The sequence below is a fragment of the Lactuca virosa genome, chromosome 6 (assembly GCF_052849685.1).
Source record: "Lactuca virosa cultivar CGN04683 chromosome 6, Lactuca_virosa_CGN04683_v6, whole genome shotgun sequence".
NCBI lineage: Eukaryota > Viridiplantae > Streptophyta > Magnoliopsida > Asterales > Asteraceae > Lactuca > Lactuca virosa.
The window spans coordinates 146,000,619-146,072,707 of NC_136431.1; the positions used below are offsets into that span (position 1 = coordinate 146,000,619).

Genomic DNA, 72,089 nt, shown 5'->3' on the forward strand with positions numbered 1-72,089 from the left:
TCAAGAATCATTTTAGAATGAAGTTTGACAATAACATATGATCCAATAGGGTCACACCTTTAGTAAGTAGTCATTTATTAATTACTTATTAAGAATTCGATTATTAATAAATATTATGTAACATCCAAAATTCCAGGTATAACAAATTAACATTTATTTATGATTTTTTTATTAACCACGACGTGGGATTGGCATCCTTACGACGTGGCATGGCCAAGGGTGTTCACGAAGGAATTTTGTGCCTCACGGCGTGACATCTTGTCTGTCACGTCATGGCAATCGTATGAGGACAAAACCCTAATCTTTCGGGGTTTGGGCCCTATTTAAAGGACGTGATTGCTAGTGTTTCCTCCACCCTCAGGCTCCATCACCTCCAAACAACCTTTTGGCCAAACCCTAGTCCTCTTGAAGCTTTTGGGCTCATTTTGCAAGCTTTTAGTGGTTTTAAAGGAAAAATAAGTTTTGGTGCTTAGTTTCTCCAAGCAATCCCTTATCATCCTTGTGTGCAACTTCTGGACATCTTGTAAGTCCTCAAACTCTCACATTTTTGTTGCATGCTTCTTGGATCTAGATTTTATGCCATATTTTGCCTCATTAGTGAGGTTTGAGTGAGTTCAAGAGATAAAGTTTGCAACTTTATGATTTCTATACGTCCCAAGAACATTATATCTCATAGATCTAGGATGGGGTTGTGGTTTGAGGTATTTGCATGAAATTTTAGGTCATATTTCATCTTTTCACCTAGATTTGGGAAAGGACATGCACAGGGAATGCATGTCCATAAATTTTACATTTTTAAGAATCATTAGGGTCCCTATAAGTGTGACATCCCCATTTTCACGGCCAGAAAAGACCAATTTAGTTTATGCTTTGTTTAAAAATCAGAGTAATAATTTAAATAAAAGAGTTGCGGAATTTGTTCCCAAAACAAAATTTGATAAAAATTTATCAAAGCATTTCCATAGAAATGTATTTCATTAAAAGACTCGGGATGTCATGTTCGATACAGATCAAAAGCATAAACAGTTGAGATTGATTGTGATCCATGTCTCATGTTAAACATGATTTTTGTGATAAAGAAATAACTGATATGACACCTTATAACCAATTATAGTTTTGAGCGTTTGGGAATTGGTAGTTGCTAGATGACACCTCTTCATGTGTTGTTGGGGGAACTGGTCTGTTGCGAGATGTCAACCAATGTTTTTGTCATTCTATAATGAGTTTTGTGCAAGTGAGATATTCTTGGATCTATATTCTCAAGAATCATTTTAGAATGAAGTTTGACAATAACATATGATCCAATAGGGTCACACCTTTAGTAAGTAGTCATTTATTAATTACTTATTAAGAATTCGATTATTAATAAATATTATGTAACATCCAAAATTCCAGGTATAACAAATTAACATTTATTTATGATTTTTTTATTAACCACGACATGGGATTGGCATCCTTACGACGTGGCATGGCCAAGGGTGTTCACGAAGGAATTTTGTGCCTCACGGCGTGACATCTTGTCTGTCACGTCATGGCAATCGTATGAGGACAAAACCCTAATCTTTCGGGGTTTGGGCCCTATTTAAAGGACGTGATTGCTAGTGTTTCCTCCACCCTCAGGCTCCATCACCTCCAAACAACCTTTTGGCCAAACCCTAGTCCTCTTGAAGCTTTTGGGCTCATTTTGCAAGCTTTTAGTGGTTTTAAAGGAAAAATAAGTTTTGGTGCTTAGTTTCTCCAAGCAATCCCTTATCATCCTTGTGTGCAACTTCTGGACATCTTGTAAGTCCTCAAACTCTCACATTTTTGTTGCATGCTTCTTGGATCTAGATTTTATGCCATATTTTGCCTCATTAGTGAGGTTTGAGTGAGTTCAAGAGATAAAGTTTACAACTTTATGATTTCTATACGTCCCAAGAACATTATATCTCATAGATCTAGGATGGGGTTGTGGTTTGAGGTATTTGCATGAAATTTTAGGTCATATTTCATCTTTTCACCTAGATTTGGGAAAGGACATGCACAGGGAATGCATGTCCATAAATTTTACATTTTTAAGAATCATTAGGGTCCCTATAAGTGTGACATCCCCATTTTCACGGCCAGAAAAGACCAATTTAGTTTATGCTTTGTTTAAAAATCAGAGTAATAATTTAAATAAAAGAGTTGCGGAATTTGTTCCCAAAACAAAATTTGATAAAAATTTATCAAAGCATTTCCATAGAAATGTATTTCATTAAAAGACTCGGGATGTCATGTTCGATACAGATCAAAAGCATAAACAGTACAACATAAGCCTTACTACATTATTTCGTGTTTATAGGCCTATAATCCCTTATCTCTCATCCAAACATCTATGCTCATGCGCCACTACCTGTAATACAAGAAACTGGATGGGTCAGGCTTGGGAGCCTGGTGAGCACATAGGGTTTTCAACCCACAATAAATAAATTTATTATTTTCATCAACCAAACAAACCCGATTACCCCTTCCCGTTATCCTTACTTTACGTCCCTAAAACATCTAACACAAGGGACCTAGTCTAAGGACTTTCATCGGGGTGACAACACATGCTTCGGGGGTTCCTCAGCAATTCATGTCAAATAAGGCAACCATGTGGGGGATGGAGTATTGCTGGTGAGCATACAGTTCAAATAAACACCTACAGGTTCCGACCTGCTAGCGTTCCACTGGACTGTCTAGAATAGTCCATGGTCATCATCTATACTCCGCTAGATGACTGGATCATCAATAACATCTATAACGAGGTCTCTCATTGTTTTATTTTGTCACACAGCAACTATTACATCTACCCATGTTTTACGCAACACATTTTGTAGATATAAAAGACATATACAGTTTAAATCATTTAAAACATGTATAAAATCGTTCATCCAGCATAGATAGCAAGTATACAGATAATATACACACGTAGCACGTAATTTATATTAAATACTTCATATCTATGTGTAAGATGAAAGTAACTATGCACTCACCTGTTAAGGTGGTGATTCCGAATTCGGACAGCGCTTCGTTATCTCAAAACAATTTTCCCTTGACAAAACCTAGTATCAATACCACTAGGGTTTAGTCTAACGTTAACCGCGACTAATTAATAGTCTAGCTATTATTACTATTATATAAGCGTTAAACAACGCTCTATATAACTCATAATAATAGCCCAAATAATTATTTTAATATCCTAATAATGTTACTATAAGTAATTAGAAGCTATATTAAAAATAGTGTAGGCGTAGCTCACTTACAGCGGGTTTTATAGAAAACCGGGCTTTGCTTGGAGCAGCATTTCTGAACCAAAAGACCCTTTTTCTCGGGACTCCGGGAGCCTCGGGGCTTCCTTTCGGTGCTAGGGGTTTACCTAAGCTTAGGGGGGTTAGGGTAGTCTAGAGAGAGAAAGTAGTGAGAGAAAGAAGGTGTAAAGGGGTGAGTTTGCCGGCTGCCTTCGCATCTATTTATAGGGGCTGAGCTGCTGGGAACGCGTTGCGCTCCTCGGACCTGCGCGGGGCGCTCCTTGGCTACGCTCAGCGTTCGTACAGCCACTTGTCCGAAGTTCCATGGTGTGACGTGGTTCATCTGAGTCCAAGGGTTTTGAACGCGAGGCGCTCCTTGTACGCTATGCGTAGTGAGGCCAGGTGTCCTCAATCCGAAGAGAGGCCGAGGTTAGCAAAGGAAGGCTGAGATCGTGCCACGTCACCTCCTTTCGTAACAGCTTCGCAAATTTATACTCCGACTTCAAAAATTCGTATCTTTCGCATATGAGCTCCGTTTTCGACGTTCTTTATATCCACGCGTAGGCGGGAACATACTCTACAACGTTTGTTTAGACTCTGTCGGCTAATTTTGAATTTATTTTAAAGGTTATATTTTTAACAGGTCGGGACAGGGTTCGTCCGTTAAAAATTCATAACTTCTTCATCCGACGTCCGTTTTCGTCTGTCTTTTTATCGTTATGCTACTATTAACGAGATCTTCGATTCTCGTTTAGGTTTTGTCGGCTAAAAACCGCTCTATCTAATATTCGAACTTCGGGTTGTACACTGCTAAGCCGAAACTTCGAAAAATCATAACTTCCTCATACGAAGTCAGATTTGGGCGTTCTTTTTATGGACGCTCTCGGTTTAATGTTTTCTACGACTTTCGTGTAGATCACTAAGGCTAAAAGTCGTTCTATCATAAATTCGCTATTTACGCTTCCCGGTGCGTGTCGGTTCCGTCGCGAAACTTCGACGGGTCATAACTTCTTCGTTATAACTCGGATTTCGGCGTTCTTTATATCCCCGGAATCCTTGTTTCGACCACTACAACTTTATGTAGAGATATCGGGTTTATATCACACTTTAATTTTGACACTTATTTTTATTCTTTATTTATTACACATTTATAAATAAGTAATAAGCATATAAAGGCACATAATTCACATAATACTCAAATTTTTCATCTTTATTATCTCAAAAGAGTTACAATAGTTGACCTAGACTATTACATCATCTGATAATGCTTAGCCCCGAAACCCGGGCGTTACAATTCTCTCCCCCTTAGTATGATCCCGTCCCGGAATCATGCATCAGCAAACAGATGCGAATAGCAACTCATCATATCACTCTCTGTTTCCCAAGTGAGATTCGGCCCATTCGAAAGTTTCCAACGGACTAGCACTATGTGGACCATCTTGCGTCGTAACTTCTTAGTCTTACGGTCAACAATTGCCTTGGGCTCGTCAATCAGCCTCTTATTCTCATCCATTCTTAACTCTGAGATCGGAATTATGTCGGGAACTTCTCCCGTGAATTTCCTCAAATAACACACATGGAAGGTGTTATGAATACCATCTAGTTCTTCGGGTAATTCGAGCTTGTAAGCTTGGTTCCCAATCTTCTGAAGAACTTTGAATGGTCCAATAAACCTCAGACTCAACTTTCCTTGTTTCCCGAATCTTATAAGTCCCTTCTATGGTGAGACTTTAAGCAAAACCAAATCCCAACTTCAAAGGTCATCGGTCGTCTTTTCTTGTCAGCATAGCTTTTCTGACGATCCTGAGCTGCTAACATTCTTTCCCTAATCACCTTCAGCTTTTTAGCAGTCTCATGGACTATCTCGGGGCCCATAAACTGCTTTTCCCCAGCCTCAAGCCAACAAGACGGCGTACGACACTTCTATCCGTACAAGGCTTGATAAGGTGCCATCTTGATGCTCGAGTGGAAACTGTTGTTGTAGGAAAATTCTACCAAAGGTAAGTGCTCATCCCAATTACCTTGGAATTCCATGGTACATGCTCTTAGCATATCTTCGAGTGTTTGTATCGTTCTTTCGCTCTGACCATTAGTCTGCGGATGGTAAGCTGTACTCAAACACAACTTCGTACCCAATTCCTCTTGTAGACTTCTCTAAAACCTGGACGTGAAACAACTGTCACGATCTGATACAATCGTTAGAGGAACACCGTGAAGTCTTACTACCTCCTTCACGTAATCATTTGCGAGCTTATCCATAGACCACCTCTCGTTGGCTGCTATGAAGTGTGCACTCTTAGTGAAATGATCCACGACCACCCAAATCATGTCGTGACCGTTCTTCTTCATGGGCAGTTTAGTCACAAAATCCATGGTGATGTCTTCCCATTTACCCATGGGTACAGGTAAAGGTTCTAAACTCCCATATGGTTTCTGATGTTGTGCCTTAACTCTCGCACAAGTTACACACTCGGCCACATACTTCGCAACATCGAGCTTCATTGTCGGCCACCAGTAATAGGGTTTTAAGTGTTGGGTTTTGAGCATTCTAACACTCCTATGGTGTACATGCAACCCTATAAACCTTGGATCTATGTTTTCTCTATTATACATGCAAATATTAACTATTCCAAGGTTTCATCCTAACTAGCATATTATGAAGCACCTATACTACAAAGTTCTAGTTAGATGACATACCTTTTGATGTAGCTTGATGTCTTCAAGCTTTAAGAGCTTAGCCCCAATAGTGTGGAAGCCTCAAATGGAATCACAAATCACCAAAACACCTTGGAAGAACTTGAGAGAATATGTATGCACACTAAAATCGGCCCACTCTCATTTTCACACACTTGTGCCAATTTTGTGAGCCAAGGACCCCTTTATATATTATGGAGGATTAGGGTTACATCCATGTAAACCCTAATACCCATGACCTTTCATTTACATAGGATCCATGGGTTAAAAGCTCCATGGACCATCCATGAAAGCTTAGCCCAACCTAAATGAACTTGGCCCATTCCATATATATAAGAGTCCATATTTAATTAGTTCTTTTTTATCACTTAATTAATTCTAAATTAATTCTTGATCAATACTAATTAAATAATATGATTCCATATTAATATATTAGAACTTATAATATATTAATATAAATCATAAATATACTATTCTCAAAAGACTATCCATATAAATTGTGTCGGTGAAGTGCAACCCAAATGGACCATGCCGGGTCGGGTCAAGTACATACCAAATATAGTTATGGACTTAGACATTAATCCAACAGTCTCCCACTTGGATAAGTCTAAAACTATTATTGAGTATGACTTCAAAACCTAACTAGCAATCGTAGCTCTTAAAGCCGCTGTCGAACTCTGACCTTGTCAATGACTTGTCCATTAGATAAGGGATCATATATTCCTCCATTCTAGATATCATATGGACTGAGACATGGATTATAATCATTCTCCCTGTCCATTTGTTGTTTCCCGATTTTCGATTTTTGATGACTGACTGATTGAACAAATCAAATCAGTCCTGGCTTGGCCAAGCACTCACATGTGTCCTCGCTAAATCATCGAGGGGCCCACAGATATCGCTTTTATCCCGAAGATAAAAGGAATGGATAAACTTCGACTCATATGGCTTGTTTTACTACTTGTTGAATCATACACAATGGCACGTTTTATAACATCGAGTTACCAAATGCGTTTTCGTGCAATCAATGTATAACCAACTCATAGTAACAACTCATATCTCTAGGTTTGAAGAATATAAGATATTATCGTCTCATGATCACTCGTGATAAAATCCATGAAGTGATTCAAATGAGTGCGGGTTGAATCCAATACTCAGAACTTATGAGCACTCATGAGTGTTGTAGCACCACTTTGTCCACCAACTTGGACCTCTACAAACCAACCCATGACAGTCTTGATTCATATCTACTTCCAACATATGACCGACTGTGGATGGTTTGAATAACTTAATCATTCAGGAAGAGCGACTTAGGTATTCTGGAAGTCAAAACATGCAAAGTGAAACACAAGAATAAATGAATCAAATATGGTATCAAACCCTATGAATATAAATAAAAACTTTTATTTATCACCATACTGATTACTCATTATTCATTGTTTCGGTTTTATCAACTTTATACTTGAATTAAAAACACTAGTTGTCCCATGCTCCAAGCATGTACACTATGTTTTTCTTAAACAATAGCTTTACCATACACCAAGTATGCACTCTATGTTTGTCTATGATCCTTACTTTGTGAAATAAACCAATTGAACATAATTTCAATGATTCTAATTTCACACTCCCAAATCCTTATCGAAAAATGTGAGAATTTCAAATTCCTATCATTTATCGAAATATGTTTAGATTTTAAACTTATATGCACTGACCCTCCTGTAATGAATATGTACAAAGTCACAAAGACTTGTCAACAGTCATTATAAGGTATTCCAATGGAGATCAACTCCATGGAAACTAAGTTTCATATTCAAAGTACATTGCTTTGGACATGCTTCTTGCATTAAGTTTTCTAATCTTACACATATAACTTCCACCTATGGAGACAACTCCATATTTTCATTTTGACTATCACTTCTGAATAAGAGATGCCTCTTTTCAGAATATGTCAATATGGTCCTTCCAAAATTAGCACTATACTTCCAACTGTCCCTGAGCAACCAATCTTTGGTAAACCTCAGATTGTCCTCGACAATTGCTTAATCATTTTAGTCATATCCAATTATAGACCTTTTCCCTTCTTAATGCCTCTGGGCATTTGGAAAAATTTAGAAATGACAAATATTATAGCACATGCAATCGATCCTGTACCCAAAGCAAATGGTACATGATTCATGATGTCTCACATAAAGACATGATTCTAGACCAGTCTTTTGCTACAATATTTTTATTTGCCATGTTTTCAAAATTTGACTATGAAGAGGGATGTAGTAATCATAATCGAATTTTGAGAACACAATATATAGAATTTCCTTAAGTTGATTAAGGTCTCAATCTAAGCCTTTAGAACTGAAATGAAGTATATCCTCTCCCTTAATTATAGCAAAACAACTTTTTCAATCCCTGCAGCCTCACGAATTGAAACTTTTGTTTTCTATAATTAACATTGCTAACTTGCAACACTAACAATAATTATCATGCTCCCACTAACATGATGATTATTAGCATAACACTTATGCTCCCACTAGCTTTAACATGTACTCAGAAATCAGCTGGACTTCTAGAAATCAATACTTTATTGACTTTCTTACCAAAGTTCAGATTTCTGATACGAGATTCTATGATAAAACTTTATCAAAATCATACACCTTTCCTTAGGTAGCATGCATGTGTGTCTAAACAATTTCAGAACTATGAAAAGGGATGCCGTAATCATAGTCTCAATTGTTTAGACCTTTTGCCATCTGCTTCAAATCTACTTGGTGGAAGTGTTTCCTCACCATCATTTTCATGAATCGGAGAGAAACCTTATGACCCTTAGATTTTATGGTGTATGTGTTCTTATCCATGTGAATCGTCAAAACCATAGTCACAAGACAAGGATAATGACAAATCCAAACTCATATGGACTGAACTTATGCAATCTTAACTTCTTGCCACCTGGCAGTACAGGGCCTGCCATTGCTTCCAAGTTGTTATGCAACCAATTGAGAACTTTCAGAACTCCTATGCAAAGCCAACTTTAACTGGAATGGGCACAGAATATGTCAACACGATAGGTTATAAACCTCAAGTCGTGTGCTAGTGAAGAACCTCAGGTTTTATTCTTGATTAGTTCTTGAAATTCTTTTTAGGATCTTTAAGACTCCCACTATCCTCTTGACATATAAGACTATCTTGCCAAATATTCAAGAGATAGTGCGGATTCTTTATCAAGACAAACACTTCACACAATTGGCCTTAGTTGGTCTTTGTTTTATCCAAAACATCACAGCTTACCAATTTCAAATGTACAAGAGTAGGACACTTTTACTCTTACATTTGACAAGTGTTTTAAACCTTTCTTTAAGATATGTCACTCAAGTTACAATCTTGGAGTATGACTCTAAGAATTGTTTTGGAACGAAGTATGACTCATCTTCCTGACCTAACCATTTCAACAATTCATGACTCCTCTTCTTAGTCATTAGAATGCACTAAGATGACCTTTAGAGGACTAATTGTGATATGATTTCTAAATCATTAAGATGATCACAAACATGATACTAAAGTACTCTCCCATCTTTTCAGATTTGAGAAACTTTTATCTTTCTGCCTAATTTGATTCTTCCCATTCGTTCTGCCATACATTGAGACTTTTCCAATGTTTCAGAATTATACTTAAACTTGTAAGTATAACCATATTTACTAAACTTTAGTAAATCAAATAGTCTTAACGAGCTTTGTGGTGGACATGACCAGTGCACAAGAAAGTGTACTCGATCCCTTTAGTCCTTCACTTGACTCACACATCCATGTGAACAAGTAATTAGTCTTGATTTTCCAATGCTTGAAAGTTCTCATTCATCATACTATTCAACTTGCATGATTCCAAGTTTCGGTCCAATTAAAACTTGGGGGATGAGGAACTTTCCTGATTTGGTAAGTTTAGACACTACCACGAATGAAAGAATCAAATCCATTTTCCAATATTGCTGTCAGTGGAATCATATAAGCAACAATTTTCCACAAATGTCATTGTAAGGATACTTCAAATAAATAAAATTAAACAATTTTCTTTTATTTTAAAACTTTGCGGAAAAACTTATCCTTACAATCCACATGGAAAATTGTTGTTATCTATTCCTTAGCAATATATCATAACTTCTTAAGCAACTGCTCAAAATTCTGATGCGATCGAAATCCACCTTCGCGATCAGAATCAGCATATACTTCCTTGAAGATTTCTCTCTATTATTTGATTCTTAATACATCAACATGTGACCCAGTCACATCATGTAATGAGGATCTCAGAATAGAACTTAACAGGGTTAGATAATGGGCTCTACCTGATGTAGAGTCAAACTTATTGACTTTAACATCCTTAGGTAAATTTGGCAGCTTTGCAATCAATGCCCCTTCCTTTGGCAAAATAAACATATGGACCCTTTGGTAATGGGACTATCTCAGACTTAGCCTTTCTCTTTACCATTTGGTCAACCGGGTTGACTATGGCCAATCCCTTTCCATTGGGAAGAGAATGCTTTTTCTAGATTTCCAGTGTCACCATTGTCACTGTCCATAAAGTTTTTGGGAAGTTGATCTTCTAATCAAATTTGCTTTCCTATCGTTCCAAATCATTGCTGATTCAGCAGCACCAAGCAAATAGATATGATCATTAAGGTTCATGTCATAGTCTGTTTCATAGTAGTCCCAAAGGAACTCACTATGTGACTTAGAAAGTGATTGAACATCCAACTTTCTCCAGACTTTGACACCCAACTCTCTCGGCTTGTCAATATGTGACTTCATCTCTAAGATGTGATCACACATAGACCTTGCTTGCCATTAGGGCTTGAGTGACCTTGAACTTGTGGGTTAGGGAGAATAATTGGATGAGGTGGAGGAAGTAAAGTTCCAAGAGATTTGGGAAGATCATTGTTGTCTAAACCAGACATCAACAATGGGAGAAATTCACGTAAAGTTGATTTAAGTCCTTAATATAACACCCAATATGATATATTAAGGCTAGGACCCAACAAACTATTTTATAATTTGGAAGAGCGATGCCGTAATCCAAGCTATAAAATATTTGAAGGTAGGTGAATGACGATTCACCAATTTCCACCAAGATAAACAAAATGTATTATTAGGTTTTAATTGGTTTTGAAACTCCTAGATTCTTTTGAGATTCATTGAACTTTTCAATGGCATGTTTCAATCTCGAGTGTGCCCTTCAGGTTTTGTGACTGGGATGCCGAGGATAACAAAACAAGGTGTGAAGTAACCATGCAAATATACTTGGTACCCTTAATATTTACCCCTCAATCGATGTGCCGGTTAACCACACACGCTCCAACGATACTATGATAAACATTAAGTTACCCTTTGTCTACCTTGTTAAGTCCAGGTTAGTGTGCCGGTTAACCACACACGCTCCACTAACAGCTTAAACAAAGTGCAAAGTGTAATTTCATGGATTAGCACCTTATTCACATTTTCCTAAGTAACTAAGATTGGGAATTTATAAGTGTTTAGTTACTTAGTATTTATCATTATACTTATAATGAAGGGAGAATTATAGTCTTTGTCCTACCTGTTCGGCTAACGACCCTCCACCTGTCAAGGAAGCGGTGAGTGAGAGTGGACACCCATTAAACTGCCATTTTATAGGCAGTAACCTTATACCCCCCTTATAGACCGACTTCGTGAATGAGGCCTACTAATGGTAAGACGACTTGCTCTTATACATATAATATATTAAACTTTTAATATTATAATAGTATAAGGGTGTATTTTTGACATTTAAAATACTTGGTGGTTTAATCTATTAATTAAACTTGACTTTTAATTTAATTAAACTCAAACCATATATTTATGGATTAATAGTACTCTTTTAATTAAACACTTTAATTAACTATTAATAAAGCCATAAGAGTTAATTTGAACTATTCAACAAAACATCATAATTCCGATTATTAAACTCAAAATTAAAACCATTTAATTAATTGTTTAAGTTATGAACCCAAGAGTTTTAGAATTCAATTCTTTTTTTCATAAAAAACTTTTCTCAAATTCCAAAACATGAGGGCAAATTTTGTAATTCTTGAAAACCTTTGGATTCCATAACTTATGGAATTAATGGTGTTTTATGATGAAAATTTACATGTTCCATAACTTAAGAACAAGTTATGGAATTCTTTAAAACATTAACACCAAATTTTGTAACTCCATAAAAACTTTAAATCAATTTTTTTTTTTTAAAAAAACTTTCATATCCATAACTTATGGAAGTTTCAAAAACCCTTAAGATCACAACTTTTAAAAAAAACTTTTGAGCTCCAAAATTTTATGACAAAATATGTAACTCCTTAAAACATTTAGATCAAACTTTTAAAACTAATAAAATAATCATATCATTTTATCTTTTACTAAATTTGACCTAATTCAACTCATATAACAAATGATTCAAATTTTACAAATAATTCGTTTTTCACAAAACAAGTAATTATCTTAAAATTTGACAAACGTCATGTTTATTTTTCCTTTTTTTTCAACTTGAAAATAAAACATTTGCATCAATATAACAGAAAACAACCCATGGCTCTGATACCACTGTTGGAATTTGAGCATTCTAACACTCCTATGGTGTACATGCAACCCTATAAACCTTGGATCTATGTTTTCTCTATTATACATGCAAATATTAACTATTCCAAGGTTTCATCCTAACTAGCATATTATGAAGCACCTATACTACAAAGTTCTAGTTAGATGACATACCTTTTGATGTAGCTTGATGTCTTCAAGCTTTAAGAGCTTAGCCCCAATAGTGTGGAAGCCTCAAATGGAATCACAAATCACCAAAACACCTTGGAAGAACTTGAGAGAATATGTATGCACACTAAAACCCACTCTTATTTTCACACACTTGTGCCAATTTTGTGAGCCAAGGACCCCTTTATATATTATGGAGGATTAGGGTTACATCCATGTAAACCCTAATACCCATGACCTTTCATTTACATAGGATCCATGGGTTAAAAGCTCCATGGACCATCCATGAAAGCTTAGCCCAACCTAAATGAACTTGGCCCATTCCATATATATAAGAGTCCATATTTAATTAGTTTTTTTTGATCACTTAATTAATTCTAAATTAATTCTTGATCAATACTAATTAAATAATATGATTCCATATTAATATATTAGAACTTATAATATATTAATATAAATCATAAATATACTATTCTCAAAAGACTATCCATATAAATTATGTCGGTGAAGTGCAACCCAAATGGACCATGCCGGGTCGGGTCAAGTACATACCAAATATAGTTATGGACTTAGACATTAATCCAACAGTCTCCCACTTGGATAAGTCTAAAACTATTATTGAGTATGACTTCAAAACCTAACTGGCAATCGTAGCTCTTAAAGTCGTTGTCGAACTCTGACCTTGTCAATGACTTGTCCATTAGATAAGGGATCATATATTCCTCCATTCTAGATATCATATGGACTGAGACATGGATTATAATCATTCTCTCTGTCCATTTGTTGTTTCCCGATTTTTGATTTATGATGACTGACTGATTGAACAAATCAAATCAGTCCTGGCTTGGCCAAGCACTCACATGTGTCATCGCTAAACTTAAACTATAAGCCAAAGCTTAGTGAGTTCCCCCAAATACCACACACAACCACACAAATATATAAGATGCATGTTGGGTCCACTGTCTCCCGACTGGATTACCCTAGCCCACAACATCCCAGTTGGATTGCCATTTTGGCCCAAAATCTCCCGATTGGATTTCCACTAGCCCACAATCTCCCGATTCGATTGCCACTTTGACCCACAAACTCCCAGTTGGATTACCACCGAGTTTGTTGGCCGGCAACACAAAGCAGTACGGCCTCAACCCAACCCACACTATGTCAACATATGCAACAGATAAATATATAACAACAAACAGATAAACATACAGATCTCATAAGCTCACTATAACATAACAACATCCTAAACCAATTTACATAATCTATTAGGCATTGGTGCCTTCGACCTACAATTGCAGTGAGGAAAACTCATCTCGTAGTCTGAAAAATAGCAGAGAAGAATGTTGCTCCTAATGTTACTCTACAGGTCACCTATACGACAAACAGTGACCTAGACTCAAATTACAACTCAAAATACCCAAAATGCCCCTACGTCAAACTTGGTCAAACCCTAGGTCAAAGGACAAAGTCAGATAGTCAAAAGTCAAGGAAAGTCAAGGTAGACTGAGTACGCCCCGGGTACTTGGCTACTATGTTGAGCGTAGTCGAGACTGAGCCAAAAACATGGGAGTCTAACCTAGTACGTGCAACGTACTTCGGCTGAACCCAATCCTTCCCATTAAGTGTTTAATCTTTAAAGACCTTTCATCCAAATTCAGATCTAGACCCAAAACATCATTCTAAGTCATAAAGTTTCCACATTTATGACTTTCCATGGCTAGACAAGGCCCAAAAGCTAAAACCCTAACTTAATAATCCATTAAGACATCATAATTCTCGCATGGAAGGAATAGAAGGACAAAGATCACATTTTTATTGTTCCTTACACCTAAAAACTTCTGAAAGGACAACTCTTCTGGTTAAAGTAATCCATACTTATTAACACCAAGCTTATAGGACCAAAATGAACATAAAATCAAGGTTAACAAGATCTACACAATTAACTCATTGAGTTTCAGACTTTATACCTCCAAAGGGTGCTTGAGGGTGAAACACTTCTGGATCCAAGATGCCTTCAGCTTCCAAGATGATTTCCTTTCCTTCTCCTTCCTTCAAAAACACCAAAACTGCACTCTTAATCTCAAAAAGGCTCACTCAAAGGATTAGGTTTAGTTAGGGACGAATTGGGAGATGGAGGCTGATGAGGGAAAAGGTTTTAGAGAGTTAAGCATGCTTAAATTGTGCTCAAACCCTAAAAATTAGGGTTTGCATTATTTCCACGTACGCCCATCGTACATAAGAGTACGCCCAACATATGCGAGAAACCACACATTCTCATTTAAGCGGCAAAGGGACCAATTGTGCAACAAATTTCATATTTAAGGGTAGAAATGGAAAAATACCCGGATCAAGGTGTTACAATTCTCCCCCGATTAAATCAGACTTCGTCCTTGAAGTCCATTGTTGTGAATAACTCAGGGTAGTGCTCTCGCATCTCTGCCTCAGGTTCCCAAGTCCATTCAGAACCCTTTCGATGCTGTCACTGAACCTTGACCAATGAAACCACCTTGTTGCGTGAGGACTTCATCTTCCTATCCAGAACTGCCAATGGTCTCTCAACATAATTTATTCGATCATCAACCTGAATATCATCCAGAGGAACAATTACCGAATCATCAGCCACACACTTTCGAGGCTGAGAAACATGGAAGGTGTTGTGAATCTGACTGAGCTCCTCAGGCAAATCCAACCGATAGGATACCCTGCCTACTCTGGTTAATTCTCGAAACGACCCAATATATCAAGGCCCTAACTTGCCCATCTTCCTAAACCATATTAGACCCTTCTAGGGTGATACCTTCAGTAAAACCATATCGCCGACTTGGAACTCCAACTATGATCGACATTTGTCGACATAACTCTTCTTTCGACTCTATGATGTCTGCAACCTCTGTTTGATATGATGAATAAGCTCTGTCGTCTAAAAAACTACCTCGATCCTTCCCATGACCCTGTGAACAACCTCTCCCTAAGATACTGGGGTACGACACTTCCTCCTATAAAGAAGCTCAAATGGCAACACATCGTTAGTGGAGTGATAGTTGTTGTTGTAAGAAAACTCAACTGGAAGAAGGTAGGAATCCCAACTCCCACCGAAATCTATTAAACATGCTCTCAACATATCCTCGAGTGTCTCAATGGTCCGTGTGCTCTGGTCGTCCGTCTACGGATGATAAGCAGTGCTAAAATGCAACCTCGTAACCAGTTCCTTATGGAACCTCCGCCAAAATCGGGAAGTGAACCGAACATCTCGATCGGATACAATGGAAACTAGAACAACATTTTGAGCGACAATCTCGCGCACATATACATCGGCCAATTTCTCGGCCGAGGAGCTCTCTTGAATAGCCAAAAAGTGGGCACTCTTGGTCAGACGGTCCACTATAACCCATATTGCATCGAATCCCTTAGCCGTTTGTGGTAACTTAGTGATGAAATCCATGGTGATCTGTTCTTATTTCCACATGGGAACCTCCAACGGCTGAAGCTTTCCATGCGGTCTCTGGTGCTCAGCCTTGACCATCCGACATGTCAAGCACCTCTCAACATACCAAGTTATCTCCCTCTTCTTGCACGACCACAAATAACTAAGTCTCAAATCCCGATACATCTTTGTGGCTCCAGGGTGTATCGAAAATTTGGACTTATGTGCCTCCTCCAACATAGTCTGTCTAATCCCACCAAAATATGGCACCCAAACCCGACCACACCGGGTTAACAGTCCACGACTGTCAGTAGAAAACATATCAATCTTGCCGCTGATTCTCTCCTGTTTCCAATTTTCCTTCTTGACTCCCTCGACCTGAGCCTCCCTAATCAAAGCCAAAAGCGATGAGTCGATCGAAATCCTCATACATAAGTTCCCCACAGAAGAACTATCCGACTTGCGACTCAAAGCATCAGCGACCACATTCACTTTCCCCGCGTGATAAAGAATCTCGCAGTCATAATCCTTGCCCACATCAATCCATCTACGCAGTCTCATATTTAGATTTGGCTAATCCATGAGATATCTCAAACTTTTGTGATCCGTGTAGATGGTACACCAGACCCCATACAGATAATGCCGCCAAATCTTGAGGGCAAACACCATCATCCCCAACTCCAAATCTTGCGTAGGATACCGCACCTCATGCGGATTTAGCTTCCGAGAAGCATACGCGATAACCCTCCCTCGCTGCATAAGAACTACCCCCATACCGTTGATTGATGTATCACAATATACAACAAAAGGGTCAACACTAGGGCCTCACATAACTTCTTTCTTAGTGTCTCGAATGTAGTCTGCTGCTAAGCCCCCAGTGTAAATCCACGCACTTCCTCATAGATGAGTGAGGGGTACAACAACCTTGGAGAAATCCTGAATAAATATCCGATAATACCATGCCAAACCCAAAAAACTCCTGATCTCCGAGGGATACTTCAGAACCTCCCACTGCATAACAGCCTCAATCTTGGTCGGGTCGACCAAAACCCCGTTCTGGTTAACGAGGTGTCCTAAAAATTGGACCTCTCGTAACCAAAACTCACACTTCGAGAACTTAGCATACAATCGTTCCTGCCTCAAAACTCCCAGAAGCTCTTAAAAGTGCTCCTCATGCTGCTCCCTGGTCTTGGAATAGACCAAGATATCATCGATGAAAACAATGACTGATCGATCGAGCGTCAACCTGCACACTCGATTCATCAAATCCATAAATGTCGTAGGCGCATTGGTGAGCCCAAACGGCATCATCATGAACTCACAATGACCATAACGAGTCTGAAACACTGTCTTCTCCACTTCATCCTCTCTAACCCTCATCTAATGATACCCTAACCTTAAATCGATCTTTAAGAACCAGCATGCACCCTGTAGCTGATTGAAGAGGTCATCAATCCGCATAAGTGGATAACAGTTCTTCACCGTTAACTTCTTCAACTCCCGATAATCAATACACATGTAGTGAGACCCATCCTTCGTCACAAACAATATCTATGTTCCCCAAAGTGAACTGCTCGGTCTAATAAACTGCTTTCCTAAAAACTCCTGAAGTAGGGAGGACAGCTCATGCATCTTTGGTGGTGCTAATCAGGACGACGCCTTAGCAATTGGGGCCGCGCCGGGAACCAAATCAATCCTGAACTCAACCTGCATCTCAGGAGGCACACCGGGTAATTCCTCCGGAAACACATTTGGGAACTCTCTGAATACAGGCACATCCGAAACCGAAACCTCCTACCCAAATCAAGTGTCAATCACATACACGAGGTAATACATACACCTATGTTGTAGATATTGCCGAGCCCTGGCAGCATAACAAAAGTTTGATCCAACCTTGGTACCCTCTCCATAAATAATCAGTTCTCCCCCACTTGGGGTTCGAACTACCACCCTCTGACCCTCATAATCAATCATCTCACCAAACCTGCTCAACCAATCCATTCCTATTATCACACATACATCCCCCATGGGGATATGGATCAAATCAATCGGGTAAGACACCCTGAAAATCTCCAAAATGCAACCCCGGAAAACGCTCGATGCAGAAACCCCATTCTCGTTAATGATGGAAACTTGCAACGGGCACTCCAACTCTCCCAGATACATATCAAAACTACTACTGAAGGACTGAGACTCAAAGGACCAACTCGCACCCAAGTCAAAAAGCACATGAGCGGGCAAGGAATTCACTAAGAAGGTACCTAGCAAAATCATAAACATAAGCATACCATAAAATAATGTGATAGAATAATAAATAAAAACATACCAGTAACAACATCCAGCGCCCCCTGGCCTCCTCTGCTATGAGCTGGAAAGCACGACCTCGAGCCCTCAGGGGCTCCGCCCTACCTTGGCGTCCATCCGTGATCCGAAGGGTAGAAGTAGCGGGTGCCTGCATGGTCCTGGCTGCAAACAAGGGACACTGGGCCTTCATATGGCCCATTTTCTCACAATGGTAACAAATCCTGGTGCACGACAGTGGAACCTGCTGGCGACAGTCCTTCATAAAGTGCCACTCCCCTCTATAATTGTGGCATGATGTCGATGAATGAAATATCCCCTCATGAGCTCTCCCACCCTTGGCACAAGTGTAGCTTCTCTGTCCCCCATATCGTATTTTAGCAGGCTTGAACCACTTGGCTGCAGGTTGCGAAAGAACGGGAGCCTGCCTCCACTCCCTCTTCTGGGTGTCAATCTCAATATCCCATCTCCGGGTGCCATCTTGAAGCTCGGAGAGAGTACTGTAACTTTTGGGTAGACACAAACGGCCGAATATCAGTATTGAGCATACTCAAGTATCGTGTCATCTGAGCCTGCTCCGAAGCAGCAAAATCGGGACAGGATAGAGCCCTCTCGGTGAACATCTTGGTGATCTCTGTCACTGTCTTAGTTGTTTGTCTCAAATCCACATACTCCTGAGCCAATCTCTCCATCTCCACCAGAGGAACATACCTCATGTGGAACATCTCTGAGAACTGATCCCATGTAACAGCAGTCCTCTACTCAGGAGTATAGGAACCGATCACCATGTTCCACCAGTCCTTCGCGCCCAGTCGAAGGAGGTTCAAGGTGCACCTGACCGTTCAGTCCTCTAGGTAGGAGCAGGTGAAGAAACAACCCTCCACATCCGAAATGCATCTCATAGCCACAATCAGGTCCTTGACCCCTTCGAACTCCGAGGGCTTCGTGTTGTTGAAGTCCCAGTACTGGAATGAACTTCCTCCTCGGCCTCCTGCAACAGCGACAGCTGCGGTGACTACAATAGTAGCCATCTCAGTGAGGGCATCATAACGATCATCAATCAGCTTAATCATAGCAGTCTTAATAGACCCAAAAAACTTTGGAATAAAACTCCGAACAGCAGTAGCCACCTCAGTACCAATCAACTCGCACATCTGATCATCAGTTAACTATGGCTTATCTTGGCCACCCGCTCTAGATCCAGAACCAGATCCTCTCGTGAACACCATACTAAAAATGAATCAATATATATATATATATATATATATATATATATATATATATATATATATATATATATATATATGTGTGTGTATATATATATATATCAGAAATGCCACAATCCAAACTGTTATGACCATCACAAAGAGACAAAACCCTCGGGGTTTGTGACTTCCTTGTTACGCGTACGGGTCCTATGCTTCCAGTAGTACGGGCCCATACTACCTTCCACACCTACCTGTATTTGTCTCAAAGGATCATCACAAATTACCCGAAAACAAACCCACAACTAGGATACACACACATCCTATACTCATAATCTCGAGAGCGGCTAATCGTTCCTCAACTGCCTGCTACACCCCTACTCACTCATAAAACTTCCACCAACCCTACAGCCTCTCGTGCATGCTAATCATATATAACACTAGATTCCATAAATAGTCGAATACTTGATTGTGCCCTAATCCCACAACCAAACAAGGAACATGAAATAAGGCTAAACCAAACATTCTCAGGCTATAGAATCTTAGTTATGTAAAACTATGATGCACATACTAAGCAACTACAGTAATGATGTCAATTTCATTTAACATACAATAAGTTCTCCTAGGCTATCATGCATTATACATCAGACAATTCTATCATGCAATTCCTGAAGATCCCTAGCCTATCGCTAGCATGAAATTCAATCATAAACATCATAAACAAATAATAGTGTGGGTAACTTGGGGTATACTTTCTTGCTCTGTCTGATCGTACACATCCCATCCTTCATTGGTTACTTTTGAAAACAATTTTGAAAGTTGTTTTGAAAACTCTTACAGATCCTTAGTTTGAGTCTGGATTCACACGAGTGCTTATCCAATTTGCTCAAACCAAGGCTGTGATACCAACTTGTAACATCCCAAAACTCAAGGTGAAAATTTCATTTTTCAAAAACAACCCAAAACCATAAATGTTTACAAAACATAGTTTCCAAAGTGTAAAAATCACAAATCAGAGTATCCCAAAATCGAATTTCATAAAAACTGAAGGATTTGCACGATCAAGCCTTCACCTTGCCCCGATCATCCGAAGTACCTGAAACATAAAACTTAAATTGTAAGCCAAATCTTAGCGAGTTCCCCCAAATACCACACACAAACACACAAATATACAAGATACATGTTGGGTCCACAGTCTCCAGACTGGATTACCTTGGCCCACAACCTCCCGGTTGGATTGTCACTTTGGCCCACAATCTCCCGATTGGATTGCCATTGGCCCACAACCTCCCGATTGGATTGCCACTCTAGCCTACAACCTCTCGGTTGGATTGCCACAGGTTTTGTTGGCCGACAGCACAAAGCAGTAAGGCCTCAACCCAAACCACACTATGTCGACATATGCAAAAAATAAATATATAACAACAAACAGATAAACATACAAATCTCATCAGCTCACTATAACATAACAACATCCTAAACCAAGATACATAATCTATTAGGCCGACATTGGTGCCTTCGACCTACAATTGCATTGAAGAAAACTCACCTCGTAGTCTGAAAAATAGTAGAGAAGAATGTTGCTCCAAATGTCAACTCTACATGTCACCTATACAACAAACAGTGACCTAGACTCAAATTACAACTCAAAATACCCAAAATGCCCATAGGTCAAAACTTGGTCAAACCCCAGGTCAAAGGTTAAAGTTAGAAAGTTAAAGTCAAGAAAAGTCATGGTAGGCTAAGTACGCCCTGCGTACTCGGCTACTATGCTCAGCGTAGTCGAGACTCAGCCAAAAACACGGGACTCTAACCCAGTTGGTTCAACGTACCTCTTGGTATGCCCAACGTACTTCGGCTGAACCCAATCTTTCCCATTAAGTGCTTAATGTTTAAATACATTTCATCCAAATTCAGATCTAGACCCAAAACATCATTCTAATTCATAAAATTTCCACCTTTATGACTTTCCATGGCTAGACAAGGCCCAAAAGCTAAAACCCTAACTTAATAATCCATTAAGACATCATAACTCTTGCATGGAAAGAATAGAAGGACCAAGATCACATTTTTATGGTTCCTAACACCTAAAAACGTCTGAAAGGACATCTCTTCTGGTTAAAGTAATCCATAATCATGAACACCGAGCTTATGGGACCAAAATGAGCACAAACTCAAGGTTAACAAGATCTAAGCAATTAACTCATCAAGTTTCAGACTTTATACCTCCAAAGGGTGCTTCAGAGTGAAAGACTTTTGGATCCAAGATGCCTTGAGCTTCCAAGATGATTTCTTTTCCTTCCCCGTCCTTCAAGAACACCAAAAATGCACTCTTAAGCTAATAAAGGCTCACTCAAAGGGTTAGGGTTTTTTAGGGACAAATTGGGAGATGGAGGCTAATGAGGGAAAAGGTTTTGGAGAGTTAAGGATCCTTAATAGTGCTCAAACCCTAAAAATTAAGGTTTGCATTATTGACACCTACGTCTAGCTTACATAAGAGTACGCCCAACGTACGCGAGAAACCACACGTTCTTATTTAAGTTGCAAAGGGACCAATTTTGAAACAAATTTCATATTTAAGGGTAGAAATGAAAAAAATACTTGGATCAAGGTGTTATAGTTGACCTACTGGTTTATGTTTGTAGAATGCTAGTTGTCTGTATGATACTTGCATGTCTTGTATGTTGGACGGGGCCCGTTATGCGAGTTATGGCGAGGCCCGTTATACTTATTGGGCGGGCCCCGTTATGCGAGTTAGGGCGAGGCCCATTGTACTCATTAGGAGATGCCTGTTACTTGTATGGTATGTGGTATTTTGGGGAAACTCATTAAACTTTGTGCTCATGGTTTCAGTTTATGTTTCAGGTACTTCCGAATCGAAGGGGAAGAGTCCGACCTAATTGCAGCGCATCTACCCGTGTCCAATATTTTTATGATTTTAGGATTGTACTATGATAACTATTTTCACATTGACATACTTGTGATGGTTTGACATGAATATTTGATGATTTTGGATGAATTAAAAATGAAATTTTTACTTATGAATTTTGGGATGTTACAGTTAATCCAGGGTTTTCAAGTTTATTTAGGACTAAACAACTAAAACCTATAAATAAGGAGTTAAGGATCAAACCCTATGTGCTTATAACCTCCTGAAAAATCCAGCCCTACCTAACCCTTTCTCTCAAAGCTGAAAACTCCCAACCCTTTTAGGATTTATGAGATTTTCTATTTTTGCCTCCCCTCTCCTTGGGTTTTATCACTTTTGCTCATTGGTATTTTTGGGTGTGAACCATTACAGAGATTCTAGTTTGGGTTCTTTCATCCAAACAAGGTGTAACATCCTGAGTCCTAGGTATATTATTTAATTATTTTATAATCATTTTGAAACGGGGACTCGACGAGTTGGAGGCCACAACTCGTCGAGTAGAGTTTGAGATAGTCGCGGGACTTTTAGAGTCTACTCGACGAGTTGGAGGACCCCGACTCGATGAGTAGGAGCTGGGTGAGAAAACCCTAATTTTCAGGGTTTGTGTCCTATTTAAAGGACCTTAAGCCCTCATTTCCGCCTCCTTTACCATCCCAACCCTCTGTGAGAAACCCTAATCGTGTGTATTCGTTTATGAGAGAAAGAAAAGCTAACTTTGAGTGTTCTAGTGCACTTTTGGAAGGGGAGTGAAGAGCATCAAGGCTTGGAACGAGAAGGGGCTTTTGGATCAAGAGTTTTTCGGTGCTAGCTTCTGTTTGGAGGTAAAAAGCTACCACCTTGATCATTTCTTTTGTTAGATCTCTTTCTAGGGAGTTTTAGGGCTTTCTCCCATCTATGTTTCGGGTATTGAGTCATTTAAGCATGACATGAGGTTGAGACATCAGATCTGGACTAAAGGAGGTCCCTTGAGTCCAAAGATCCAAGCTTTACGAAGCTAGAGACAAGATTTTATGCATTAGACTCCATTTAGAGCTTATTATGGCATTTTGAGCCCTAGATGCCATGCATGGATGTAAAGCTTGCAGCTTTACGTGGTATTTCTGCCTTGGGAGGCTAGATCTAGAGTTTGGGACATTATTTCTGCTTAAAATCATCGAAATGAGAAATTGTCTAGAGGGACTCGACGAGTGCATGAGCCAACTCGACGAGTCAGCAAGGGTTTCCCCGATAGTTTGAATGCGCTACAACTCGGCGAGTTGGTGAGACAACTCGGCGAGTTGGTGAGACAACTCGACGAGTTGAGTTGAGATTTTCCCGATTTCATGAGGACAGGGGAGCTCGACGAGTCACATAGGTACACTCATCGAGCCCGGTCAACATGGGCTGTTGACTCAAGTGTTGACTTTCGTTGACTTTTAGAGGTTGGTTAATAGTGGATTTTGGAGACCATGGAGGGGTAAAATGGTCCTTTCACCCTTTTGAGATCTAGTGGTGGAGTTAGCTTGGTGTTATTACAAATTGTTGACTAGAGATAATTATATTGTGTAGGCAGAGTCTAGACCGTTCGTAGGGTACTAGATCTACTTGCTTACTTACGAGGTGAGTCTTCTCACTATACTTACCCGAGTGGTAATGTTGTGTGACCGGAGGGTCTTATCTGAGTTATCGACCGGAGGGTCCTATATGCTTACATTGAGTTATGTGATATTATACATCTTGTCTTTGTGATATGTGATATATTATTCTGTGCATTACTGAATTAGGACCGGAGGGTCCAAACCGAGTTGTGAGACCGGAGGGTCTTCACTGAGACACATGACCGGAAGGTCCACACCGAGTCGTGAGACCAGAGGGTCCTAACTGGGACGCAGGACCAGAGGGTCCATGGCGAGCTATAGCCATGAGAGTCTTATTATTTATGTATGTGGTATTTTGGGGAACTCACTAAGCTTCGTGCTTACAGTGTTGTGTGATATGTGTTTCAGGTACTTCTCAGGATCACGGGAAGGCGTCGGTTTGATTGTACACATTAGTTGGAGTTTATGTTTTAGGATTCTGGGATATTATCAAACAATTGTTGACTTGTGTTTTGACAACTTATACATTGGTGGTTTTTGAGAAATGTGAAATTGGGTTTTATGTGATTTTAAAAATGAAAATTTTGGTTGAAAAATTTGAGCATTACAACTTCGTATCAGAGCCTTGGTTTGAGCGATTCGGATGTACTCTCGAGTATGTCTGGACTCAAACCGAGGACTTGAGAAAATTTTCTAAAAAGAAATGATTTTTTTTCTAAAACGAGTAAGAGTTTTAAAGAGAAAACGAGACGGAGCAGTGTGTACAATCAGCCAAAGCCTGAACGGTGATTTCCCAAAATACCATTACTTGTTTATATTATGAGATGATTATGAGATATAAGAATTGCATGCTAGAGGATAGGCTATGTATTTTAGGAAATTAGAGCTAGAGTTGCCTGATTCGTGATGCCTTAGCCTAGGGGATGTTATTGATTGATATTATCTGCTATTTGCTCTATGTACGTGCTGAGTAGGAGTACCTAGCAGGAATCTTTTAGAGAGAGCTTTAAGTAGAGGAGTAATCTAGGAGAGATACCTAGATGTGCATTTGAGGAATATACTGAGAGAGTAGTTAGATACCTACGAGGGGTAGGATTGCCTGAGTTTATGAGCTGCGGATAGAGTAAGTGGATTGTATGATAGAGTGGTTTTATGTACTGGTGGAGGTTAGTCGATGCCCAAATGCTGCTTGCTTTGTGCTTTGTGGAACTCTTGAAGGATGGGAGACATATACTAAGTGAATATGACGATATTCAGGAGGTAGATGGTTGGCATCATGAGGAGTTCTTCAGCAGCTGATGGCAGAGAAGTGTGAGAACCTAGGGAGTTATTTTAGTCTGATGAGTATGATGTTTAGAGGTGAGTATTCGCTGGAGAGAGAACATGTGTAATGGGATTGGTGATCGAGAAAGTTGAGCAGCTACTTAGGAAATCTTGGACGATCCGTGTGGAAAGTATGGGAAGATGTGGCAGGTAGTATGGGCTCGTACTACTGAATGCAGAGGACCCATAATCGAAACAGGGAGAATTCCAGATGTTCTAAATAGCAGATTGAGGGGAGATAACATGGTTCGAGTACCATGATTCGTAGCAGAGTGTGCTTGTGACTTTACCAGTTATTTCGTTGTGGTTGTTCAGACTGAGAATTTGTATGATAGATTGTGGGGCCAGATGGACATGTCAGACGAGCTTCAATAGAGTGTACCTTGCGAGGAAAGTTGAGTTAGATCCCGAGAGATTCTACAGGTGAGGTGCCAGTTGGAGTCGCAGGACTCAAGGAAAAGTGGAGATGATGCTGCGTGGAGGATTACGGTCTGGGTTGAGCGATTGGCCGATAGTTGAGATGTCACTTTCTATGACGAGAATTGCACTATTTCCGCTTCCCGTGTGGAGAAAAAGAGATAACGAGCTTTCGGTTTCAGAGTTTGGAGGTAAACCCCGTGGGGTAGTATATAGTTGCGGTATTTTCACCAGAGTATTTGGGGTATGTCTGCTGCAAGGAATTTCTTATATTGTGAGAGAGTCATCATCGGGGACTGAGATGGATGAGGATAAGGATATGCCTTCGTTGAGTATAGTAAGGCATACTTTAGCAGCAGATCCATGCGATCAAGAGGAGTATATCAGGGCGGTGGCCCTCGTTGCCTACGTAGTGTATCGACTGTGAGAGTGAGGTCTCTTGTCTCTATGTTAATTCACGGGATGGAATGTTAGTTGAGGAATCAGAGATGAGGTATGTGATAGTTCATTATTTTCAGATTGAGATTCATGACTAATTCGGGACAGTTGAGATGTCTGGTGGTGTGTCGGTATGAGATGTTGGGTGACTAGAGGCAGTCACGTTAGGAAGATTCCAAGGTTTTCATCTGAGATTTGGGGTACTTGGAGTTATCTGGACATTATCTGGAAGGTCATCGAGTGTTGTGTGGTACGCCCCCCTGAGTCGGGAATGGTACGTCTAGAGAGCCAGCATGTAGTATGGTTGTTTGGGTATGTCGAAGGGTAATGGTTCGAACCCTAAGTAGGGGAGAACTGGGTATTCAGCAGGGAGGATCCCCAATCTGATGTGGTACAGAAGTTTGGGTTATGGGAATATGCGGACCGAATATATGAGACTGGGGTCACGCGGTAGTCAAGACAACGTACAGAGCGGGAGGATGCATGCGCATATGCTCAGCAGAGAATGAGTGTCTTCACGGCAGGTGGCCGTTGGGCAAGAATCCAATTATGGTTCATGATTCTTCGGGTGTGACAATGTTGAGTTTCGAGACGGTTGGGATGCTGAGGTCAAGATTCAATTGCCAAAAGATTAATAGCTCGATGTATAGATTGTTATCTGTACTTCGGGAAGGGCAGCAGTTGATTTGTCAATCAACTTTAGAGTCGGTATGAGTAGTTTCGCATGGGTTTTAATCAATAGAGGATGGGGCTTCAGATTGTCGTCAAGTGCTCTCAGTCATTGACGCTTCCTCCGTGCTTCAAATTATGAGTGAGAGTACTTCGAGGTTTCGAGTTGTGTAGGCGGAAGATCAGTGATTGTGGCAAGCTATCGTGAGACTCTGTGATGGTATATCGGGGTATCCGAGTATGATGCCCTAAATTGTTGGGTTATTATGAGGTTTGGGTTTTTCAGGCGGCAATTGGAGCATCAAGCGACTATATTTCCAGATGTGATACCATCAGTTAATTGTCGCAAGGCGGGGATTGTCCAATGGTGTAACTGTACTGAGAAAAGTGCTTTGTCAACGAGAATTTTTGTCAAGAGTAGTGATGCACACTCTGGGTAGGTGTGTGTGCACGTGTCTATGTTGGACCGCAGAGCATGAGTTAGTGAACTCAGTGTGGTGATGATATGATGATGAGATTGCAGGATGATAAGAGAGCGAGTGGATCCGGGTGGGAGTAATCACTTAGGACTGTCAGGGAAAACCGTGGGGGGTAAGCCCACAGCGAGGGAGAGAGTGTTGTGAGACTACGGAGAGTCGTATCATTCACGAGTCAGTGAGAGAGTATCGTATGATTGCAGGGAGTCGTAGCATGTACGAGTCCGTGAGAGAGTATCGTATGACTGCGGGGAGCCGTAGCGTACACGAGTCAGTGAGAGAGTATCGTATGACTGCGGGGAGCCGTAGCATGTACGAGTCCGTGAGAGATTATCATATGACTGCGGGGAGCCGTAGCGTACACGAGTCAGTGAGAGAGTATCATATGACTGCGGGGAGCCGTAGCATGTACAAGTCAGTGCAGGAGTATTTTATAACTGCGGGGAGCCGTAACATTCATGAGTCAGTAAGAGAGTAAGATAAGACTGCGGGGAGCCGTAGCATTCACTAGTCAGGGTGTGATGCATAGGGGTTCTTAGGCATGGGTAGCCTTGCAAATTGAGTCTGTGGGAACCTGGTGGCCGGACCAGGGGCGAGACCGGGGTCTCTGTAACGGTCGGAAACCGTATTATCTCGATTGAGGAACGAGTTGTCTCAAATTGAAGGGATGAGAGGAGTAATGTATGCGTGGATTCGCGGATCTTGGGTCATGAGTTGAGTATCAAATTGGATACGATTGGTTCCAATTCTGTGTCGGACCAGACTCTTGGGTTGAGTTAAGGCCCTATCGGTGTGGAGGATGGGTAGGTTGGAATTTCAGAGTTTTCAGATGGATTTCATTGTGAGTGGGGATGTTTCCCATCTGATGTTTTAGACCTGGGGAAAAATCGGTTCGTTGGTTTGAGGAGAACCACGACCCGCATGGAATGAGCATGTAGTAGACGACAGAGGTCGGAGGTGATATGAGTGCCTACAGATCGGTGGTAATGTTCGTTGGGGTGAAGCGAACTTGGTGATTGCGGGAACAGTGTGATTAGTTGAGACAACCCTGTTAGATTGAACGGCAGTGGAGTCGTACTGCCGAAGGTGCTAAGGGTAGCATGTGGCGGTAGCACGTTTGGGTCGGGAGTCGACCCTGTATCCGGATTTGTGTGGGATGGTTTATTCTGACGGGAGGTCAGACCTTGTGTAGGGTTTCAGTTTCCTTGAGGATCAGTAAGGGGTTTGTCCTTCCTCTGGTTGGAAGTTTATGATTGGTTCGACTGTCGGGAGGAGATCGTTGTATGTTCTGAGTTTCCAAGTTGTGCCTTGGAGCCCAAGAGTATGGGCAAAGGAGTTGGCTTGATCTTTTATGAACCTTGGAATTTGGAGTTTTGAGGTTGTGATGAGTTGCTCAAAGTGTAGGGCTTCTCGTAACCCTTATGGACAGAGACTGTTAGGGAGGACCGAGATAGTGCTCAGGACGACGGAGCAAATTTAGCAGGTCAAACCGGGGTTGCTGACGACCCAGAGTTGTCGGAAGGGTTACGCAGACCGAATACGTTCAAAGCTAGAGTTCCAGGTCGGAGATGTTGTCCTCCTGAAGATATCCCCATGGGAAGGGGTGATCGGACAGAGAGTGATGGGGAGAACTGAGATAGTGCTCAAGATGATAGAGCTACCTGAGGAGCTGAGCCAGATTCATGACACTGTACATGTGTCCCAACGGAGGAGGTGTGTAGCTGATGAGACGACAGTGGTTCTTTGGAGAGTATTCAGGTTGATGACTGCCTGAACTACATTGAGAAGCCGGTAGTGGTCTTGGATAGGAAGGGGAAGGTCTTGAGGAACAAAGAGGTGCCTTGGGTTCAGGTTCCGTGGCAACATCAGAAGGGATTCGAGTGGACTTGGGAGCCGGAGTCCGAGATGCAAGAGCAGTACCCAAAGTTGTTTTCGGGAAACGACTTCGGGGGCGAAGTCTGATTCTAGTGGGGAGAATTGTAACATCCCGAGTCCCAGGTATATTATTTAATTATTTTATAATCATTTTGAAAAGGGGACTCGACGAGTTGGAGGCCACAACTCGTAGAGTAGAGTTTGAGATAGCCGCGAGACTTTTAGAGTCTACTCGACGAGTCGGAGGACCCCGACTCGACGAGTAGGAGCTGGGTGAGAAAACCCTAATTTTCAGGGTTTGTGTCCTATTTAAAGGACCTTAAGCCCTCATTTTCGCCTCCCTTACCATCCCAACCCTCTGTGAGAAACCCTAATCGTGTGTATTCCTTTATGAGAGAAAGACTAGCTAACTTTGAGTGTTCTAGTGCACTTTTGGAAGGGGAGCGAAGAGCATCAAGACTTGGAACGAGAAGGGGCTTTTGGATAAAGAGTTTTTCGATGCTAGCTTCTGTTTGGAGGTAAAAAGCTACCGCCTTGATCATTTCTTTTGTTAGATCTCTTTCTAGGGAGTTTTAGGGATTTCTCCCATCCAAGCTTTATGAAGCTAGAGACAAGCTTTTATGCATTAGACTCCATCTAGAGCTTATTATGGCATTTTGAGCCCTAGATGTCATGCATGGACGTAAAGCTTGCAGCTTTACATGGTATTTCCGCCTTGGGAGGCTAGATCTAGAGTTTGGGACATTATTTCTGCTTAAAATCGTTGAAATGAGAAATTATCTAGAGGGACTCGACGAGTGCATAAGCCAACTTGACGAGTCAACAAGGGTTTCCCCGGTAGTCTGAATGCGCTACAACTCGGCGAGTTGGTGAGACATCTCGACGAGTTGAGTTGATATTTTTCCCGATTTCCTGAGGACAGGGGAGCTCGACGAGTCGCATAGGTGCACTCGCCAAGTTCAGTTAACATGGGCTGTTGACTCAAGTGTTGACTTCCGTTGACTTTTAGAGTTTGGTCAATAGTGGATTTTGGAGACCATGGAGGGGTAAAATGGTCCTTTTTCCCTTTTGAGATCTAGTGGTAGAGTTAGCTTGGTGTTATTACAAATTGTTGACTAGAGATAATTATATTGTGTAGGCGGAGTCTAGACCGTTCGTGGGGTACTAGATCTACTTGCTTACTTACGAGGTGATTCTTCTCACTATACTTACCCGAGTGGTAATGTTGTGTGACCGGAGGGTCTTATATGAGTTATCGACCGGAGGGTCCTGTATTCTTACATTGAGTTATGTGATATTATACATCTTGTCTTTGTGATATATGCTATATTATTATGGGCATTACTGAGTTAGGATCGGAGGGTCCAAACCGAGTTGTGAGACCGGAGGGTCTTCACTGAGACACATGACCAGAGGGTCCACACCGAGCCGTGAGACCGGAGGGTCCTTACTGGTAGGGCTGTAAATGAACTGAAAGTTCAACGAACTATTTGTGAACCGTTCGGAGGGAAGTTCGTTTATTTAATAAACGAACGAACATGAACACAAATTCTCGTTCATTTAGTTAAACGAACGAACATGAACAATGGTCTCGTTCGTTCAATTATGTTCGTGAACGTTCGTTTATGTTCTTCGTTTACGTTTGTTCATGTTCGTTCATATAAGTTCCTTTTATCTTCATATATGTTTAATTGTGTTTGATTACATTACTATATTATATGTTCATATATGTTTGTTTATCTTCGTTTGTTTATGTTCGTTTAGCATGTTCACGAACATAAACGAACGAACATGAACAATGTAATTTGTTAAACGAACGAACATGAACAAGAAAACTCGTTCGTTTAACCGTTCGTGTTCGTTCATTTGTGCGGTTAACTTAAACGAACGAACATGAACAAGCCCCGTTCGTGTTCGTTTGGTTCGTTTACAACCCTACTCACTGGGACGCAGGACCGGAGGGTCCATGACGAGCTATAGCCATGAGAGGCTTATTATTTGTGTATGTGGTATTTTCGGGAACTCACTAAACTTCGTGCTTACAGTGTTGTGTGATATGTGTTTCAGGTACTTCTCAGGATCACGGGAAGGCGCCGATTTGATTGTACACACCAGTTGGAGTTTATGTTTGAGGATTCTGGGATATTATCAAACAACTGTTGACTTGTGTTTTAACAACTTATACATTGGTGGTTTTTGAGAAATATGAAATTGGATTTTATGTGATTTTAAAAATGAAAATTTTGGTTGAAAAATTAGAGCGTTACACAAGGTAGCAAGAATAAGATCTCAAGCAAGAAGATCTCTAGCTGCAAAAGCGGTATGTAATTATTTTTCATTATTATAGTAGTTGCAATAATAGAATGAAACTTAGATCCTTATAAATTGCATCAACATATAAGTTTTTGGTGTTATGATTATGGATTTAACATGCCCTGTAACCTCTCTCTCTCTCTCTCTATATATATATATATATATATATATATATATATAGAGAGAGAGAGAGAGAGAGAGAGAGAGAGAGCTAGGTTCAAATGTTTCTAGCAACTATTGTGTGCCTAAATGCACCAATGAGAATTCAAGAAATAATAAATAATTAAATAAATCATTTAAGGGTATTTTGGACCTTTTGTACTTTTAATTATGGAAATCATTTATTTGAAATCCTACAATTAAGGAAATAAAGTAAATATATTTGACCTACTCGTGTGTGGTAGAACACGTCTCTGACTTGCTCAACAGTTGTAGCCGCCTCCGACTTCATCCACTGCATCGCATTCGTCCACCATTCACCGGTGATGTCGCAACCAACCGATCATTGTCCACCAATACTTCCACCTCCCGCCTCCATCAGTGTCGTGAGTTCCTCCACCAACACCGGTGAAATCGATTTTCTTTTTTTTAGATTCTATCAGTTGTTGAAATCGATTTCTTTCTTCGCAAAAATTGATTTGTTGAAATCGATTTTATTGCTTCTCTTCTCATCTGTGAAATCCATTGATTATTTGAAATCTATTTTTTTAAGTAATACTTTCTAATTGATTTGGAATATGAATTTGTAGGATACAAAATTGCTGCAAGCATTTATCTGTATAAATGTGTGTTTATATTATATGAAATGTTTGACTAATGAGTAACAACTGATAGAATCGGTGATGATACAGTGTGTGCCTAAAAGGTGTTCGATGAAATGTCGATTAGAAGTATGGTGTTTCATTGTACAATCTATATATGGGTAACAACACACGTCGTCTTCCTTATTTCTCTTCCATCGTCTCCCACCTGGTAGCCAGATGTTCATCATCTCGCTGCCATAACCCTCCAGTCGGACCAACAAGTATTTTTGTTTAACTGGTAATGCATTCTAGCAAAATATTTGAAAGTTGATTATTTTTTTTTGTGGATTTAGGTTTTGAAGAGACTGAATTCGACAGAATTCGATTTCAATCTCTCCTTATTTGTCAAGATAGGAAAAGTAAAACACATTGCAAGATAGGAAAAATGAAATACATTATATTAGAATCTAGTCATGTGGTATGTATTCTGTCAAAACTCTTAGAATGTCTATTACTCTGACAGAATTCGATTTCAATCTCCTTATTTGTCAAGATAGGAAAAGTAAAAAAAATTGCAAGATAGGAAAAATGAAATACATTCTGTTAGAATATGCTATAATTCTCTATTATATAGTTTCTATAAAATAAGTAATGCTTGTATTCTGTCAGAATTTATTTGTATAAATGCATTCTGTTAGAATGTCTTTTGAGAATGTTTGTTAACAACAAGTACATTAGCTTCATTGGTAATACTAACGAATAATGCATCTTATTCTTTCATAATAGCTTTGAAGAAGGAATCCAATATTGATCATACAAGAGAAAGATTTGGAATCGAGGTCAACAACAAGTATATTTTGCGAAGAATTACATTCTTACGATAATATATCACATTTTCATCATAGTTTGAATCAAGTGCATTATTTGGACCATTGATGAAGATCATGTGTATTTGCTTAATAATTGTATATTTAAGAATGTTATTTCTTAAAAATTTTATTCATTTTTGATGATATTCTGTTATAATATGTATAACTATATTAAATTGTATAAGACTATTATTTGTAAGAATATGTATGATTTTGTATTCATGTTCGAATGTGTATGAAGAATATATGTGGAATTATTAAATCAGGTTAATTATCAAAAATATATGCATTGGAAATATATTCCGCAAGAATAAAATCGAAAATATCTTTACTAATTAATGTTTGACATTCTGACAGAATAAAATCGGATTTTTAAATTTGAATTATTTTAAAATATTCAGATTTTAAAAAATAAAGGAATTCATTATCCCTAAACATCCGAAAATTTCCTTTTTTAATATAGGTTAATTGACTAAAATGCCCTCATGCTGGAATTTGTATGATTATATGGTACATGTTGCCCTATTGTGATATCATAGACCCTCAGATCATGATTTTTGATTCTATTCCATCCGGTGGTCCAGATTTGTGCATTCTGGCACACAATAGTTAGTAAAAACAAAATAACTTAACCCTATATATATATATATATATATATATATATATATATATATATATATATATATATATATAACTTTTTTTCTTTAGATATATTTGTTAAAATAAAGGAATAGTAAAAAAAATTCACTTTTTTTTTTGGATAAATTTGTTAAAAGAGAGTAATACTAAAATTTGAAAATGCATTCGAATATCAATCTCTCTCACACTTTTCTGAAAAAAAAATAAAAAATAATAGAAAAATCAAACACATAATTTTCTTTCTCTTTCCACACAAAAGTCTTCCCCCCTTCTTTCTCTCCCATTTTCATCAGCCCGCAAAAACATTACAAAAAACACACAAAACAGAATAAAATACACCAGCACTTTCTCTCTCTAAAACCACCATTTTCTCTCTCTATACTTCCACACACTTTCTTGTGTGGGAACAAATCTGCTGCAAACCAGCAAGACTGGCGTGAATCAAAAGTGATGGGAAGTGGATTCTCGCAACATCTACCCTGCTTCAATCCGACAGCAGCGGCGAAGCGGCGGCGTGAACAGCCGGAGCTGATTTTTACGCCCACCGAGCCATTAGACGAAACCCTAGGTCACTCCTTCTGTTACGTCCGTTCTTCAGCTCGCTTCCTCTCTCCTACTCACTCCGATCGCTTCATTTCTCCCTCGCAATCTCTGCGATTTTCGCCATCCCACGAATCGTCGTCGGCCAGGTCACGGCAACCGGGCGGAGTGCCGGAGACCGGATTCAAAGCTATTTCTGGTGCCTCGGTGAGTGCTAACACATCCACTCCCCGGACTGTCCTTCAGTTGGAGAATATTTACGACGATGCCACTGACTCTGTTGGTGGTGGGATTAAGTCCAGTATAGTCAATGGCTTTGAAAGTACATCGTCGTTTAGTGCACTTCCGCTTCAGCCAGTTCCGCGAGGTGATGCTGGGACGGCATCTTCAGGTCCGATGGAGAGAGCTTTCTTTATGTCTGGTCCGATCGAGCGTGGGGCCCTATCCGGTCCCTTGGATTGTAACATCGGCTCAGATTCAGGTAACAGCAATAGGGTCCCTTTCTCTGCGCCTCTGAATGGTGGCATTTATGTTAAGAAGAAGAGAAAGAAGGGGATTCCTGGAATGCGGAAGGCGTTTCATCGGAACTTCCCTCCACCTTGGGTGGTTCCCGTACGGAACTTTGTAAGCAGTCGGAAGGAAAATGCAAATGCATCCGGGCGTGGGCGAGATGAGTTAGATATGAAAACCGAGAGTGATGTTCAGTGGGCTCTCGGGAAAGCTGGGGAAGATCGAGTACATGTGGTCGTGTCGGAAGAGCATGGCTGGCTGTTTGTTGGGATTTATGATGGATTCAATGGTCCTGATGCTCCTGAATTCTTGATGGGAAATTTGTATAAAGCTACGTATAAAGAGCTCGAGGGTTTGTTTTGGGACTCTGAGGAAGCTCAATCTTGTCAACAAATGCAACATGAGGAAGAAGCACCTAAGATTATTACAACCGAAACAGAAACAGACACAGACACAGACACTGGTGGTAACATGAAGAAGGTAACATTTCAATCAGGAAGGGAAAATGAGTCAAGAAGGAAGAGATTATGGGAATACCTTGCCCAGGAAGAACCCGAAGATGGTCTTGATCTTTCTGGCTCAGAAAGATTTGCCTTTTCTGTGGACGATGCACTTAATATAAGCAAAACCACTTCAGGAGTTAGTAAGCGGTCACTACTGCTATCAAAGTTGAAAAACGGGTTCAATAGGCATAAAGAAAGTGGTAGATTGTTTGCTTGGAGGTTCGGTCTGGATGCCAAAGAGCACAAGGAAGCAGAAAACCGAATAGAGGAGAGAAGTAATACTGGACGAAGTTGTAGGATGAAGAAAATCGGTCCAGTAGATCATGATTTGGTTTTGAAAGCAATGTCAAGGGCTTTGGAAGTAACCGAGCTTGCATATCTTGACATGACTGATAAGGTTATGGATCAATATCCAGAACTTGCTCTTATGGGTTCGTGCTTACTCGTTGCATTAATGAGAGATGAGGATGTATACGTGATGAATTTAGGAGATAGTAGGGCGATTGTTGCCCAACATGAAGAGCCTCAAGAAGTTGGTTCATCAGGGGATAGTGGGGCAGTTGTTGAGGGTATTATTGAATCAAAAGATTGTTTACATGATGCTCTTGCTCCTGCTCCTGCTCATGATATGAAGTTGATGGCTTTGCAACTATCTACTGATCACAGCACCAGCATAGAAGATGTAAGTTGACTATTCTTTCTTGACCTTTAAACTCAGCAACTCTTTGAAATCTGTAGAGATGTTATATCTGCTTCAATAAGCTATTATGTGCTACATTATGATGGTTCTCGTTCATCTTTTTCAAGTCTATCCTGATGATTTACCTGATAGCTTATGATATTAATGTACAGCTGTCAGTCTTGACATTCAGGCCTATATCAATCAGTTAAACCAATTTAGGTGTTTTGATGGAATCTTTCCTAAATCTTTGATAATTTAGAGCAATGTGGTTTGATGGTCCTTTCTGGTGTATAAAATAGGTATTGACTGTTTAATATCTTATGTTGTAGACAATCAATTAAATAAGTTAGAATTTCCTTATCGTACTAGTCATCGTACATAAGTAAAACAAAGTGACCTAATATATTCTTTTCTTACCATCATCAGCTTTTGATTCTTTTTTTAAAAGTCAAGAAAAGAATAAGCTTAGATAAATGGGCCATGATATAACAAAATCTTGTTAATATTGCAGGAAGTGACAAGAATCAAGAACGAGCATCCAGATGACAACCAATGTATTGTCAATGGTAGGGTAAAAGGCCGTCTTAAGGTTACCCGTGCATTTGGGGCTGGATTCCTTAAAAAGGTTAGTTTATTTTTTTTTGTTCAATCTTTATGTTTTTTTTTTCTTATTTACATATTTGTTGTCAGTCAAATTACATCTTGCTTATATTGCATATGTTTAGAGGGTTAATAAATAAATACTTGTAAGCTGTTAAAACTTGAGAAGTAGTAAAAATGTACCATTCGCATGTTGATTATTTTAGGAGGTTAATAAATACTTGTAGAATTTGATTATATTAATTCAATGTTTGTTGGTAGTATGTGTTATGCGAATAATAAGTACAACGGAATCAGAGAATAAATGGAATGGTTCATGCGAAAATGGGAAACGTTTTTTTTTTTTTTTGGAATGAAATCGACCATTGCTGAAGGAATCCGATTCCTTCCATTCTATTAATTTTTATTCCTTAGTTGGGGTTGTTTATTTTCATTGCATTATGGGAATGAAAAGCTGCAAGATAACCCGATTTTATTTATGCAGATTTTGATGACTCAAGGATTTACTAAAACAATTTCACGATCTTAATTCGGTTACAATTTTAATTTCTAAAAATAATTAGAAACTATATTTTTTGTTAAAATCTTATCTGGGTTTTAATGAATTTTTAATATGTTTAATATCTTAAAGAAATAATTCATCACTTTTAACTAAATTATGTAGAGTATACATTGTATTTGCATATAATGTAAGAACTCCATTTGAAGATTCACCCCATTCTTACAGATTCCATCCAACCAAAACAGATCATTACTGTTTCCCTGCTTCATCTTCCCTCGTCTAGTAATATAGAATTCTAGTATGTAGCCAATTTTAGCACTGAAAAACTGAAAATTGCTTTATGATATGGATGACATTGCTGTAACTGCATACATTCTTCAAAGAACGAAATACAGAGAAATGAAAATAGGATGCAATAATAAACACATTAAGAAAAGTAGATTGCTATTTCTTGCAATTTATGATTATACAGTATTTATTATCATCTATCTAATGAGTGACTGTTAATAATATGTAAATGGGATGGGATCAGCCAAAATGGAACGATTCATTATTGGAGATGTTCCGGAATGAGTACATCGGTACGGAACCATACGTGTCATGTGAACCATCAGTTCGGCACCATCATTTGTGTCCCCGAGATCAGTTTTTAGTTCTTTCATCAGACGGCTTGTATCAGTATTTTAGCAATCAAGAAGTCGTTTCTCATGTTCAAATTTTCATGGAAAAGTTTCCCGATGGTGACCCTGCTCAACACCTCATCGAGGAGCTTCTCTTACGTGCTGCCAAAAAAGCCGGTAATTCATTTCGCTTGCTTTCATTTATAGGTGCAGTATATAGCATCATACAATTTTTTTTTCTTTCTATTACAACATCCTGCTTTCAATTCTTTTCTTATCAAGGTATTGGTAATTTGAGTTTTTTGTACCAAATATAGCATTGCACTTTCAGTTTTATTACAGTAATGATTGATTTTTGTGTATAGATGAAGATTTTTTAAAATACAGTGTTTTACTTTGTAAGAATCCATAGTATAATAAACAAATGAATGAAAGTACGTTGCTATTTCTTTTCCCTTTTGTGTTAACACACAACTTTCACAGGGATGGATTTGCACGAGTTGTTAGACATCCCACAAGGTGACCGTAGGAAATACCATGATGATGTCACAGTCATGGTGATTTCTCTAGAAGGGCGAATATGGAAATCATCCGGAAAATATCTGTGAAACAACCATTGTAAAATGTATATCCATCTGTAATTTTGCATCTTGATGTTGATGTGAGGCCAGGCCCATGGGGCCCACAAGATCTCGTGTCACAAAGAAAGCCTCATCGCTCATAGGGTTAAATGCGTCAATAGCCCAATGGGAAGGCCAAGAAAGATGCCCCAAGAATTGGTTAGATGGAGGGAAAGATGACCTTTTTGATTTTTTTTTTTTTTTTTTTTCATTAGATGAGGGTTGGGGGTGGTAAAGAATGGACATTTCTCATTTCATGTTTAATTATTGTTATTATTAATATTATTATTTTTTGTTGTAGTATTTTTGCATAGATGGGAAATCTTGTTGCCAAATCATTTATCGTATCGTGGTAGAAAAGTACATCAACACTTTTGCTATTTTCTCATATTTTAATTGTCAAAAATCAGTACATTTATCGATCATAATGATTTGGTTAAATTTGATTTATTTTCCAAATGTAATTGATTTTGGTGAATTTCTGAGGATTTTGATTTTAGACAAGTGTAGGGGAATATGGACGTTGTTGATGGTGATGTATTTGGTTATGGGATGGTTATGATCTTCAAATGGTTGTAAATGGTATTTATTGTTAGGTATTCCGTATTCGAACAATAAAAATATAAGTAAAAATTGTGAGGCAAAATAAACAACTTACAAAATTACGGTGACTGTGTACGTCCATATCATAAGTTTATTTATTTCGTAACAATGTTCACATTTATATTGAGATTCTATATATATATATATATATATATATATATATATATATATATATATATATATATATATATATATATATATATATATATATATAGAGTGGTATGTATTTGATTTTGATCATACAGTGGTCAAGTATTGGATTTTGATGTTGTAACTTTACTTGGTCATAATAGCGGCTACAATCTATAGAAGCAAACAATACTAAGGAATGGTGTTTTAGGTAATCACTTGGTGGGGTGGCTGAAAAATAAAGTTTATCCTTTTAAATAATATTTACAAATTGATTATAATATTATAAGGTAAAAGATAACATAACTTTGAACGAATTGGAAAAAGAATAGTATGGTGTTTTAGGTAATACATTGACCAATACAAAAAGTGACGTCGACTATTATGGTCTATATGATAATGAAATCTTTTTTATCAATTAGATACGTATTCACGATCCACGAACCTTATTTACTTAGCCCATCGGTGCGCAAGAGAGCAAATTACAGTAAAGATCAACATAATAATATTGTAGATCATTAACAAAGTAGATATATGAGTTTGCAATTGATAGATCCATGGAAATGAAAATTCGAAGAATACCAACCACCTCGCACCTGAAAAATAAAGGATTAGCCTCTTCGTTATAATTGCCACAACAAGGACACATGACCGACTTCAAATAACCACCTCGATTAACCAAAATACATCTTGATCAAAACCCTCCAAATCCATATATTAAATTTTATAGGAATAAACTTATTCCACATGTTGAAAGGCTCCAACCTATACTGTAGGTAATGGGCTCCGGTGTCAAAACTTGCATGTTTAATCGAAATTTTTTTTGACTAACACGGATGGTCAAAAAGTTTCATTTTCTTACGAGTTTGGTTCAGTTTGGTTTGAACTTTTTTGTAAAGACGATTTTGCCTTTGGTATTTACTTTTTCATTTTTATTTTATTACCGGCAATTAAAAAATAATTAAAAGTAAAACAAAAATAAAATACTCTCTCTCTCTCTCTCTCTCTCTCTCTCTCTCTCCATTACAACCCCGATTCCAGAGATATTGAACCCATTGTTATCAGGATTTGAAATTAAGCAACCCATGAAGAACATTTGTACAAAAAGTTCATCAAGAAATCATCATCCCTTCGCTGCAAATTTTTAAACCTTGTTTTGTAATTTCTTCCATATGAGCTCCTCCTCATCTGCACAACAACTTCGAAACTCATCTTCATCTTCTTCCAGCTTCAACTCCATTACAACAGTTATTACATCTGGTTAATGAAATTGAAACAAAAAACAAATAAAAAAAATGTTCAATATCTAAATCCAAACCCCATATTCCAGACCATCATCGACGGATAAGAAATTCCATCAAAACTCAGATCAGAAAAACAAAGCTTCAAAGACTGACAAGAACCCATTCACCGAATCTGAAGTGATAAGTGGTTTCAATTTTCACACACACACACACACACACACACACACACACACACACATATATATATATATATATATATATATATATATATATATATATATATATATACAATGATTAGAGAAACGAGAAGGGAAATCATATTCATTTACAACATAGTTTCCAAAATATGTTTAATATCAGAGTTTTCCCAAAATCATAACACAAAATACGAGGAGGTGCACAATCAAGCCTTCGCCTTCCCGTGATCATCTGAGGTACCTGAAACATAACCCAAAACTATAAGCCCAAAGCTTGGTGAGTTTCCCCCCAAAATACCACCACACAAAACAAGGCATGAACACAAACACTCATGCCTGGCCCAATCAGCCTCGGGCTAGAATACCAGGCATGTCCACGATGGGTCCAATCATCCTCGGGATGGAACACCCTCGTATCATAAGAATATTGGCCCAATCAGCCTCGGGCTGGAATACCAATATGTCGGGTCCAATCAACCATCGGGTTGGAATACCTAGGGTTTGTTGGCCTACCGCCTCAACCCAACCGCTCCTCCCGAGCCTCCGTGCCTACGGCTTACAGCCGACCCGCATCGGGTATCTTAGCTTACCGTACAAACCAGTACCGCCTTAACCCAACCAAATACAATATGTCGACATATAAGTAATTAGGATCAAGTAGGCACATAATACATGAAATTAGTAATCATACAACTCACTACTGCCTACTAATCCTCTCACAACATACAGTCCCACTACCAGCTAACCCCCATAGAATGCGTAACCATAAGTAACCAGAGGCGAGATAGCCACCCAAATAGATGGTCCTACTTTAGAGCCACAACCAAACAAGGAACAGGAAAAAGAGCCTAGACCAAGAGTTCTCAGGCTATCCTACATGACCACTGACAGTCCCTAAGGGCACTCCATAGATGATAACCACCAAGCACATATAACATACAGTTCTACAAGTTATTACCACATAGCAGCATACTCGATACCGGAACACAGATCTAACAGGTCCCTACATCATAACAACATACTCAATACCAGAACACAGATCTAACAAATTACTACAACATAGCAGCATACTCAATACTAAAACACAGATCTAACAGATCACTACAACATAGCAACATACTAAATATCAACAATCCAAGGGATGCATGGCCGTATATACTCAGAGGTGAGATAGTCACCCGGACAGATGATCCTACTCTAGAACCACAACCAAACAAGGAATAGGAAAGAGAGCTTAGATCAAGAGTCCTCAGTTTATCCTACATGACTATATACAATCCCTAGGGCATCCCTCTACTAGCAGATAACCATAACTAGTGGGCCGACATTGATGCCTTCGACCCACGGGTACTGTGAGGCGAAACTCACCTCGATATGCGTATAGATAACCACTGTAGCAATGAAGGACTCTACCAGCTTCAACTCACTTCCAATCACCTACAGGAAGATACTTGAGTCAATACCCAATCACAGGTCATAGTCACTTGTAGCAGTGACCACCTCACATGAAATGACGATTAGGGTTTCACATAGAATGACGATTAGGGTTAAGTAAGAACACTTTACCCATTAAGGACTTAATCACTTAAGGGTATGAATGATTAAGGTTTGACTTAGTTGTTCTACGGTGAAATAATAATCCAATCAACAACCCAAATACGCGCCCGATCATTGTCCAAATAGAGCTCCCCGATTCTAGGGTTTTTTCACAAAAAATGATAACTAGGGTTAGTGTTCCACACTTAACCCCTTAAGGACTTAATCCATTGAGTCCAATATTGCATCAAGTTAATTGTGGAGAATTATTAAGTATTATTTTAAGTTTAATTAATAGTTTTAACGTGGGTCCCGACCAACTCCAAAAACTAGGGTTATTTTTAACATTAGGGTTTTCTAAACCTTAATTAGGGTTTCCAACCCAAACGTGTGCCACTTGAATTAAAATTAATTGTGTAGATAATTCAGTGCTTAATAGGTTGGGCACCACCCATTGCCACCTCGGACAGTGGTGGTCGGCGGCGGTCCATGGCGGCAGCCACCATTTTTAATGGTGGTGGTTTATAATTTTTAACCCAAAACATTTTCAAAGAAAATCCGGTGCATAGAAAACATCCATACAATACACACATACACACACAACCACCCAAGGTGGCGGCTGGTGGTGGTAGAACGGCGGTAGGAGGTGGTAGCCACCACCTCACGGTGGTGGTGGTGGGTTTCCTTCAACTCTCCTGCCAAGGAACGCTCATACAAATCTCAAACTATTAAACACACACAACCACCATTTACGGTGGACGGTGGCAGTAGAAGATGGCAACAAGGGCGGCAACCACCCTGGGTGGCTGCCATGGTGGTCATTCACGTTTTCTAGCCAACAACACATGAAAACATACCGAAACACGCACACACACGAGAGAAAACACCCACCACGCAGCTACACTTCGGTCTTGGAGGAGAACGACGACGGAGGGACGACGAAAGAATGGTAGTATGAAACAGCAGCAGCGGCGACGACACAATCCAAGCCCGGTACCGACGGCGATGAAATAGCAAGAAGAAAGGAATGGAGAAGTGAGAGGTGCACGACAACCAGAACAGCAGCAACACCAGTCCTCATCTTCGCTCCTCTAGTCTCCGACGGACGTGACGTCGTCTCACGGGTTTCGTTTGCGTCGGCAGTGGGTGTAGCGACGACTTCCGGCTTCAACAATGGAGGGGCGGCGGCTGGAGGATAAGGGGTGATAAGGTGGCGGCTGAAGAAGTTGAAGTAGGGTTAGGGTTTGAATGAGAGGAGGTGACAGGTTTATGCCCGTCCATTTTCAAACTTACGCCATTTGCACACTTTCAGCCCCTCCCTCACAATTCCTTTGCAATTTGAGTCCAAAATTTACTCTATAGGCCCCTGACTCCAAAAATCCTTTCAACACAAGTCCGGAAGTTATACTTTAACCTCCCATTGACCAAAAACTACTTTTAATTTCCTGATTTCCATAGTTTATTACATTTAACTCCCTGCGCTAATACTTTAATAATTTATTGTGGATTAGGGCCAATATAAAATATAAAAATATAAAAATACATCTCGGGATTTTAGGGTTTATTATCTATTTATTTTATATATTTAATTTTTATTTATAAATTTAATTTAATTTATTTTAAACGGAATGTTACACAGAGTAAGAGTAGAAGTGGATATGAGGGATAAGAGGTGCGTGTTGGCTTCGATTTCAGTTTCAGAAAGAGGCAGACGAAGCGTTTTGATTTGGATCTTATGGGGGATCCGACGAACTTTAGGGATGAACATACAGAAAACAATTTCCAAAACGAAACCTACACATACACACATACATAAATCGATTGTATATTGGATTTTGTGGGTTTTTCTTTTGAGAGAGAGATTTTTATGTGTATATTTGTTCATCAGATATAGGGTTCATGAATGTGAGTGTGTGTTCTTCAGCTCTTGATTTCGATTTTAGAACAAGAAACCCTCTATCAGATCTGATTTCGAATTTAGAACAAGAAACCCAAAAAAGATTGATAGCAAACCCATTGGAAACCATTAGAGCTCTGGTTGAAGATGTCGATTGAAGCTAGAAAGAGAGCATTGATTTTCATATGTACATAATTTTCACATGCCACTGAAGCTTCGATCAGAGAGAGAGAGAGAGAGAGAGAGAGAAAATTTTATTATTGTTTTATTTTTAATTACTGGCAATAAAGCAAAAATGGAAAATTAAATAATAAGGGCAAAATCGTCTTTACAAAAAGATCAAACCAAATTGGACCAAACTCGCAATAAAATGAAACTTTTGGACCACTGGTGCTAGTCCAAACATTTTTGGACCAAACATGTGAGTTTTGACATACCACAGGGACCATTCTTGAAATTTTGTCAAAATCATAATTTGGGTCTATTATAACATCTTTATTTCCAGGCTAGAATTTTTGGCTTTTTTATTAAATTAAGTTTTAAAAAATTAAATAAAATCACAAATTAAAAGAATATAACAAAATTTTGAAAATTAAAGAAATTAGTTAAATAAATTTATGTTAATGAAATTTAAAGTTTCAAAAAGTCATTAGAAATATTAATTAAAAATCAACCATGATAAATGAATATTTTTATCAAGTTTGAAAAACTTATGTATGACTTTGATTTAATTAGGTTAATTTTGAGGATTTATTTGTAATCAACTGGCACTTAGAAATCTAGAAGTTTAAGTTAGAGTTTTATAAGTTGGAAATGTTAGTAAATGAATTTTGGGAAAATTTATGATAAAAGAGCTAAAACTATTAATTTGGTGAAACTTGATGTGACAATCGTCAATTTCTGGTCAAGTCAAAGTCAAATAAAGTCAAATAAAGTCAACAAGTCAAACCGGTCAACTCATCTAACCCTTGTAGGTTAGGGTTTCCATTACGTTTCTTATTATACAACTCGCAATCTTAATACAAAGTATCTCTTAGAGTATTCACGTGTTCGGAAATTCTAAACCCTAATCAGGGTAAGTGATGAATCTATTCGATAAAACATTATTCCTCAACCCTCGAGGGCATATAACAATCATAACGAGGCTTAACAGAGTGTAAGACCCTTGCGTTACGAAGCCAAACACTCAAAAAGGTCACAAACGTAGTCTCTCTCAACCTCTTTCACTCTATCTCTCCCAAATCTCTCTCTGTATGAGAAATCTCTCCAAGTATGTGAAATCTCTCCCAAATCTCTCTCTGTATGAGAAATCTCTCCAAGTATGTGAAATCTCTCCCAAATCTCTCTCTGTACGAGAAATCTCTCCAAGAATGTGAAATCTCTCCCAAATCTCTCTCTGTATGAGAAATCTCTCCAAGAATGTGAAATCTCTCCCAAATCTCTCTCTGTACGAGAAATCTCTCCAAGAATGTGAAATCTCTCCCAAATCTCTCTCTGTATGAGAAATCTCTCCAAGAATGTGAAATCTCTCCCAAATCTCTCTCTGTATGAGAAATCTCTCCAAGAATGTGAAATCTCTCCCAAATCTCTCTCTGTATGAGAAATCTCTCCAAGAATGTGAAATCTCTCCCAAATCTCTCTCTGTATGAGAAATCTCTCCAAGTATGTGAAATCTCTCCCAAATCTCTCTCTGTATGAGAAATCTCTCCAAGTATGTAAAATCTCTCCCAAATCTCTCTCTCTATACGAGAAATCTCTCCAAGAATGTGAAATCTCTCCCAAATCTCTCTCTGTATGAGAAATCTCTCCAAGAATGTGAAATCTCTCCCAAATCTCTCTCTGTATGAGAAATCTCTCCAAGAATGTGAAATCTCTCCCAAATCTCTCTCTGTATGAGAAATCTCTCCAAGAATGTGAAATCTCTCCCAAATCTCTCTCTGTATGAGAAATCTCTCCAAGAATGTGAAATCTCTCCCAAATCTCTCTCTGTATGAGAAATCTCTCCAAGAATGTGAAATCTCTCCCAAATCTCTCTCTGTATGAGAAATCTCTCCAAGTATGTGAAATCTCTCCCAAATCTCTCTCAAAATCTCTCTCAACTTCTTATAATCACTCGGGGCATCCCGACCCTCGATTTAGTCGAAAACCGCTCGAAAACGGAAGTTTACGCGAAAAACAGCCTTAAAGAGCCGAACCTTCTTAGGAACCGAACCTCCCTTAAGGAACCGAAACCTCTTGAGAACCGAAACCACCTTCCTGAACCGAACCTATTAAGAGACCGAAACTCCACCTTCGGTCCGAGAATGCCACCTTCGGTCCGAGAATGCTACCTTCGGTTCCAAGATGCGAAACTGCTCAAGACCGAACCCTACTCTCGGTTCCCATCTACTTTCGGTTCTAATGGCTAGGACCGAACCTCCGACCCTGAACTTCGGAAATTCGCAACTTTTACCCGGTTTTCAATACTTTTAGCGTTTTGAGCCCGTTTTTCGTGATTTTAACGCGGGATTTTCACCCAAACTTATATTTTGACATATAAGACCCCATATTTCCATAATCTAATCACATTTTGAGGGTAATCAATATCTAAGACTAAAAATATAGTGGGTAAGATATGGAGTGGAGTGTTGACTTATCCTTTGGGCAAGGACACAAGTCACCTCCCATACCCACTCCAAGACCATCCCCAGTTACTATTCCACCATACCTGGTCATTTCATTGTCCTTTTCCCACTCTTTTCAGCCAAGTGTCTTGACACAAGGATAGAAAAACCCTTATCCCTCCTCCCACTTTATTCACTCTTTCTCAAGGAGAACAAACACATCTCTTTCACTTTCTCTCTCTAAAATTCGAGATTCAAAGGCTGGTCTTGAGTTTTTCATCCACATTTGGTAAGTATCTTCCTCCTACACTTAGATATTCTACTATCCTTCATCCAAATCATGGATTGCTTACACAAATATCATCATAATTATTGTTAGATCTTCAAATCTTCAAGCATCTCCCAAGTGTTCTTGAGTTGAACATTTCTTTCCTTCCTCATCCATCTACTGAAATCACTCAAGGTGAGTTCACACCCCTATCTTTTCATGTTTTTCTTAAGTTTTAAGAGGGGGGGGGGGGAATACAAGTTAAAACACTAACAACTTAACTAAACTCAAACAACAGCTTTCATCAGGAAAGTTGAGTCCTATTCACGGATTGTTTTGACCAACTTAGACTTAATATCTTTCAAAACTGTTTAATATGCAAATAGTTCAGGTTCATACCTTTAAAATGACTACTTGCACATCTTCATATGATTTTTCTAAAATTTTTGGCGATTTTTACAAAACTGCCTATCACTGTAGCAACGAATTTGGACCAGTCAGTGAATACGAACGTTTTCACACCAGTTAGAGACTTCTAAAAATCATAATAAAAATTATGAACAAACTAGACACATTTTCTAAACCCTCAGAATTTACGGAATCAGTTTTCGACTCCGTATGATTTTTATATAATTATTCCAAGAACAGGAACAGAAAAGATAAAACTAGAAAATTGTCAGTAACTCATTTACACCTTGTAACTTGCTGAGCAAGGTGTGTATTATCATATATAAGTACATGTTGGTTATATTACATGTCTTTTACCTCATTATAAGGGTTTACATCATATACAAAGAGGATTTCTACCATTACAAAACGTTTTGATAAGCTATAATAGGTATAGTTTATGTTTCCATTAACACAACAAACACATGTCGGAAGGTTTTATTCCCACAGAAAAAGGTTTTACACTTATGCACACCACACGTAAACTTGTTAACGTAAATTGTGAGACATTCTTCTTAGTACTCCTAGAGTACGGGTTAAAATTCCTGGTAGTTATAACCAGAGTCTCTTGTAGGGAGAACGTGATAGTTGTGTATAGATCTATATTGGGTTTGACAAACCACACCTGAGCTGCATGCAACAGCTAGACCGACAGGTCTGAGGTGACAAGTGTCATTATCTTTTTCGACGCCTAAGAAACGTCGTGGCAGGTTCATTAGTCATAGTATGGTTATAGCGACTCACATAGGGAGTTAACAACACATAAAGTTTACGAGGATTTTCTCAAATCAGAAAGGGTTTTATGTCGATTTAAAATCACTTTTTATATCAATAAGTATGGATAGTACTGTACACTTTCGGTCTTGGAATTTAAGACAACACATCACTTTTGTAAGGAAAATATTGGATTTTTCTTGGTATCACACAATTCATAACAAAGATCGGTTTCCAAACTCTTCATCTAAAAAGCTTATGAACTCACCAACTTAATTGTTGACACTTTTTGAAACTACTTGTATTCTCAGGGAATCAACAAAACCAAGTAATCACAAGCTTTTGAGGATGGAACGCTACGGCGTTGAACAACTATTTTTATATCATGTTGTAATCAATCATTGAAATATGTAACACTTGAAACCATGTAATTCTTTTCCTTTATATTTATGATTGGTTGTATTGCTTTGATCACTGTTATACACGTTGTTATGATACTATACATGAAGTCCTCCACCCCCGGACGTTTCCGCCATCCTAGGTTTAGGGGTGTGACAGATTGGTATCAGAGCATTGTTTATAGTGAACCAAGTATATCGAACCACATAAGATATACAAACTATAAATGCATTGAGACTAAAGTCTCTGATTTAAACGGTTTCAAATAACTATACTTTTTTTTTGAAATAAATAGTTTCTTGTTAAAAGTATAAGTACATACATGCATACCGGTATAGTGTCACGTCTAAGGAAAACACAAAAGTAAAACAAGGAGTTGGACACTACGAGTAGACCTTGGGATATGTAATTAGACTTGGGATGAATATAACCTGATCAACTATATTTATCCGAAGTGTGACTATTGTATGCCGGGGCATGGTCGTAGTGAGCAACAAACCTAAAAACTTCCCATACAAGAAAGTTGCTAAGAACCAAACATAACGTTTAAAAAAACTATAGGAGTATTTTGTAATATTATAACTTATGTGAAAACTAAACAGATCCTTAATAATAGGTCTATAGTCACTAAGTGGATACTCAAAAGTTATATATAACTTAGAGATCATAGACTTAGAATCTGTGGTCATTGCCTTACTTCCTTTTACTTGTTTGGATGTGGACCTAGGGTAGGATCACTTATTCGAAGGTCTATCATACCTTTGTTATATGTAAATAGTATGCACTATGTCATTATAGAAGTAACTAATGAGGATCAAACCCCTATAAGTATTTCTAGGAATACGACTAATATATGCTTCCTACCCCTCCTATTCGTGCACGTATAACATGGAAAGATTCTACTTACCAGGCGACTCCTACTTTCCCAACCAGGGAAATAGTGGACGGTTAGGAGAAGCACCCGAAGAAGACCCCGTTGGCCAACCGTGATCGAGGGTTGGAATCGACAGCAACGACATCGATCACCATTTGGAGACCAACGAAGTTGCTATGACCTCAACCACGGGGGACCGACTGACAGAGCCCTCCCGACGAAGACCCGACAGATCGCGAACATCAGGGATTAAAATAGGGGGACTGCAAATCGAGTATGGAAACTGCGCTCTACTACAGACACCACCATCTCACGTACCCGGGACATGGAAAGAGACGGCTATCCCAGAGACCAACTTCTTAAGAACCTTATCGCCGCTCGGGCGGACGCAAAAGAGAAACAGGGTAGACGCACCGCACTCGAAGAGAGAATGGTTGTAGCCAAGCGTCGATTGGCAGAGCTGCAAAGTGCATCGAATTTGTCTCAGGCATCGCAAGGGACAGATCGTCGTGAGTAAAGTTCATACTACTCACAAGACCTTGTAGATTAGGTTCATGAGTATGCGTTAGTGCTACTCTTTTCTATGTGTAAGCTCAATCCTGCGATTTAAGTGGTTATTCTAATCGGGGGATTTATTTACTGTCAAAACTTTTCCTTAGAATGAGTTGGTGTAAGCCTGCATCGAGGTCAAAATTTTTCTCTGAAACTAAGATTACTAGAATCATATCAACAAAATGGGCTTAGGACATACCTATTAGACTCAAAGGTCTATTAAGTCTTAATCATACCACTAAGCATACATCAAGTGGTCGTAAGAAGGACCTAGCTTGGATCAAATTACAAGGTTTCACTTGGATACAGAACTACTAAAATACATGGGTTTATTTCAGACTTTCATTAGGAATTGCTTTCAGAACACCATAAAAATCAAAATACAATACTCTTAGAACTAAAATAAACTTAGTCGGATAACCCACGACGCATAGCCCTTTCTAACGACTCATTATCGTCTCACCTTTAAACATTTTGGTTGAAAGGTGCCTTCTTCGTAGACCTATAGGGTGCATTCATACCAGCACTAATACACCGGATCCTATCAGAACTCCTCAGCTAAGAGTGTTTGGGCAAAGATAGTAACTAGGATGGGTAAATTTAGCATTCATACAAAACCTACTTCTACCCATTTCCGTAACTCCATCTCAGGAGTGTTTAGCATGAACACTAAGAATAATACAGCAATGTGCGAAATTTACAGATGTGAATATAAATTGTAAGAATGCACTTGAGATAATCATCCCCACTCACAAAGTCGTTTTTCATCATGAAACAGAATTATGTCTTCACCAAGAGGTAACCAACCAACTAGCAAGGCGCCAACCCTACAGATAGACTCTGCTACTTTTCAAGCTGCAGTCACGACAGCCGTGACATCCGTCATGGCGCTACTCAATGCTAACCACGCCAGCGGGCGCGAAGATGGCGCCGAAAATACTAACCGCGATAACAATCAAGAACACCAGTGGGCGACTACCAACGAAAATGCCTCAGACCACAAACCTAAGAGCAAGAAACGGAAGTTTTGGGACAAAAAGCAGTGTAACCCATCTCAAAAACTCGCTAAAGGACAGCGATCCGTGGCCACTCCTATAATTATGACAGCAGTCGCAACTCATGCCTCGACATCAGCCACAACATCTGTCACTCAAGCACCGGACAGACAATATATGGGGACACTTCCAAAGTGTAACAAGTGTAACTACCATCACACAGGAGCTTGCCTGATTCTATACTGTATCAACTGCAGCAGGAAAGGACATACCGTCCGCTTCTGTAGGACCCTGACCCAGCACATCGCTTCAACCACCAATACTGGTGTAAGTCCAGTATGCTACCTATGCGGTGAAAAGGGACACTTCAAGAGCAACTGTCCAACCGAGAGGAATGACGGAGGAACGGGAGGAGTGTGACAACTGAACCAGCGAAAGCAACAAGGAACCTTATTAGGACTTTTGGAACGTTTTAAAACAAGAATATTTAAGTACCATATGTCTGTAATGTACGTGGAATGTTGCTAAGATTATCGTCTTTAAAAGTAGTTGAAATACTCTCTCGTTCAATTAAATCAAAAAACTTATGCGCATCGAGCAAACATCTAGAGGCCTGTTAGGGATCATAATATGAAGTATCATTGCTAACTATCAGAACACGTATACTACCAGTACTAGTTGCTGCAATGCGAATCATCTACAGTAATAATAACACCGACCAACACAGAACGTACTAACAAGAGGCACAGTGTCACACCCCGAAACCAATGGTGGAAACGTTCCGGGGCGGAGGACGTCATGTGTAGTATCACAACAGTTGTATCATAGTAAGCGAAGTAAACACAAACATTACATTATAATATGAGTATTTACATTGTTCAAAAACATGGTTTATGCATATCAGTAAATATAGCAAAAGTAAAAGACATGACTTCAAAATGTTCCGTCTTCTCCAAAAGTCGGCAGGAGTACTTGTCTATTGATGCCCTAGGAATACAAGCAGTTTTAAAATATTAGCATAAAGCTGGTGAGTTCATAAGCGTTTAGTTGTGGTAAAAGAAATGTTTCTTTGATCCTTTGAAAAGTGTATCCCAAGAAAATCCTATATTTTCTTATGAAAGAGGTTTGATTATCCATTAGTTATATGTTAAACAACCTGATTATGAAAAGTTAAGTTATCCCAGGAAAATCCTATATTTTCCTTAAAAGTTGATAGTTGGTTATCGATTCTGAAATGAGGTGTACAAGTATCTACCATACTTGTATCGTTAGATGTAGTTTCCTTGAAAAACCATGTTTACTCTCTATGAGATGTACTAGCCTTATTACATAAATAAAACTAATAAAGAAGTAGGTAGTGAACTAGATCCTAAGGGTATTATCCATACCCTCTAGTAATCAAATCGGTTATTACTTTGAGGTTAGTTCACTTGATTCATTATTACCAAAGTAAATCTCTGTTATCTAGGTTGCGAGTTTTATAACCATACATTAAACTGGATATGGCACGTAACGGGGCCAGTATCTTTTATGACTTTGTCACCCCAGGCATGGCTGCCTAACTGTAGCTAGCAGTTTAGGTGCGGGATAGTCAGTCCCGTATAGATCTATACACAATAGTCACGCTCTCCCTACAAGAGATTCTGGTTATAAGAGTTAGTCCTACACTCACGAAATCCGGTGGAGTGTTACCAAGGACGTGTCTCCAATCCTAAAATAACAAACTTACAAGTAATAGTATCGAAAATCTTGTTTATGGTTTGTATAAATCCTTTATAAAATATCACATTTTATGATAAGATTTACAAGTTCCTTGCTTTAGTTTTGAAAACTGTTTCTACGAGTTGATTTCTTAATCGATTGGTAAAACGGTTTTCTGAGTTAAAAGCATACTGAACATATAATTATTTAAACAAAATAATATACTTGAGCACAAGTTTCCTTGTACTTTTGCTTGTATTCCCCCTGAAAATATGAAAAACTCGGAAAAAGCGTAGGGGTATGAACTCACTGTTTTGACGTGGGATTCGAGTGTAAGTTGTTAGGAATTGCTGAGTGTCAAATAAAGCCTCGGACACAAATGGATCCTATTTAGCATGTAAAAGTACATATATACATTAGGTGAGGGCATAACACTATTTGTTATGGAAGGAAACCACCTTAGGGACTAGGAAACACTTAAAACTAAGTGTTAGAATCACATTTGTTTGAAGAGGGGAGTTTGCGGCCGTAATCAGGAGTTTATAGTCCATGGGTTTACGGTCCATGTGTTTACGGTCCCTGGGTTTACGGTCCAGGTGTTTACGGTCCCTGGGTTTATGGTCCAGGTGTTTACGGCCGTAAACACTTGGCGAAAAGTGCGATTTTCGATGTTTCAAGGTCCTTTCTAGCCTTCTGGAAGTGTTCTAAGCCTCGTTTCTAAGCTTAGGAGGGTGTTGTGGCAACTTTGCACCCTATAAATAGAGTTTACGGTCAAGGGAGATTGCCTTTGACCGTAAACACTCTTTTGGTCACGATTTCTAGATGTTCAGCAAGAGATTCTTGTATCCAACAAGCTAAGGGTAGAGTACTTACGTAATGGAAGCTTGAAAGGGTGGTTAGAGTCCAAAAACACTAGTGTGTGTTCTTGGTGTTCTTGGTGAGAGAGAAAATCTAGAAAAAGATGAGATTTATGAGCTAGGAACATGGATTTACCACTAGAAATGAATTTGAAATAACATTTAAGGTGGAAAAACACTTACTTCTTCAAGATTTAGAGCAATTTCGAAGTTTGAAGAGAGAGAAAGAAAGAGAGAGTAGAGAGAGAAAGCTTATGGAGTGTGAAAAGTGAGAAATGAAGGCCACTCATCCCTTATATAGGGGTGAGTTTACGGCCAAGGGGTAGGGTGGAGGGTTTACGGCCGTAAATAGGGTTTACGGTCGTAAACAGAGTTTACGGCCGTAAGCTATGTTTGCGGCCGTGAACCCCTCTCGAAGGGTCGTTTGGCCCGGATGCTATGCGTTGACTTGGAAAAACTCATTTTGGACCCAAACTTGGATTGTACTAAGCTTAGAATATTCCGTTAGACCAAAATAGTGTTAACATGAACGGAAATAAATAAAAACCCAAATTTTATAAATGGAAACTGGGTAAGGAATAACGGAAAAAGTTTCAGGTTGTCACATCATCCCCCCGTTAGAGGGAATTTCGTCCCGTAATTCGAACATAGAATACAAATCATGGATTAGAAAAGAGATGCAGATACTTCTGTTTCATCTGGTCTTCGCGCTCCCAAGTGAATTCAGGTCCCCGCTTGGCATTCCAGCGAACCTTCACTATCGGGATGCGACTTTGTTTCGTTCGTTTGATCTCTCTATCCATGATTTCGATTGGTTCTTCCACAAAGTTCAGGTTCTCGTTGATCTCAATCTCGTCGAGAGGAATCGTAAAGGTTTCGTCGGACACGCATTTCTTAAGATTCGAAACGTGGAAGACAGGATGAATGTTGCTAAGTTCTTGCGGTAAATGAAGTTTGTAGGCTACGGGACCGATTCTAGCGAGGATCTCGAAGGGTCGTATGTATCTTGTATTTAGCTTTCCACGCTTACCAAAGCGTATCATGCCTTTCCAGGGTGAGACTTTTAGCAGGACACGATCTCCAACCTGGAACTCCAAGGGTTTTCATCGTTTATCAGCATAGCTCTTTTGTCTATCTCGTGAGGCCTTAAGTCGTTCTCGGATTTGTACAATCTTTTATGTGGTTTCGCGAATGATTTCTGGACCAGTGAGAGTGCTGTCAGGGACTTGCCCCTTGACTAGCTGCGTGTCGCCCACCTCAGCCCAGCACAGAGGGGATATGCACTTGCGGCCATAGAGGGTTTCGAAAGGCGCAGCCTTAATGCTGGTGTGGTAACTGTTGTTGTAGGAAAACTCGACCAAGGGAAAATGGGTGTCCCACGACTCACCGAAGTCAATGACACATGCTCTCAACATGTCTTCCAAGGTCTGGATGGTCCTCTCACTCTGCCCATCTGTCTGAGGATGGTAAGCTGTGCTCATATCCAGCTTAGTTCCAAGAGCCTTCTGTAGTGACTGCCAGAACCTCGAAGTGAACCTGCTATCTCGCTCGGAGATAATGGACACAGGCACACCATGCAGTCGAACTATCTCTCGGATGTAGATTCTCGTGAGTCTCTCTATTTTGAAGTTTTCCTTGATTGGCTGGAAGTGGGCAGATTTAGTTAGCCGGTCGACAATTACCCAAATGGCGTCGTGCCCACTTGGAGACTTGGGTAGTTTGGTGATAAAATCCATAGTAATATTCTCCCACTTCCACTCAGGTATCTCCGGCTGGTGGAGTAGACCTGAGGGCTTCTGATATTCGACCTTCACCTTGGCGCAAGTCAGGCACTTGCCCACGAAGGTAGCGATCTCTGCTTTCATGTTTGGCCACCAATATAGTTTCTTGAGATCGAGATACATCTTGTCCGAACCTGGGTGAACGGAGTATCTAGTCTTGTGAGCTTCGTTCATCACAACCTCTCTGTAACCACCGAACTTTGGGGTCCAGATCCGGTCCATGAAATAATAGACTCCGTTTCCCTTGATTTCTAGGTTCTTTTCCATTCCTCTCAAGGATTCACCCGACATGTTCTCTGGTTTTAAGGCTTCTAGCTGAGCCTCCTTGATTTGCGCGGACAAATGAGAATGGATAGTCATGGTCAGTGCCTTCACTCTACGACCTGAGTACTCCTTCCGGCTGAGGGCATCTGCCACCACATTGGCCTTGCCGGGATGGTAGCGGATTTCGCACTCGTAATCCCTGAGTAGCTCAACCCATCGCCGTTGTCTCATGTTCAGCTCCTTCTGGTCGAAGATATGCTGCAAACTTTTATGGTCCGTGAAGATAGTGCACTTGGTTCCGTAGAGATAATGTCTCCATATCTTTAATGCGAAGACCACTGCTCCCAATTCCAGGTCGTGCGTTGTATAGTTGACTTCGTGTGCTTTCAGCTGTCTTGAGGCATAAACAATGACTTTTCCCCGTTGCATGAGCACACAGCCTAGGCCCTGATTGGATGCATCACAGTAGACAACGAAGTCCTCCGTCCCTTTGGGCAGAGACAAGATAGGTGCGCTGCATAGGGCCCGCTTCAATGTTTGGAACGCAGTGTCTTGCTTTTCACTCCAACAAAAGGGTACGCCTTTCTGAGTCAGAGTGGTTAAGGGTTTGGCAATTCTGGAGAAATTCTGGATAAATCTGCGATAGTAGCCAGCAAGACCCAAGAATTGACGGATTTCTGTGGGTGTCTTCGGTGCTGACCAGTTCTCTATCACTTTGATTTTGGAGGGGTCCACGTGTATGCCTTCCTCACTTATCACGTGACCTAAGAAGGTTACTTTTCGAATCCAGAATTCGCACTTGGAGAATTTCGCGTACAATTTTTCTGTCCTTAGGGTTTCCAGCACCGATCTCAAGTGCTGTCGATGATCTTCTTCACTTCTGGAATAGACAAGTATATCATCGATGAACACGATTACAAACTTGTCCAGGAAAGAACGGCACACCCGATTCATCAGGTCCATGAATACTGCCAGTGCGTTGGTTAGACCGAAGGGCATCACTACAAATTCGTAGTGACCATACCGAGTCCGAAATGTTGTCTTAGGAACATCACTCTCATGGACTCGCAGCTGATGGTACCCTGATCTTAGGTCTATTTTGGAAAAGTAACTGGCTCCTTGAAGTTGATCGAAGAGGTCGTCGATTCGAGGAAGAGGGTAACGGTTTTTGACTGTAAGCTTGTTCAGCTCGCGGTAGTCGATGCACATCTGAAAGGATCCATCCTTCTTTTTCACAAATAAGATCGGGGCTCCCCAGGGTGAGGAACTCGGTCTGATGAACCCTTTGCTGAGCAGCTCATTGAGCTGACTGGATAACTCCTGCATTTCTGCCGGCGCTAATCGGTATGGGGATTTAGCTACGGGGGTAGCTCCGGGGACTAAGTCGATACGAAACTCGACTTGGCGTTCGGGAGGGATTCCCAGAAGATATTCGGGAAAAACATCAGGAAAGTTGCAGACTTCGGGGATGCTCTCGAGTTCTTTAACTTCCTACTTCTCGTTAATGACATGGGATAGGAATGCATAACACTCCTTTCGCAGGAGTTTCTGGGCTTGGATGCATGAAATGATACGGTGGTTCGAACTGAGTTTATCGCCGTAAATCACGAGAGTTTCATCAGAGGAGAGATTGCGGTGGATAGCTTTTTCGTAACAAAGGATATCAGCATGATTGGGGCTCAACCAATCCATGCCGATGATGACATCGAAGCTTTTTATGGAGACTGGCATAAGGTCGATGGGAAAAGAATGATCGTTTAGGGTAAGAGTACAGCCTACATATATATCATTAGTGCTCTCTTTCTCACCGTTAGCCATCTCGACGGTAAATGTTTCAGTTAATGGTTGAGGCTTATGCTTAAGAAGATGTTTGAATGCATGGCTAACAAAACTTCTCTCCGCACCAGAATCGAAAAGAATGCATGCATAAGAGTTGTCGAGGAGGAACGTACCTGAAACAACAGTGGGATCAGCGCTGCCTCTTCTTGACCCATCGTTAGCACTCTCCCCGTGCCACTTGCTGTTGTTGCCTTGGGGCAGTTTCTCTTGAAATGCCCGACTTCCCCACAGCCATAACAGGCTTGACCGACACCTGCTCCAGATGCCTGATTGGTTGGTGGTACTGGTGTTTTGCAAACTCGAGCTGTGTGTCCCTTTTTTCCACAGCTGGTGCATGACATTTATCGGCATGGGCCGGGGATGCGATGATGATAGTTGCATTTGCTGCACCAAGGGAGGGTACCAGTATATCCACTGGTAGGTGCTTGAGTGGCAGGAGCAGCGGCAGGAGTAGTAGCAGCGTGGACTGCCACCGTGTGTTGTTTCTTCGAGGACTCCTGTGAAGACTGGCCCTTCCGCTGCTTCCAAAACTTTCTTTTCTCACCACTCCCTTTAGCTGGCTTAAGAGCGGTTGCCACTTTATCAAGATCAAGTCCGTGATCTATGAGAGTTTGCGCCAGACATTTAGCGCTGTCAAAGGTGTTTGGCCTAGCAGCCAAGACATTTCCTTTGGTGGGTTGTGTCAGTCCCCAAATGTATCTCTCTATCTTCTTGCTTTCCGGGGTGACCATTGCCGGGCAAAGTAGCGCTAGGTCTTCAAACCTAGAAGTGTAGGCAGCAATGTCAGATTCCTTCATCCTTAGGTTCCAGAGTTCGTGCTCTAGTTTCTGCATTTCGCCTCTTGGGCAATACTCAACTAGCATGAGTTCCTTTAAACTTTCCCAACCCATAGCATTTGCCACTGGCAGGGTTAGGGATTTGACCCTACCATTCCACCAGGTCAGTGCCCTGTTGGCGAAAGTGCAAGTGGCAAATTTTACTTTGTTGGCTTCAGAATAGGAACAGATTTCGAAAATGGACTCGATTTTCTCGAACCATTGAGTCAGGGCAATGGCACCTCCTTTGCCGTCGAAAGATGTGAGTTTCGCGTTCATGAAATCCTTATAGGAGCACTCCTTTTGGTGTCCCTGACCACCTTCATGATTTTGGGGATGAGTACCACCTCCCTGCCCACTAGATCCGCCAGAATTAATCTGTGACATTGCGGCAGCCACAACAGCAGTAACAGCTGCCTGGAACATAGCGGGATCGAACTGAGGGGGCGGTGGTGGTGGTGGAGTAACAGCTGCCTGGAACATAGCGGGATCGAACTGAGGGGGCGGTGGTGGTGGTGGAGTATTATCATTTCTTCTGATGGGTCTTTTTCGGGGAGGCATCTTGTTATAAAAACAACCAGGAAGAAGAGGATGGTAAGTCCTCAAGATATATGAAACAAAATATATCTCGTCCTGATAATAAAGTGTTCTACTAAGCGATAAGCAAAGAAAGGTTACTAATGCAAGTAAGTTATCGCTAAGAAATGAATAGGTAGCAACACTAGAAATGAATTTCTACAATGTATTCGGCTCTGGCTAAAATACTCCTATAGTATTTTAAGTTGCATGTTTTGTTCTTTTGATACCTTGTTGAATGGATACTGGGTAAGTTTTAGGCCTGTTGCGACACCAAAGTCACTCCCAAGCACATGTTGGTCATGTCTCGAATAAATATAGTTGATCAGGCTATATTGACCCTAGATATGATTACATAACTTCCCAGGTTTAACCGCAGTGTTCAACATGAAAAATACTTTTGTTTTGTTCTACTCATGATATTGTTTCTGGTATGTAGGTATACTTGTATACTTTTTGTAAAAATACTTATATTTTTAAAAGTATACTTTTAGTTCAGAGCACTTCGGCCCCTTAGTGTTTATAGTTGTATACCATGTAAGGTTCAGTATACTTAGTTCACTATAAACAATAGCTCTGATACCAATCTGTCACACCCCGAAACCGATGGCGGAAACGTTCCGGGGCGGAGGACGTCATGTGTAGTATCACAACAGTTGTATCATAGTAAGCGAAGTAAACACAAACATTACATTATAATATGAGTATTTACATTGTTCAAAAACATGGTTTATACATATCAGTAAATATAGCAAAAGTAAAAGACATGACTTCAGAATGTTCCGTCTTCTCCAAAAGTCGGCAGGAGTACCTGTCTATTGATGCCCTGAGAATACAAGCAGTTTTAAAATATCAGCATAAAGCTGGTGAGTTCATAAACGTTTAGTTCTGGTAAAAGAAATGTTTCTTTGATCCTTTGAAAAGTGTATCCCAAGAAAATCCTATATTTTCTTATGAAAGAGGTTTGATTATCCATTAATTATATGTTAAACAGCCTGATTATGAAAAGTTAAGTTATCCCAGGAAAATCCTATATTTTCCTTAAAAGTTGATAGTTGGTTATCGATTCTGAAATGAGGTGTACAAGTATTTACCATACTTGTATCGTTAGATGTAGTTTCCTTGAAAAACCTTGTTTACTCTCTGTGAGATGTACTAGCCTTATTACATAAATAAAACTAATAAAGAAGTAGGTAGTGAACTAGATCCTAAGGGTATTATCCATACCCTCTAGTAATCAAATCGGTTATTACTTTGAGGTTAGTTCACTTGATTCATTATTACCAAAGTAAATCTCTGTTATCTAGGTTGCGAGTTTTATAACCATACATTAAACTGGATATGGCACGTAACGGGGCCAGTATCTTTTATGACTTTGTCACCCCAGGCATGGCTGCCTAACTGTAGCTAGCAGTTTAGGTGCGGGATAGTTAGTCCCGTATAGATCTATACACAATAGTCATGCTCTCCCTACAAGATATTCTGGTTATAAGAGTTAGTCATACACTCACGAAATCCGGTGGAGTGTTACCAAGGACGTGTCTCCAATCCTAAAATAACAAACTTACAAGTAATAGTATCGAAAATCTTGTTTATGGTTTGTATAAATCCTTTATAAAATATCACATTTTCTGATAAGATTTACAAGTTCCTTACTTTAGTTTTGAAAACTATTTCTACGAGTTGATTTCTTAATCGATTGGTAAAACGGTTTTCTGAGTTAAAAGCATACTGAACATATAATTATTTAAACAAAATAATATACTTGAGCACAAGTTTCCTTGTACTTTTGCTTGTATTCCCCCTGAAAATATGAAAAAATCGGAAAAAGCGTAGGGGTATGAACTCACTATTTTGACGTGGGATTCGAGTGTAAGTTGCTAGGAATTGCTGAGTGTCAAATAAAGCCTCGGACACAAATGGATCATATTTAGCATGTAAAAGTACATATATACATTAGGTGAGGGCATAACACTATTTGTTATGGAAGGAAACCACCTTAGGGACTAGGAAACACTTAAAACTAAGTGTTAGAATCACATTTGTTTGAAGAGGGGAGTTTGCGGCCGTAATCAGGAGTTTACGGTCCATGGGTTTACGCTACAGGTGTTTATGGTACCTGGGTTTACGGTCCAGGTGTTTACGGTCCCTGGGTTTACGGTCCAGGTGTTTACAGCCGTAAACACTTGGCGAAAAGTCCGATTTTCGATGTTTCAAGGTCCTTTCTAGCCTTTTGGAAGTGTTCTAAGCCTCGTTTCTAAGCTTAGGAGGGTGTTGTAGCAACTTTGCACCCTATAAATAAAGTTTACGGTCAAGGGAGATTGCCTTTGACCGTAAACACTCTTTTGGTCACGATTTCTAGATGTTCAGCAAGAGATTCTTGTATCCAACAAGCTAAGGGTAGAGTACTTACGTAGTGGAAGCTTGAAAGGGTGGTTAGAGTCCAAAAACACTAGTTTGTGTTCTTGGTGTTCTTGGTGAGAGAGAAAATCTAGAAAAAGATGAGATTTATGAGCTAGGAACATGGATTTACCACTAGAAATGAATTTGAAATAACATTTAAGGTGGAAAAACACTTACTTCTTGAAGATTTAGAGCAATTTCGAAGTTTGTAGAGAGAGAAAGAGAGAGAGAAAGAGAGAGAGTAGAGAGAGAAAGAGAGAGAGTAGAGAGAAAGAGAGAGAAAGTGGCATTTGTAGAGAGAGAAAGAGAGAAAGAGAGAGAGTAGAGAGAGAGAAAGAGAGAGAGAGAGTAGAGAGAGATAGAGAAAGAAAGAGAGAGAGAATAGAGAGAGAAAGAGAGTAAACATTTACAAGTGGCATTTGTAGAGAGAGAAAGAGAGAGAGTAGAGAGAGAAAGAGAGAGAGTAGAGAGAGAAAGCTTCTGGAGTGTGAAAAGTGAGAAATGAAGGCCACTCATCCCTTATATAGGGGTGAGTTTACGGCCAAGGGGTAGGGTGGTTTACGGCCGTAAATAGGGTTTACGGTCGTAAACATAGTTTACGGCCGTAAGCTATGTTTGCGGCCGTGAACCCCTCTCGAAGGGTCGTTTGGCCCGGATGCTATGCGTTGACTTGGAAAAACTCATTTTTGGACCCAAACTTGGATTGTACTAAGCTTAGAATATTCCGTTAGACCAAAATAGTGTTAACATGAACGGAAATAAATAAAAACCCAAATTTTATAAACGGAAACTGGGTAAGGAATAACGGAAAAAGTTTCAGGTTGTCACACACAGGATGCTCTATCTCCCTAACAAACATTTCATTCGAATACAACTTAACACATGTTTTACTAGGAAGTTTCGATAACGTCATTCGATTTGGATTGGTTTAGTCCCCACCTTCCCAATTGAATGTGCTACGGAAAGACCCCTCACCTAAACTCCTGAATATCGAAACCCTCGTCTCTCATAAGCATAAATCCGACACGGACCTCAAGGTCATCTCTCGTTACGGAACCTCGAAGTACTCAAGAGAGGAGTACCACGCCATCCGACTGTTTTACCAAACTCAATTACATAAGACCTATACGCACGAGTTAATGATAGATGGACCAGGAATGAGTCCTACCATGAACTTCGAGATAAGGCTACCCAGAAGAGCGAGTGGATGTTCTACCATTCGATTTAGTCTAGTCGCATAAACCAAACCCATACGTTCCCTACCAACCTAAAATAGCAGACAAGATGGTGAAAATCCGCTGGAACGACAAACAGGAATCAAAAACCACATAGAGAGAGAAGCAAGAAACCGCCCTCCAAACACAAAAGCAGGCCCTACGCAAAGATCAGGAGTCATTACCAATACCTCAAGACGGCTAAAAGCGTACGAAGTCGGCTAGACCACACGTGACCCCGAACTAGGAACAGTAGTGTTCACCCAAAAAGATTGAAAGCGCCATCCCTACGACGCAAAGATGCACAAGTTTTCATCGGTCATAAGAGCATTAAGTACATTCTCGACCAAAAAGAACTTTGCCTAATTCAAGGACGATGGGTAGAACTACTAGGCGACTAGGAGTACTAGATTCGCCATTATCTGAGCAAGGCTAATAAGGTGGCAAATACCTTGTACATAAAGGAATACTCGTGCTGCCAAGTAAGGTCATTAGCAATGACAATCCATCCATTCCTGTCTACGCAAATCAGGAGAACTCGAACTAGAGGCCTTGAAACCAGAGTATGTGATGGGTGAAAACTTAAGAGGAATGAATAAGAACCTAGAAGTCAAGAGCGACAGGGCTCGGTACCTCCGAAATCGAAATCTGGACACCAAAGTTCGGTGGATTCAGGGACGTCGTCACAAACGAAGCACACAAAACTCGCCACTCAGTCCATCCAGGTCCGAAAAAGATGTATCTGGACCTTAAGAAACAATATTGGTGGCCGAACATGAAAGCCGACATCGCTATATATGTGGACAGTATCTGACTTGTGCCAAGGTCAAGGTAGAATAACAGAAGCCTTCGTGTTTCCTACAACAACCAGTGACACCCGAAAGGAAGTGGGAGCGGCTAACCATGGACTTCATAACCAAGTTACCCAGGACATTGGGTGGTCTCGATACCATTTGGATAATCATCGACAGACTGTCCGAATTCGCGCACTTCCTACCAATCAAAGAAACCGACATGATGGAGAAATTGACTAGGACGTACATCAAAGAGACTATACGAATGCATGGTGTGTCAATATTCATTATCTCTGTCAGAGATAGGAGATTCATTTCGCGATGCTGGCAACCCTTGCAGGGACTAGGTTAGACTTGAGTATGGTCTACCACCTATGATCCGACAGACACAGCAAAAGAAACTATTCAAACCTTGAAAGACATACTAATAGCTTGGGTGATTGACTTCGGTAAAGCGTGGGAATGCCCACTTACCACTCATTGAATTTTCACACAACTACAGCTATCACCCTAACATCAAGGTCGCTCCATTCGAAGATCTCTATAGCCGCAAGGGCAGATCACCACTGCGTTGGACTGAAGTGGGAGATACACAGCTAGCGAAGGAGCAAGTCCCTAACAACACCCTCTATGGCCCCGAAACCATAAGGGAGACAACGGAAAAGATCCTACAAATTCGAGAAGGACTAAAAGCGTCTCGAGACCGATAAAAGAGCTATGCAGATAAGCGACTCAAACCCTTGGAATTCCAGGTTGGGGACCATGTACTACTGAAGGTCTCACCATGGAAAGGAACGATACGTTTTGGTAAACGTGGGAAACTAAATCCAAGATACATCGGGCCATTCGAAATCCTTGTCAGGATTGGCCCAGTGGTATACAAGCTCCGACTGCCACAAGGACTTGATAATGTACACCTGACCTCCCACGTATCAAACTTAAAGAAGTGTCTGTCCGACGAGACTCTTGTAATACCACTCGGCGAAATCAAAATCAACGAGAGTCTCCACTTCGTAGAAGAACCGGTTGAAATCATGGATCGGGAAATCAAGAGAACGAAACAAAGTCGCATTCCTATTGTGAAGGTCCGTGGGACGCTAAACGAGGACCCGAGTTCACCGGGGAGCGCGAAGACCGGATGAAACAAACACACCCGCATCCTTTCCCCAACTCTTGAAGTCCCAGTCGAAACGTTAATTTCGGGACGAAATTCCTTCTAACGGGGGGATGATGTGCCAACCGTCAATTTCTGGTCAAGTCAAAGTCAAATAAAGTCAACAAGTCAAACCGGTCAACTCATCTAACCCTTGTATGTTAGGGTTTCCATTACGTTTCTTATTGTACAACTCACAATCTTAATACAAAGTATCACTTAGAGTATTCACGTGTTCGGAAATTCTAAACCTTAATCAGGGTAAGTGATGAATCTATTCGATAAAACATTATTCCTCAACCCTCGAGGGCATATAACAATCATAACGAGGCTTAACATAGTGTAAGACCCTTGCGTTACGAAGCCAAACACTCAAAAAGGTCACAAACGTAGTCTCTCTCAACCTCTTTCACTCTATCTCTCCCAAATCTCTCTCTGTATGAGAAATCTCTCCAAGTATGTGAAATCTCTCCCAAATCTCTCTCTGTATGAGAAATCTCTCCAAGTATGTAAAATCTCTCCCAAATCTCTCTCTCTATACGAGAAATCTCTCCAAGAATGTGAAATCTCTCCCAAATCTCTCTCTGTATGAGAAATCTCTCCAAGAATGTGAAATCTCTCCCAAATCTCTCTCTGTACGAGAAATCTCTCCAAGAATGTGAAATCTCTCCCAAATCTCTCTCTGTATGAGAAATCTCTCCAAGAATGTGAAATCTCCCCCAAATCTCTCTCTGTACGAGAAATCTCTCCAAGAATGTGAAATCTCTCCCAAATCTCTCTCTGTATGAGAAATCTCTCCAAAAATGTGAAATCTCTCCCAAATCTCTCTCTGTATGAGAAATCTCTCCAAGTATGTGAAATCTCTCTCAAAATCTCTCTCAACTTTTTATAATCACTCGGGGCATCCCGACCCTCGATTTAGTCGAAAACCGCTCGAAAACGGAAGTTTACGCGAAAAACAGTCTTAAGGAGCCGAACCCTCTTAAGGAGCCGAACCTTCTTAGGAACCGAACCTCCCTTAAGGAACCGAAACCTCTTGAGAACCGAAACCACCTTCCTGAACCGAACCTATTAAGAGACCGAAACTCCACCTTCGGTCCGAGAATGCCACCTTCGGTCCGAGAATACACCTTCAGTCCGAGAATGCTACCTTCGGTTCCAAGATGCGAAACTGCTCAAGACCGAACCCTACTCTCGGTTCCCATCTACTTTCGGTTCTAATGGCTAGGACCGAACCTCCGACCCTGAACTTCGGAAATTCGCAACTTTTACCCGATTTTCAATATTTTTAGCATTTTGAGCCCGTTTTTCGTGATTTTAACGCGGGATTTTCACCCAAACTTATATTTTGACATATAAGACCCCATATTTCCATAATCTAATCACATTTTGAGGGTAATCAATATCTAAGACTAAAAATATAGTGGGTAAGATATGGAGTGGAGTGTTGACTTATCCTTTGGGCAAGGACACAAGTCACCTCCCATACCCACTCCAAGACCATCCCCAGTTACTATTCCACCATACCTGGTCATTTCATTGTCCTTTTCCCACTCTTTTCAGCCAAGTGTCTTGACACAAGGATAGAAAAACCCTTATCCCTCCTCCCACTTTATTCACTCTTTCTCAAGGAGAACAAACACATCTCTTTCACTTTCTCTCTCTAAAATTCGAGATTCAAAGGCTGGTCTTGAGTTTTTCATCCACATTTGGTAAGTATCTTCCTCCTACACTTAAATATTCTACTATCCTTCATCCAAATCATGGATTGCTTACACAAATATTGTCATAATTATTGTTAGATCTTCAAATCTTCAAGCATCTCCCAAGTGTTCTTGAGTTGAACACTTCTTTCCTTCTTCATCCATCTACTGAAATCACTCAAGGTGAGTTCATACCCCTATCTTTTCATGTTTTTCTTAAGTTTTAAGGGGGGGGGGGGGGAATACAAGTTAAAACACCAACAACTTAACTAAACTCAAACAACAACTTTCATCAGGAAAGTTGAGTCCTATTCACGGACTGTTTTGACCAACTTAGACTTAATATCTTTTAAAACTATTTTATATGAAAATAGTTCAGGTTCATACCTTTAAAATGACTACTTGCACATCTCCATACGATTTTTCTACATTTTTTGGAGATTTTACAAAACTGCTTATCACTGTAGCAACGAATTTGGACCAGTCAGTGAATAAGAACGTTTTCACACTAGTTAGAGACTTCTAAAAATCATAATAAAAATTATGAACAAACTAGACAAATTTTCTAAACCCTCAGAATTTACGGAATCAGTTTTCGACTCTGTATGATTTTTCTATAATTATTCCAAGAACAGGAACAGAAAAGATAAAACTAGAAAATTGTCAGTAACTCATTTACACCTTGTAACTTGCTGAGCAAGGTGTGTATTATCATATATAAGTACATGTTGGTTATATTACTTGTCTTTTACCTCATTATAAGTGTTTACATCATATTCAAAGAGGATTTCTACCATTAAAAAACGTTTTGATAAGCTATAATAGGTATAGTTTATGTTTCCATTAACACAACAAACACATGTCGGAAGGTTTTATTCCCACAGAAAAAGGTTTTACACTTACGCACACCACACATAATAGGTATAGTTTACGGGGATTTTCTCAAATCAAAAAGGGTTTTATGTCGATTTAAAATCACTTTTTATATCAATAAGTATGGATAGTACTGTACATTTTCGGTCTTGGAATTTAAGACAACACATCACTTTTGTAAGGAAAATATTGGATTTTTCTTGGTATCACACAATTCATAACAAAGACCGGTTTCCAAACTCTTCATCTAAAAAGCTTATGAACTCACCAACTTAATCGTTGACACTTTTTCAAACTACTTGTATTCTCAGGGAATCAACGAAACCAGGTAATCACAAGCTTTTGAGGATGGAATGCTACGGCGTTGAACAACTATTTTTATATCATGTTGTAATCAATCATTGAAATATGTAACACTTGAAACCATGTAATTCTTTTCCTTTATATTTTTGATTGGTTGTATTGCTTTGATCACTGTTATACACGTTGTTATGATACTATACATGAAGTCCTCCACCCCCGGACGTTTCCGTCATCCTAGGTTTGGGGGTGTGACACTTGAATTTATATAGGGTCAATTGATAGCTTCTTAATGGAACCATTAAGATACACAGGTTCTGAATGATTAATTAGCCATTTTTTAGCCTTTGAATTGGTTAGAGGTATTTGAACCATTCATCTGAAACTTGTAATATAAGCCATTCTTATATGAAAGCTGTTGGATTAGGTGTCTAAGTCAATAACTAAATTAATATAATCTTGAGTTATTAGCAAAGTGCTTTTAGGAGAGAGAGACTGATTTACTAATTTATTATTATATAATTAATAAAGTAATTAGAAATCAAAATAAATGATTTATTAATATATTATGATAATAATATATTAATTAGGATTAATATTGTTTAATTAAAAATTAATCAGAAATTAATTGGAATTAATTTTGGGATTAATTGGATTAATTAAAATAGAAGGACTAAAGGTGACAATGTTCAAAAATTGAGCATTGACCATTTCTAGAACCTCCAATAGTGGGGACGGTTTCTAGAGGTATTCTTGGGCTCTAAGGAAGCTTGGAATGCCTTAGGGAGGAAGCAATGGTGTAGGTGTTGGGTTTTGGGTACTATAACACTCATATGGTGCACATACAACCCTAATGCCTTGGATCTAAGTTTTCTCTAATTATACATGCAACAAAATCATCCAAAGCATGGAACCTACAACTATCATACAACTTGATATTTGAAACATAAAATCTAGTTAGAAGATTACCTCTTTGTTGTGGCTTGTAGAGTTTTAGCCTTTCAAGATCTTAGCACCTCAAGTGTGATGCCTTAAATGGTTCACAAGACACCATGAACAAATGGAGGACAAATGAGAGAGAGGCTAGGAAGCACACCAAAATCGGCTAGGGTTCTCTTAGAACTCTTAGTGCACTTGGGTGCCATTTTGGAGTGTTAGGGGTTACATTTATAGTGTGGAATTCCTAGGGTTTCAACCTGTAAACCCTAATTCATTCCTTGGGCCTTTAATCTAATAATCAATATGATAAGCCTTATGGACTAACACTTGATGGACTCTCACATAAACTTAGTCCATCACTAATCAATCATGGATCATTGGCCCAAACTATATGTATCACTGATTTACATAATCAGTCCCCGTTAATTTAATTAGTCTCTTTTGATAACTAAATTAATTCCAAATTAATTCTTGATCAATACCAATTAAATAATATGATTTCTCAATTAATATATTATTCTTATAATATATTAATAAATCACAAATAACCTCTTTCTCAAATATCCATCCTATCAAATTGCCCTGATGAATGCATCCCAAAATGGACCATGCTACTCTCGGGTCAAGCACATACCAATTATAGTTATGATCTTAGAAACCTAATCCAACAGTCTCCCACTTGGATAAGTCTAATAATTATAACTGCAAGTACGACTTCAAAAATCGACTAGAAATCGTAGCTCTCAAAAGCCGCTGTCGAACTCTGATGCGTCCATTAGATAAGGGATCATATATTCCTCAATTCTACAAGATATCGTATGAACTGAGACATGGATTATAATCATTCTCTCTGTCCATGTGTTGTTTCCCGATTTCCGATTTATGACGACTGACAACAGACTGCAACTGAACACACCAATTTAGTCCAGCCTTGGCCAAGCGCTTAGGGTGTCATCACTAAATCATCGAGGGGCCTACAGATATCGCTTTTATCCCTTAAGGGTAAAAGGAACGGATAAACTTCGACTCATATGATTGCTCTATTTACTCATCAAATCACACACAACAATATGTTTTATAACACTAAGTTATTGGTGCGTTTACACATCATCAATGTGCAACAGACTTGTAAACTACAACTATATGTCTCCGTTTGAAGAATATAAGATATTATCGTCTCACAATCACTCGTGATAAAATCCATGAAGTGATTCAGATGAGCGTGAGTTTAATCCAATACTCAAATATTATTACAAGAGTACTCATGAACACTGCAACAAACTTTTGCTATGTCTAAGCACTTAGACAATCTACAGACGGATTCATGATAGTCTTACCTCATTACTTACTTCGAAAGTATGATTGACTGTGGATATTTGAATAACCTAGTTATTCGGGAAGTAAAACATGCAAAGTGAAACACAAGAATAATCGAATCCAATATGGTTTCAAAACTTTTGAATATAAATAAAACACTTATTATTTAATTACCATATTGATTACACATTATTCAATGTATAATGTTTCGACTAATCAACTTAATACTTTAATTAAAACAATAGTTATCCCATGCTCCAAGCATGCACACTATGTTTATCAATGGTCCTTGCTTTGTGAAATAGATCAATCGAAAACATTTCAATGATGCTCATTTCACAATTCCAAATCTTTATCGTAAGTGTAAGATTCCAAACTATCATGCAATGTACCCTTTCGTAATGTCGAGGTACCAAAGTCACAAAGACTCTGCCAACGATTTCACAAAGTATTCCTTTGGAGATTGTTACAAGACAATTCCGTGGAGATGAAGTCTCAAATTCAAAGTACATTCCTTTGGAAACATAGATTCTTAATATCCATCTCCCATTATGAAAACATTTCCATATTTGCCATATGATAACTCATTATTAATAGAATCGTATCTATTCATAATAATGTCAATATGGTCCATCCATTACTATACTTCCAACTGCCCACAAGCGACCAATCCATAGAAAACCTTAGATCGTCCTTCACAGTTGTTTAATAACTTTAGTCATATCTGGTTCTAGTCCTTTTTCCCTCTTAATGCCCTAGGCATGTAACGACCCAATTTTCAAAGGTAAAAATTTCATTTTTAATATAGCTAAAACATTGATACCATTTATTCCAAACATTTCAAATCATCATTAAGTAAAACATTTATCAGAGTGCATCCCAAAATCATTCATTGCGTAAATCATAGGTGTGTGCACTGCGATTAATCTGAGCTCTTCTTTTCCAAAACGTTGATACCTGAAACCAAAACTGTAAACCGTAAGCACAAGACTTAGTGAGTCCCCCAGAGCATACCCCACACATAATCCACATAACACATATCATATTAGCCGTAAAAGCTATCTCTACCGCATACCACATATCAATTAGCTATAAAAGCTACCTCTACCGCATAATACAGATCAATTAGCTACAAAAGCTGCCTCTACCACATATCACATATTAATTAGCTATCAAACTATCTCTACCATTAGTCACAAAGGCTATCTCTACCGTCAGCCCCAAGGGCTATCTCTACCGTTAGCCCCAAAGGCTATCTCTACCGTTAGCCCCAAAGGCTATCTCTACCGTTAGCCATAAAGGCTATATCTACAATTAGCTACAAAGGCTATCTCTACCACATATTATCACATATTCAAGTCACACACCTCTACACAACAAATATACCAACTATCATAAAATGGGCCGACCTTGGTGTAACGCCCGCAGATCCGGGCTAGTCAATTTAGAGACGATGAGCATCAAAAATGAGTTTTTGATAGAAGATTATTTAGAAAGATTAATCTGAACCAAGTTTTAATATATGTTACAAGGGTTCCGTACATATAAAGAACGCCGAAATCCGAGTTATAACAAAGAAGTTATGATCCGTCGAACTTTTACGGCAAAACCGGCACGACACCGAGAGACGTAAATAGTGAATTTACGGTAGAAGACTTTTTATCCTTAGTGATCTAAACAAAATTTGTAGTACACGTTAAACCGAGAACACACAAAAAAGAACGCCCAAATCTGACTTCGTATGAGGAAGTTATGAATTTTCTAAGATTTGGCATCGCAGTGCACGACCTGAAACTCGAATTTTAGTTCGAGCGGTTTTTGGCCTATGCGACCTAAATGAGAGTTGAAGATATCATTAATAGGAACAAAACAGTAAAAAGACAGATGAAAACGGAGTCCGTATGTAGAAGTTATGAATTTTACACGGACATTTAACAGTATAATCTCCTCCTACTGTTAAATTTATGATCGGTCGAGAATTAGCCGACGGAGTCTAAATGAAAGTTTTAGATCTTGTTTTTACCTACGTGTGGATATAAAGAATGTCGAGAGTAGAGCTCGTATGTTAAAGATATGGACGAAACTTGGTCCCTACTCTTCGAGCGCGATAAATTCGATACAGTTTTGTAAATCAGAGATAGAATGAGAATTAGCTTACGGCGTCTAAATGAAAGTTGTAGTACTCGTAAATACCAACGCGTGGATATAAAGAACGTCAAAAATGGAGTTCGTATGAACGAGTTACAAATTATAATAGCATATTTACGTATTAAAATAAAGTATAAATCATATATACGTACACATATATATACAAATGTATATATCATTAGAAAGGTATCGACGATGCGGTTATAAGACTAGTGTTGAGTACTTTCGACATTAGTTTAGTACAAATATCATTAAATCTATTTAAAATAGTATTATGAAGGGGTGTTTAGTCGTTTATATAACTATAAGGTCATTAAGTAATTATGGAGGGTAGTTTTTGTAAATTCAATTACTATAAATAAGAGGCTTAGGCTCTCATATTTCTTGCACCATTCTCTTAATTCAAGAGTCTTTCTCTTCTTATCCCCCGAGCATTTCGGTCCCTCATGATTCGACTTCTCTTTCTGTAGTTTTAGTA

The 72,089-nt window shown here is 39.4% G+C and overlaps 1 protein-coding gene across 1 annotated transcript; it reads left to right on the forward strand.

The window, feature by feature from the left end:
* Window positions 1-34,192: 34,192 nt before the first annotated feature.
* Window positions 34,193-38,814, forward strand: PLL1 (poltergeist like 1). Its single transcript, XM_079055152.1, has 4 exons — window positions 34,193-36,134; window positions 36,646-36,759; window positions 37,769-38,033; window positions 38,340-38,814. The coding sequence occupies exons 1-4, from the start codon at window positions 34,350-34,352 to the stop codon at window positions 38,462-38,464; spliced, it is 2,289 nt and encodes a 762-aa protein (XP_078911278.1). The 5' UTR covers window positions 34,193-34,349; the 3' UTR covers window positions 38,465-38,814.
* The last annotated feature ends 33,275 nt before the right edge of the window (window positions 38,815-72,089 follow it).

Excerpts from the sequence above, each read along its gene's own strand:
- PLL1 (XM_079055152.1), top strand. The coding sequence starts at position 34,350 with ATGGGAAGTGGATTCTCGCAACATCTACCCTGCTTCAATCCGACAGCA. Across the intron at positions 36,135-36,645 it reads ACAGCACCAGCATAGAAGAT|GAAGTGACAAGAATCAAGAA; the intron begins GTAAGTTGACTA and ends TTAATATTGCAG. Across the intron at positions 38,034-38,339 it reads ACGTGCTGCCAAAAAAGCCG|GGATGGATTTGCACGAGTTG; the intron begins GTAATTCATTTC and ends CAACTTTCACAG.